Source organism: Myotis daubentonii, chromosome 16, assembly GCF_963259705.1.
Source record: "Myotis daubentonii chromosome 16, mMyoDau2.1, whole genome shotgun sequence".
Taxonomy (NCBI): Eukaryota; Metazoa; Chordata; class Mammalia; order Chiroptera; family Vespertilionidae; genus Myotis; species Myotis daubentonii.
Window position 1 is genome coordinate 56,888,320 of NC_081855.1, and position 67,251 is coordinate 56,955,570.

Here is a 67,251-nt window from a genome sequence, read left to right on the forward strand (position 1 = left end):
TGACCTTCCAGCGGCGGGACAAAGGCCGGAGGGGCGGGCGGCGCCTTTAAGGATGCGGCGCGGCGGGGTCGGTGCCAGGAGGCGCCGAGCGCGCCCCGGGGGACCCCGCACGGCGGAGGAGAGGGCGGCCAGGCAGCGCCCGCAGCCCCCGGCCGCCGCCTGCTCACAGGCTCTCCGCGGGCCGGGAGTGGGGGCTGGGCCCGGCCCTCCCCTGCGCTCCCCACGCGGTGGGGACCGGGACTCCGCGCCGATGCAGACCCCGGGGTTGGGGAGCCGAGCGAGCGCCGGGGGCACGTAGGAGCCCCAGTCGGGCCCGGGCCCTCCGGAGGGTGGGACTGGGGTGCGGAGCTCCCGGCCCCGCAGGGCCGGCCGGGGCGCGTGGAGAGCGGCCTCGCTGCTGCCCGGGATGCGGCGGGGAGTTGGCGGGTCGCGGAGGGCGGGACCCGGGCGAGGGTCGCGTCCCTCCCCAGCCCGCGGCCCGGAGCCCGAATCCGGGAGGAAGCCTCCGCGTGCGGCTCGCGGCAACCACACCTCCGTCCCCCGGCCGCTCGGTCCCGGGCCGCCCCGCAGACGCGCGGGGCCGGCGTGGAGCGCAGATGAGAGTTCGCTCCGCTCCCATCCGTTTTGTTTCGTGTCACCGGGCCCGCGTGGACAGGGAAGCGCCTCACCCAGGCCATAAATTTGCGATTGTGGCGCCTCCGGCCGCCTCCCTGTTCTAGGGCGCAGGGCGGGCCCGGCGCGGGTCGGGCGGCCGCTGGGGAACCCGCCGCCGGAACGGAGGGAGCCGCCGCGAAGCCGCCCCGGTAGGTGCTGCGCGCGCTTCTCCCAACGCGGGTTTGGGGGCGCGCCCGCCGCCCACCGCGTGGCTCCGTCTCCCTAAGGCCTTTGTTTCTGGCCTGGACGCGGGGGCTTTGATCCCCCTCCTCCCGCCCTCGGAGGCCGTTTGCATGGCAAACGCCTGCCATTAAAAATACAAATCAAACCCAACACAGTCAGGTCTGGAGAAAGGACAGCCCCTGGCTTGCGCGGCGCCCCTGCTCTCGGAGATGGGGTGGGGATGGGGTGGGATGGGGTGGCGAGTGGGGCAGCGGCTAGCTGGGCTGGCGTTCGCACGTGAGAGGGGCCCGGCCTAGGGCGGCCAGTGGCCCACCCGGCCCAGCCGACCGAGCTCCCGCAGGCCCTGGGCACGCGTCCTCGGAACTGGGCCCCCACAGGCTCCTGGCCGTCCTGCTGGGGCCGTGGGAAGCGGGAGTTTCTGGGGAGTGTCTTTGGGACACTTCCCTGGACCCCGCCCCCCCTTAGGGGGTTATGGCCGCAGCCTGGGGGGGGGGGGGTGGAGGTGGACGGTGTGTTTCTGCGGACCTGCTGAGTGACTTTTAATTAGACCATTGACTGTCCTATCAACAAAGGACCCGGTGGCCAGGCCAAGGGTGGTCCTCCGGCTGCGCCCGCCGGCCCTGGTGGAGGGCTTTGCTGCTCCGGGGGCATGTGGATGGGAGTCATTGGAGTCTCTGTGCCGCAGGGAACCAGGCCACGGATTCACCACCCCAAACAGGAGGGAGGTGAGCAAGGCCGGCCTGGAGCCCGCCCAGCCGCGGTGAGGCCTGGTTCTCCCTCCCGCAGGCCGGCTGGGTGGCTGCCGCAGGAGGAAAGTTCTCGGGGCTGCAGGCGGGGCAGTGGGGAGAGGCCTGGGAGGTTGCAGGGGGGGAGGGGGGGAGCTGGGTCTGTGCCGTGCTCAGGGAGCTGGGCCAGCGACTCCCCAGGCAGGAGGGGAGGCCAGGTGTGTGCCACCCAGGCCTCCTGCTTTGTGTCAGGAGAAGTCTGAATGGGCAGCGCCCTGCCCTCTGGGGCCCTCTGCTGGGGCCGCGGCGGGCGGGGCAGCCGGCAGCTGGGGCTTTGCCAAGTCTGGGAACAGGAGGAAATCCACGGGAAGCTGGCCGCCAGGTTCCTCCCCCCCACCGCCCCCTCCAGGCGGGAGCAAGGGCAGGTGCAGCCCCCCCGCCCCCGTCCTGCACCTCTGGAGCTCTGTACCTGGTGCTCAGGGGACCCTGTTGGGCGTGTGTGGTGGTGATGGGGCGGTGGGGGGGGTCGGCCAGGTCCCAGTCCTGTCCCTTAGCGCCTCCTGGCCCGGACCACCTGGGTTTCCTTGGAGGAGACCCTGCCATCCAGCCTTCACTCTCCCCAGCCGCCCCTCAGTGTGAGACCGGGCCCGGCCGTCGGCCCCCCAGAGGCCACGTCCAGACGCACCCTGACAGTGACACGTGTAAACACACCCAAACACAGCCCTGGAGCGGCGCAGCCACTGCTTACTCGGCACTTTCCGGCGGCTGGGCTGCGGCGGCTGCGGGGGGCAGGTGTCCTTGGGGGAACGGGAGCCAGGCTCAGGGCGGGCGGTGCCTGGCAGCACCGGGCAACCAGCCCCTTGTGAGGCCCCACTGGAGCTTTTGTTGCCAAGCGGGGCCATTCCAGCCACTAAGCCACCTGCCCTAGTCCTACAGGCAGGCCCTGGGGCCCTTCCTCAGGGGCAGGACAACGAGGCCCAGTGTGGGTCGCCCTCTGCCAGGGGACCCCCCCCGTGTCTGCCTCAGAGGGTGGGCATAGCTCCCCAGAGAACAGGCTTCCTTGCCTCCTCCACCCAGACTGGGCAGGCCACCCCCCCCCATTCCTTCCCAGATGTCCCTGGGGGTCCCCGGCCTTCCTCCAGCCAAGATGGGACGAGGGCCTGGAGACTTCCCTCACCCCCGGGGGTTCCAGGCCTCTCCCCACCCCCATATCCCTTTCACAATAATGACAATCACACGGTCGCTGATAAAGAGGGAGAAGCTGGCCTGGGACACTCCTGCCCGTTTAGGAAAATCTCGTCCATCGAACCCCAATGGGCCTCTGGTTTGATAACCTCACACAGCGGCACCTGAATCCTCCTTCCCCTGTGAGCAGCCGCCTTGCATTTAGCCTCAAATTACTGCTCCGTGTTTAACAGGCACCTTCCCCGGCCGTGGGGGCGGGGCCGCCTCCTGACCTGGTTGGACAAACCAGCAACCAGGGAATGAAGGCATGAAAGCCCCTTAGGACAGAGGGAACCCCACTGTTCGGAGGGAACCCCACTGTTCGTCTGACTTCAAAGTGTCCCTCCCCCGGCGGACCTGGTTGCCTTTTAAAACTTACAGCCACATCCCCAAGTCTCCTCGAGCCGCCACGGCCTGCAGCGAGGGGAGCAGCTGCGCCGGCCTGCAGGCCCCTGGCTCAGGCCTGAGCCAGGCTGTGGAGGAGGGACCCAGCCCAGGGCCCAGGGCCCGGCCATGCTGGGGGATGTGGCCTGGCCGGCTCCTGACCATGCTGCTTCCTCCAATCCTGGGCCTGGGAGCTGCCCGCCCTCCCGGACACCTGAGCCCTCGGTGGACTTGCTAATGGCGGAGGGGCTAGAACGGCAGGCTGGTTTGGTGGGGGCGGTCCCCTGCCCCTGGGGGGGTGGGGTGGGGTCTGAGAGATCGCCACCGTCCTCTCCCCTCCAAAATAGGCCTCCTCCCAGCAAAGCTCAAGCCCCCAAGACAGAGACGTGGTCAAGAGAAGGCTACCCGCCAGGCTAGCCAGGTCCCAGGCAGCACCTGGGGGAGGGGGGTGGGGGAGGGGGGAGGCTGGGACTGGCGAGTCTGACCTCCCCCCTCCCCAACCCAGTTCCTCGGGGGCACTAGGGAAGGCCCAGATGAAAGAAGCCACCCCCACATCTGGGGCAGAAGAACTCATTCAGAGAGTGGGGGGGGGGCGGGGGAGGGGGCAGCCCTGCCTCCTGGAGGCTGCAGTGGGCTGAGGCCGGCCTCCCCGGGTGGTTCTGGGGACATTTGGTTCTTTTTTCCACCTTCTTACTCCAGAGGAAGGATGCAAACCCCAACTGGTGTGCTGGCCGTGGGGACGGAGCTGACCGTGGGCAGCCACATGCCTGGGGGGGGGGAGGCTGAGGGCGGGTGGGGGTGCTGTGAACCCTCCAGCCCCTCAGGCCACCCTTTCCCTGTCCCACACGTTCCCTACCCGCTGGGCAAGTGCACACCACGGTGTAGAGCCTCAGCCAGCCCACCTGGCCCTGGCCTCTGGGTCTCGGCCCCGAGCTCTGATGGGAGGAATTAAGAGTCGATTTTTGTCAAGAAATTGTTTCTAATTTGCCCATTGACTAATGGCCCAGGGAACAATGGAGACAGCGCACACCGTCTGGGCCCAGCTCCGGGCAGCTCTGGGCCCAAGCAGGGCGTGTGGTTGGAGCGGTGACTAATTCACGATTTTATGTAACCCGCCTGACACCCCCTCCTCGTGTGAGTGAAACACTGATTATTTCAGGGTTCCAGGTGGCAGGAGCAGAGGCACCTCGATCTGCCGCCACTTTCAGGGCACAGGGTGTGGGCTCCAGGGCTGGGGAGAGGTCCAGGGGGGACAAGGGCCCCCAGGCTGTGCACGGAAAGGCAGGTTCTCCGGAGAGCTGGTGTGTGGCCGGGTGTGCATGTATGTGTTGTGCACGTGTTTGAGCATGTGCATGCATGTTTGATGTGTGCTCACAAATGAGACTGCACGCGAGTATCATACGTGTGCGTACCCGGGTGTCAGGGCACAGTTGGCTGCACAGGCATCCGTTGTCTTCTCAGACCAGGGGTGGGTGTGCGGGGGCCGTGGGGGTGGGAGAGCGCCCCTGGCTGCATTCCAGGCTGGCCCTGCGCCGGGCTGGCCTGAGGGGAGCCCATCCACTTGTGCAACCCCAGGCGATGGGATTGCAGAGCCCTGGACAGCCCCGCTCGGTCAGCCCCTGTCTCCTCGGCCTCTCCCTTCCCCGTGGAAGGAGAGCCTGCAGCTCCCCACACCGTGTTTCTCAGAAATTAAAAACGTTTGTCCGCTCAGGACAGCAGGGAGAGTAAGAGGCGGCCGGAGGTTTCCTGGGGCGGGCGGTGTGCTCAGCCAGACATGCCCGCGGCCGCCTGCTTCCCGTCTTCGCGGGGAACACGGGAGCTGCCGAGCGCCGCCCGCCTGGGCAGCTGCCAGCCCCGGCGCATCCAGCAGGCCCGTCGGCAGCTATTGCTGTAACAACTGTTTTGAAACAGCACTTAAAAAAAAAAAAAAGGCCCGCTAGATCCGCTGTGAGTGACGCTGGGGGAGAAGGGAGAGGAGGCCGCAGGCAGGGAGCTGTGGCCTGGCCAGACCCATGCACCCCCTGGCCGCCAGGCCCACCCCTCGCAGCAGCTTCTCTCTGATGCCAGGCAGGAGGTCAGGGGCCAGGACCCAGGGTTTCTGGGAGCCAGTTCTCACCCCTAAATCAGGAATCAGGCAAGGGATGCCAGCAGCAGAGCTGATGTGGGGGGAAGGACAGCCTGACCCCTGACGTCCTCTGCAGCCCCATCTCCTGAGGAGGCGGGGGTGGGCCATCAGCCAGGCTCCAGGACCCTCTAGCAACCTTCTGGGGGGGGGGTGTTGGGGCAGGATTTGGGGTCCTGGGGTGGGGCTTACCGGAACGGCGCCACACCCCCACACACTGGTAGAGTGGGGGCTGGAGGACCCCGCCCCTCCCCCACGGCAGGGCCGAGGCTGGAGCTCCCAGCCCCGCTGCAGGGCTGCCAGGTCGCTGCGGGGAGCACCTGCAGGACCCCGCAGGTCGCTAGGGTGTTCTTTCTCTGGGATGGAGAACGTTTCTCTTTTCTTATATTAAAAAAAAATTGCAAATGGAATTTGAAAACAAAAAATAAGGTTCCTAGGCCGGAAAACAAGCTCATTGGAGAACTCGCTTCCAAGGAAGAGTAGGAAGCGCCATCGGCGAGAGGCACCCTGCGGGGCCGGGCCTCCGGGGACTGCGGGAAGCTGGCGGGGCCCGGGGCGCGCGGACCGGGCAGCCTCGTCGCGCCAGGCCCCGGAGCCGGGAGGCAGCGGGAGGCCGCGGCGTGCGGCGCGATTTCTCCGGAGCCGGGCCGGGCTGCTGCCTCGGGGTGCGCGGGAAGCGGGCCAGCTCCTCCGTAGCCGCGGGGTCGGGACCCGGGAGATCCGTCTCCGCACACTCACCCGCCCGGCAGCTTCACCCTCTGGAGGTCCCGGCCGAGCCCGGCGGCCGCGCCCAGCCCCCGCACCAACCCCGGCCGGCCCGGCCCGCACCGCACCGGGACCTAATCCAATCGCCCGGCCTAATGAATAGCCGCGCTAATCGCATCTCCGGCGCTTCAGGGGTGGATGCGCCGCCTCTCCTCCCGCGGCCGCCGGGGTCGCTGCGGAAGGCGCAGCGCTCGGGACAGGCCAGCGGCTCCCGCCACGCGGGGCACGGTCCCCGCGGCCAGGTCGGGACGTCGCCGGAGCCGGGACTGCAGTCCGCGCTGCTGGTCCTGCGCCCAGGCCTGGCCCGCGGAGCCCTGGCGCTTACCTGCCAGCCCCGGGCTCTCCGGAGCCCCCCCCGCGGCCCAAGCCCCCCGCCCCCCAAGTCAGAAACGCCCGCGGGCGAAGGCCGGCCGGGCCGAGCGCCCGCTTCCCCTCTCCTCCGGGTCCCTTTGATCCGAGGGCTCTCCCCGCACCTTGGCTCCCGGGCCGCCGGGTCGGCCCGCGGGGGTCCTGGAAACGGTCCCCAGCTTATCTCCTTTCATCCAGCGGCCTTGGGCCGCCTTGAAACCGCGGAGCCAGTAATTGCTTTTTTCAGGAGGCCTTGTGCCGACTGGACAACAGCCAATCAGCGCCTTGTTTACACTCGGTGATTGACAGCCTGCTGGCGGAGTGCCAACCAATCCCCGCGATCCCCCGGGAGCGGGCGGGGGAGCCGGGATAGGAAGGAGACAACAGAAGGCCTTGGCTTAACCCCTTCGTGTCCCCACCGGAGTGAGTCGGTGGAGAATTTCTAACGCGTGTGCCTATTATGTTGGCTGGCATCTAGGTTAAATATGCTTTTTTTTTTTTGTCCTCCAGAGGGGGAGGCAGAGATTCACATGTAGAAAGAGGAGTAAAAATAATGTGTCCATCGCCACTCAGACATCACCTTGACTCCCAAGAATAAATAGCATTTCGTTGGAGAATATTTTTATTTTATTTTTTGTGGGGTTTTTGTTGTTGTTGTTGGAGAATTTTTTAAAAGTGGGTTGCATGTGATTACCATGAAGATAACGGTTCAGTGGCTCTTTTTTAACTGGCGCGATAATTTAGCAGAATTTCAGGAGAGTGGCAGAGAGAATACCATGCAGGGTTCTCACTCCGCGCATATCAAGGTGGACATATTTTTCTAAATCTAGTTGCAGATGAAAAAAGGGCAATCTTTGTCTTGGCCATAAATCCTCGATTTACATTTTGGTCGGTGCTCAGTTGCAAAGTGAAGTCGAGAGAGATAAAAACGGAGGGTCCGCAGATAGACGACAGGACTCTCCCCCTGGGGTCTGCTTCCTGAGGCGGGGGAGGCGTAGACCAGGTAGGCGGCTGTGGAGTTCCTGCTCCCCAGGCCGCAGGGATGCGGGTATGTGTGTCCGAGCAGGCGGAGGTCTCTGAGTGGTGGGAGGGCCGGGCATCCCGAGGAATCCTCTGTGCTTGGAGTTGGGGCCTACCCGTGCCTTGATCAGCCACCTGCCAAACGGATCCCAGGTATAAAAAAAGCATTTGCTTTAAAGGGTGTTGCTCTTTCTTCTCCTGGACTCTGTGCACCAGAAGCCAAACGTTAGACCTACTGATTACATTAAAACACACACACACACACACACACACACACACACACACCCCACAAAAAAACAACCCCCCTCTTCTTCCCCCCCGCCCCCGCGCGGACACGCGCTCCCACTCGCCCCTGCTCCCTCTCCCGCCCGCGCCACCACATTCCCATTCAGCAGCAACGATCTGCGCAGAGGGAGCTGCGCAGTCGCCCGGCTTGAATTAAGCGCCAACGGGCTCGGTAGTAGCCCTGCTGCTCCCTGATTGGCAGCTCCCTGGCCCGGCGCCAGCCTATTGGGAGGCCTGTTTACGCGGAATGAGTGGCACGAGCTCCCGGCCGCGGAGGGCCGCGCGGCCAATCAGCGCGCGGGCTGCTCGGGGCTGAGTGGCACGAGCTTATTAGTATGCAGGGCCTGTGGCTGGCCGCGCCGGGCTGCGGGGTTGAGAGCCGCTCTGGATGGGCTCGCTAGAGTCGTGGTGGAAGCGCTGCATTTACAGTGCAAGTCAGCACATTGAAAATACCAATAGGAATACAAAACAAAGTCACATTTACTGGGTTCATTGTATTGCATTCAATTGTATCCAGGACACAGCCTCCAGTAAGTAACTGAAATTGCTTTCATTTTTTTGGTGTTTTTGTTATTGTTTTATTTTTTTTTTATTTTGGCTTTGGGGATTTACATTTTTAAGCAAGAGAGAATCAGGGTTGTGCTGTGAAGAAATATATTATCTCCTCCCTTTTAAAAAATCCGTTAGAATGTCGAGGGTTTTTTTTTTTTTTTAAGATGGACAATCTATAAGAGCGATTTTTTTTCCTCTGAAAAATTTTATCGATCGGTTTTAACCCCCCACCCCCACCCCGTAACGCGTCCTTGCTTTGCTCTGAGCGCTTGTTGTCTCGATCGACACCCAGCATTAAAAATAAATAATCGCGACAGGACAGGGACCGTCAGGCTGGCTGCGTCCCACGCGAACCGCGCGGGCGGCTGCGGGCTGACCGTCGCCGAGGGGACCCGGACGCCGCCAACGCGCGCCGGCTCCGGTGGCACCACCAGCGAACCCCGATTGCTTGCCCCCCTCCCCCGTTCCCCTCCCCAGAGCAGACCCGTTCGGCCCCGCCCGGTCGCTCCGTGGTTCAGGGAACCGGCCGGCTGGTGGTGGCCCAGGCCGCTGACCAGAGGGGGCTTTGCGGCTTGGTGCGGGGCGAGGATGGATAATGGCGAGATTTCCGGGTTTCGGTTTCCAGAGCCTAATTCATTGGGGGGGGGGGGGCGGTGAGGATGGAGGAGGGAGCTGAGCAAGGCCAGCGCTGCGGGGTCATTTTCGCCGCGCGCGATCCGGGCAGCGAGAGGGGCTTGGGCCACGGCCTGCGAGGCGGGGTCTGCCGGCCGCTGCGCCCTGGAGCGCGGCGGTGCAGCGCGGACCGTCTCCCGGAAAACCGGTGGGGGGCGGCCGTTTCGCAGGGAGCGGGTTCTTCGGCGGCGCCCGGCCTCCCGTGCGCGCCCGGCCGCAGCCCAGCCTGCAGGCCCCGCGGATGGCGCCGGGGGAGCCAGACCGAAAGGGGTCCTGGTCCTCGCGGAGGCTGAAGCGAGGGCGGGTTTTGAGAGGAGCAAGTTAAAAGCAAAGCAAACCTAAGGGATCCCACATCCTGGGCCGCGCGAGCCGCGAGAAGAAGGGACGGAGACCTCGCCCCGCCACCGGGTTCCGAGATTCGGTTCTTACAAAATGCCCTCGTCAGCGGATCTCGGGCGGCGGGGCCCTGCCGGTGCTCCGTTTAGCTGGGCCCGCGTCTCCGTCCTGTGCGGCGGCCTCCTGGGGTAGGGGGAGGGGGGTGGGGGACTCGGACCCTGGGACCCGCGGGTGGCTGCTCCGGGGCTCCAGGCCCAGGCCTCCGCGGCCGCGCGCCCCGCCCGCTCCCTGCCCCGCTCGGGTTCCGCAGGCCTCCGGAGCCGCGCGCTGGCGGGCGGGGAGGCGCGGCGCAGCGTCTCCCCGGGAGCAAAGGACACAAAGAAAAGCCCGCTGCAGCCGGGCCGGCCTCGCCGCGGCAGGAGGGGCCGCAGTAACTCACCCCCGTTTGCGTGGGACTCCGGCGGGCTGGCGAGGAAGGGCCGCGCCGCCGCGATCCGCCCGCGGGACGTGGGTGTTAAAATTGCCGCTGGCAGCGGAGCCCGCGTCCCGAGAATCGGAGCAGCTCGCGCGCTCCGGACAATTTTGAAAATTTTTTATTGGAAACGGAGAAATCTCACAAAACAAAAGCGTGGCGCGCACTCGGCCCCCGGGCACGCCGCCCCTCCGGCCCGCGGCGCCTTTGAAGCCGCGGTTCCCGACCTCCCTCCCCTCTTTCTTTCCCTTTGTCCCGCCCGCGCCCCCTGCTCCCGCCTCGCGGAGGCCCTGGCGGCCTGGCGCGCGCGGCGCAGGCCCGAGAGACGGCGCGCCGAGTGATTTGTTAGACCCGGGGACAGAGCCGGCGATCCCGGAGGAGAGGGCGCCCCAAACCCCTTTGTATGAACTTGAGAGACAAGGAGGACTCTGTGTGTGGGGCAGAGGCTCCCCAAATAAATATTAAAGAAGCTTATCAGCTGAGCAAATATGTATCCACTTAATACATTATGTTTTCGGTTATAGATTAAATCAGGCACAATAATAGCCAGCAAATAAGACGTGGTAGCTCCCGCAGCATTCCATGTTGCGATTTAAAATGGCATTCGCGACACAGGGAACGTCTTCATCGCTTTGTTGTGACGCTGGGACAGCAACAGACAGCACAGGTTTTCTGCAGAGCTCACCACGCAGACCACTGCCCGGTCCGCCTCCCTTTTGTTGGCGGTGATAGGAAATAGGAAACAACGCGGACTCGGACGGGGAACCGCGCCCGCTTTGAGAAGCCCACGTGGGCGCAGCGTCGGCCGGTTGGCTCCGCGCTCAGCGTCTGAAATTGTCCCCCGTGTAGCCTCGGCGTGGACTCTCCGCTTAGGGAGGGGGCCAGAGAGGAGGGAGGTGGGGGCATTTGTACGAGGCCCTGCCCGGCGATGGGGGCGAACGACGGAAGCCCGGGGTCTGCTGGGACCCCGGCGGGGGCGAACGCTGCCCTGAGCCCCACTGAGTCTCCGAGGGCCGAGCTGGGCGCGGCAGACCCCAGGTCCACGGGCCGCCCGGCGGGCCGCTCCCTAAGGCCAAAGAGCGGGTGCTGAAGGGGGGACCCCCGTGGCTGCTTCGGGGCGTGGAGAGAGGGAATAATTTCTGACGCTCAACGCGTTCCCTCCACCCAAAGCCCCCAACCCGCAGAGGAAGACCCTGGGCGGATCGGATGGGGGGCGGGGTGATTGTTCTGGCCTCGCCAGGAAGCTCGGGGCTCGGGGACCGCGGGCCGGGCACTGCGGCGTGGCGGCCCCGGAGACGCGGGCGGCGGACGCCAAGCCGGGGCTGGAGGGAGCTGGCCCGGGGTCCTGGCTCGGGGCCTGGTCCGGTCGGAGCGGGGGGAGGGGGCGGTGAGTTCAAAAGAACGAACTGGAAAACGCATGGGGGGATGGGAAAGGGGAGAAACGGAAGGTTATAAAAAAAACTCCTGAGTTACAATCAATAAAATTACTCGCTTAATTAGCACGGTTACTCGGCTAGGGGCGTGCAGGGGAGCTGGGCCTCGCCGGGAGGGGAGAGGGGGCCGCGAGCGACCCCGTCCTTCCACGGAGACGCCTCTGGGCGGCGGGGGAGGGGAGAGGGTGTGCGCGCGAGTGTGTGTGAGTGTGTGCGCGCGTGATGGCTTCGCAGATTTGGGGTTTTATCACCCCGCGGAGCCAGCAGCCCTTTGCCGCGGCGCCCTCGCCGCAGGGACCCGCGGGGACGCGAAGGGGAAGCGGCGAGGGGTGCGCTGGGCTCCCCGGGGCTCCTCCGGGCCGAGCGTGGCCGGGACGGTGCGTGTGCGCGCGGGGACCCGGGAGGCGGGTGGCCCAGCTCGCGTGCGTGCCGTGGGGCGACGCGCCGTGGGGCCTGGCGGTGGCTCGGGGCCGCAGGGGGCTGGGGGGTCGGGGGAACGGGCCGAGCCCCCAGTCACCGAGTCTCCTCTGCTTCCCTCCGCAGACTATGGACCCGCACGGCGGCCGCCGGCTCGGCGCACGGCCGCCCGCCGAGGAGCCCAGCCCGCCGGCCTGCTGACCGGCCCCGCCGCCGCCGCCGCCGCCGCCGCCGGTGACCCGGACGCCGCCTCCTGCGCGCCGCCCGCGCGCCGCCCGCGCACCGAGTCGCCCCCGGGCCCCGGCCGCGCTGCTCCCGGGAGGCGGCGGCGGGCCGGGGCCGGGGCCCGGCATGGATGGCCGCGACTTCGCGCCGCCGCCGCATCTGCTGTCGGAGCGCGGGAGCCTGGGCCACCGCGGCGCCGCGGCCGCCGCGCGCCTCGCCCCGGCCGGGCCCGCCGCGCAGCCCGCCGCGCACTTCCAGCCCGGGAAGTACTTCCCGTCGCCGCTGCCCATGGCCTCGCACACAGGTCAGTGCCGGGCGGAGAGGGCCCGCGGGGCGCGCCCGGGGTCGACCCGGCGCCCGCCCTCCTCTCTCCCGAGCTCTCGCCCGGAGCCTTCGCTTTCACTTCCCGGCTCCGGCCACGGTGGCTGTCCCGGCGCGGAGCGAGGTCTCCCGGCCCCGCGGCCGTGGAGACGGGTCCTCGCGGGTCGGAGTGGCCTTCCCGGTGCCCTCTCCACGGGGCAGCCCGAGGCCGCTCAGAACGGCCTGGCCTCCTGCGCCCGCCCTGCGGAGCCGCAGCCGCGGAAGCCTCGCCCTGCGGCCGCAGTCACAGCCGGAGACCTTCCGGGCCGGACAGCGAGGCGCTTTCCGCGGGGACAACACGGCTGTTGTGACGGGGGCGGAGGGGGGGGCGGTGGCCCCGGGAGGAGGGCGGGGGCGCGGGGCGCGCGTTCCTGGGGCTGTGGTGTCAGACGAGCAAATCCCGTTTCTATAAAAAGCCTGGAAGTGTCAGGGCGAGAATGGGTTTGCAGGGGCGCTTCTGTTGGAGCGAGTGCCTCCGGGATCCCGCTCCGCCCGCGGCTCCGGGGAGGGCGGCCGCCCCGGATTTCGGTGCAGGCGAGTTCAGAGCCGATTGGCTCCCAGAGGAGCGAGCGGGCGCCCCTCGCTTGGGAGGGAACTCCTCCCGGAGGCTCGGAGCGGCGGGAGCTGGCCCAGGCCTCCGAGCAGTCCCTCTCTGGGGTGGGGACGTGGTTTGCCCGGTGGAGCTGGGTCCGAGGAGGCGCCGGGCCGGGCGCAGGGGCAGCTACCTCCCCGAGATCCCGGAGGCCCCTGGCCAGCCCCGCGCGTTTGCAGTGAGCGCTGGGGACCGCGGTCACCCTGGAAGGCTGGGTGGTTTGGGCGGCAGTTTGTTCTGAACGTCAGCAGCGTTGGCCTCTTTGGTTGTTGCTAATTTGGCAGGAACAGTTATTCTTGCTAGCTTGATGAACTGTGAATACTAATAAAATTATATCAGCTTTAATGGGATTACAATTAGTGTGTGGATTAAAACGGAGGGCAGAGTCTGGCCAGGAGGGGCCGTGTCAGAAGGAGCCGCCATCAGGGAGAAAAACGTACATTTCCTAAAAAGAAAAAAGAAAAAAATGCGGGGCCTGGCTTCATCACCAGTGGGCTGTCAGCATCTGCAACGTGAGGAGATGCAAACAGTTAGCCGGGTGCGGAGGGCCAGCCTCCGGGCTTGGGGGGCCAGCGAGAGGCGGAGGCCGGCCCTGATCCCGCCAGCCAGCCCCCTGCCAGCTGCCCTTTCTCCTCTGTCTCCCTCTTCCTCCTTCCTCTCCCTTCCCCTTCCTTTTTCCTCCCCTGTATGTATAACTCGAAAGAGAAAAAGTACTCGCCTGGGCCGCTGCTGATTTAAAAATCTCGGCCCCGGCTGCCCCTGCCCCTGCCCCGGAGATGCCCGCCCCGCTGGCCCAGGCCCCGCTGGGGTCCGAGGGCAGGGGCTCACCGGCTGCAGGGACAGTGGCCAGCTTCCCCCTCAGCCCCTGCTGCTGGATCCAGGCAGGCATGGAGGCTGAGCCTGCAGGTTGGGGGATGGGGAGGCCATGACTGCCTCTCCCCCTCACCCCCCTAGCCCTGCCCTCCAGCCTGGCAGGGACCAGCACCTTGAAAACAAGGGTCAGAAAAGCCCTCGGCATGGCTCTCCGGATAGCACATGGACAAGCCAGGGCCATCCCCTGAGTGGCGTGGCATGGCTGGGTTCCCCTCCCTGTTCCCCAGCCCCTGCCGCCCGGTCCTGCTCAGCCGCCATTTCTCCTTGGGACCCGTCTCCACGTGCAGGCACCACCGAGTCAGGTGGGAATGTGGTCGTGTGGCCCAAACCATTGTCTTGCTCATTGCACGGCTGACCACGTGGTTCTCGGAGCCTAGGCCCTGGAGGGTTTGGAGAAACGGGGTGGGTGCCGGCCTGGTCCGTGTCCTTGACCTGAAGGCCTTCCCCGTGGGCAGGGTGCCCCAGAGGGCGCTGGGGGTCCCCAGGGCACCCTGGCGGGGAGGGCCACGTGTTCCACCCCCTGGGGACTGGAGAGACCTATTGTGTGACGGACAGTGTGTCCGGCGAGAAGCATCTGCCACTGAAAAGGCTTTCGAAACGAGCGAGTGAGTGAGAGCCGGAATGTCGTGTTGGTTTCTGAAATTTAGCGACATCCACTTTGCGTCGGTCTGCATTTCTCTGTGATCTGGTGTAGAAAGAACCAAGTCTCGTTAAGTTAAAAATGGGATTTTTTACATCTCCTGTCCAGATTTCCAAATGGCCAGTGAGGGGGACTTCCTGCCCCTCGGGAGGCCTGGGGCTGCGGGCCCCTCCCTCTGCCGGCCGCTCCCTGCCTGGGGTCGCTGGGAGCTTCCTCCCGGTGGCTGGGCTGGAGCTGGGGAGTGGGAAGCAGCCTGGAGACACAGCCCCGGCGTCGGAGGCCGCTCCTCCGGCAGGGGCCCCGGCTGGGCCCGTCCGCTCTCCCCATCCCCACCCCGTGCTCAGCACGTCCGCCCGAGGGACCTGGTGGGACGGGGGCTCCGGGCGCTCCTGCCGCGTCTCTAAAAATGAAAGTGCCCGTGGCTTTTTCGTGGGACGCAGGGTTTTGTGGAAAGAGCTGCTGCAGGCACCTTGTCACCAAAAGGTGCCATTAAAATGCTCGAGTCCTTATTTCTAGGGCCATGTTAGAGTCTGTGTCTAACGCAGATGGTCTGGAGGCAAAGCTGTGAGATCTAAGGGGGAAAAGGGGAGATCAGCGAGGCACCAGCCCCGGGTTCCCATCGGCGCGGCTGCTGGCCTGGGGAGACGCCGTGCCCCCTCTCCCCGGGGCGGCTCCCATCCTCCACCCTCTCCCTCGGCCTTTGAGAATGAGAATCACCGGGTCTCCCCAGGGGAAGGCGCCGGAGGTGGCGGGCCGTCTAGCAGGACTCTGAAGTCTGGCTGAAGGTGGGTCCTCTCGGCCTCTTCTCCTGCCCCTTTTGGGGTGTGAATGGCCGGGCCTGGAGCCAGGCGCCCTGGGCTGGGGCGTCGGCGTAAACAGGGGGCTAGTCCCTCCCAGAGGGAGACCGCAGGCTTCCGTCTCAGAAGGGAAAAAAGACAGTTTCCTGGTGTGAAAAGACCCTATCACAGGGCTCCCCTCCCTCCCCTTCCATATTTTTTGTAAAGGAAAAAAAATACATTTTCGTAAATACCTCATTAACTCAGTGACACCGCGGAGTGTTTCCGCAACAGTTACCCACACTAAGTAGGTGTGAAAAGAGTTACTTTCCCAAGACTCTACCCATCCTGCTCGTCAGTGACGGAACCAGACTTCAAAACGGCTGCGCCGCCCCACGCCCAGCGCCCGCCCGGGGGTCCAGCGCGGCTCCGGCCCTGCCAGGCTGCGGCCGGCTCGCCCGCCCACCAGAGCCATTTTGGGGATGTGCGGGGTGTTTCTTTCCTCCGTGGGGCTTGTGCTGCCCCGATGTCTGCTGATCCCTTTAAGGGTCTTCCTGTAGGAATATCCAGGTCACGTGAGGAACCAGCAAATTCCCGGCGAAGCAGGGAGTGGCCGGTGCCGCAAGCTCCTGCCCCTGGAAGCGCCGCACCCCGGGCTCCCCGGTTATTCTTAGAAATCTCCCTCCTTGGCTGCGAGACGGGGTTCAGCAGCCGCACAGACAGGACACAACACATAGGAGGCTGTGAGCATAACATGGATGAGGCTAAAAATACCCTCAGAAACACACATAAAAAAGCCAAATCCAACAACAGAACGAGCTAAAAATATTCCAGGCTTTGGCAAAGAGCGCGGAGTTAAATAAATTATACAAGAGCCATTCATGGGAGCGAGCTGACTTTCTCTCTTACGGGAACTTGGTTCAAGCTAATAAAAATAATAATTTACTAGCCACTGAGCTTTGCATGCGTTTAAATTTAATTGGTGGGGCTTCTGGCATTTGTCACTTCTTGGCAATTAGTGGGCTTGCCCTGGCCTGGGGCGGGGTGGGGAGGTGGCACCTGAGCTGTGGGCCCCGAGAAGCAGGGACAGTGTCGCCCCCCCCCCTCCGGGTTCCAGGGCCTAGGTGCAGGGCGGAGTGCCCAGGAGGCGGAGGAGGAGGGAGGGTGGGCCAGGACAGGCAAGGCGCGGCGATTTAAGTTTGATAAATGATGCTACACCTTTAAGAGTGTGTTTTAACCATCAAGATACACTCCAGCAAGTTGATAGGATGTTCACTGTCAACTTACATATGTCATCGGAGCGGGCTGTGAGCCTAAGGACCATGCCGGCGGGCAGGCGCTGCCTGGCTGGGGCCCCAGGCCGGCCCTCTGTCCCCCGGTGTCTGGGGGCAGCGGGCAGACGAGGCCGGGACGGAGGGCACTGTGGCCTGGATCCTTCCTCTCGTGAGTTCCCAGGTCTCCCCACCAAAATAAGAGCCCCAGGCGGCTCGCTCAGAAAAACCGCTGCCCTGTGCTCGAGGCCGGAAGCCGGCGCCGGCCGCTGGGTCCTCCCAGGCAGCACAGGCCCCAGCGCAGCCGCTTCCCCCTGCGCTCGGGTCTCAGCTGCTCCCGCGCCAAAGGCCCCGGAGTCCCTCCGGCCGCCCAGCTCCCCAAGGACTACACTTCCCAGAATGCCCTGGTCCGCCTCCGGAGCCTGAGCCTGGGAATTCCCAAGCACAGACAGGTCAGAGGTCAGCCAGTGCCACTGGGAATGAGGGCTTTGGGGGGCGTACCCCTTCCCTCCTGGAAAAGGCCCGGAGCCCCGCCTGGCTTCCTCCCGCCCCTAAATATCCGAATAGAAGCCCCAGCGGATGGGAGCTGCCCCCCCCCAGCACACACACACCCCGCCTGGCAGCTGCCTTGGTTGCCGTGGCCAGACCCCTGACCTCAGCCGCTGCAGCGCCTGCCCTCCGTCAGAGGGGCCCTGCCAGCCTCTCACGGAGCTGGCCCTGGGGGGGGACTGGTGTCTGCCTAGGGAGTCCCATGAGAAAGTCCAGCTCGGCCTTGGGGTGCCCCCTCCGCAGCCTCACAGCCTCGGGGGGCAGTGGCGCCCGCTTTGTGGATGTGAGTGAGGTGACCAGCCAGTGCCCATCCTGAGTGCCTCGGCCGTCTCCTAAGAGACACGCCGCCTCAGGACAGAGGCCCCTCTGCCCACCCCACATCCTGCCCATGGGGGCTGCCCACGTGGAGGGCCCCCCGGGAGGCCTCGGCCCTGCTGCCTCCGCGGTGCTGCCACCCCAGGGCTTCTGGGCGCACAGCTCGCACCCTGTGGGGTTGGCAGACGGGTGGCTTGCTCCCCGTTCCCTGGTCTCCCCTGCCCCTGGGGCTGCCATGCTCCCCCGGGCACCGAATTACAAGTAAACAGCAAGACCCAGCCCCCGTGTCCGGAGGCGCCGCAGCCGGGCCTGGGAAGCCGGCGTGGGGCCGTGGCTCTGCGCTGCCCGCTGACGGTTTTATGGGATCGTATACCATTGAGATCACACGGCCCTATTAGTCAGTGGGCCGCCCTGTTGGTTGTGATGTATAACATGACCGCCTCCCTGGCCCGGAGCAGCTGCCTGGAGGATGGGGCTGGGTGGGGCCGGGTGGGGTGTGGGGCCGGGGCCTGCAGTGGGCCAGCGGGTCTGCAGCGGGTGGGCCGGTGGGGAGCGCCCAGCGCCCAGGCAGGAGCCGGGCAGGCGGCCTCGAAGCCGCTGCAGCTGTCCAGACACTCGGGTTGTGATGGGATCCGCTGGGAAGCCCTGCGCTGCGTTTTGTTTGCACCCTGACCCGGGGGGGGGGGGGGGGCGGGTGCGGGGAGGAGAGGGACAGACAGGTGGGAGGCTCCCTGACCCCACCCCCCTCTCCCTGTCCCCCCAACAAAGAGTCCAATGTCTTTAGATGCAAAGGCCTTGGGTGCTGGGAGGGGGCCCGTGTGGGCCTGGAGCCAGGGCCCCGTGAGGCAGCCCCTCCTGGGTGTAGGTCTTGGTTTTCTGCCGGAAGTTTCCGGAAATGGTGGCAAGGGGATGGCGGGGGACGGGTGTGCCGCCCCAGAGGCCTCCGAACGGCAGGCTCGGGCCCCAAAGGGCGGCTTGGGGACAGCGCCCTCATGGGGCACCCCCTTCATGGGGCCCCCCAGCCCCACGGGGAAGAGCGCCTTCTTGGTTGAATGAACAGAGAACTGGACTCCCAGCTGCCATCATCCCGGGAGGCAGGGCTCGGGGCTCCCTCTCCTGGGACCTCCACAGGCAGCAGGGTCGGGGGGCACACAGCCCCCTCACAGGCCATGCGGGGGGGGGGCGGGGAGGAGGAGGATTGGGGACGGCTGGGCCCAGGCTGGGATGCAGCGTCCGGCCCCGCAGCCCGGGTGGCGGTCCCCGCGGTGGGCAGGGGTCCACCCCGCAGCCCTCGCCTCCCAGAGGCCGTGCGTGCACCTGGGCCGGTCTGCACACTCCACACGCTCGCACCGGCCTTCGAGTCCTCCTGCAGCCGCTGCCTGGGGTGGGGGGGGGCAGTCTGCCCGGCACTGTGCCTGCCCGGCCGCCAGCTGCTGGCCGCCCGCTGGAGCGGAGCCACAGGTCCCCAGGGACGCTCGGGGCACAGCCAGGGTCCCTGCTCTGTCCCCGGGGGGCTCTGGGACTGGCCCTCTGGGTCTCGGCTCCCATCTCTTAAAGGGCCACGGTCAGGCCCTGCTGGAGGGGTCAAGGGGACCCCGTGCAGCCCTCTCAGCGGTGCCTCCCCCCTCGGGGCAGCGTGTCCCGGCCGCGCGCACACGGGCCCTGCCCAGGATGTGCCCAGGGGCCTGTTCCCCGGGACAAGCAGAGAGGGACCTGGGGAACCTTGTGGGCTGCGCCTCAGGGTCACAGTCCCTCGGCCCCTCCCTGCTTTCTGTCTTGGGGTCCTAAGGTCGAGGGTGACCACAGAATTTGGTGACCACCGGCCCACCTGCCCCCCCAGCCCACCTGCCCCTCCCCCCGCCTGTGTGGGCTGGGCTTCCGGGGGCCCTGGGTGTGAGGTGGGGGTTCAGCAGGGGTGTCTGGGGTTTCTGGGGGGCTGACACCAAGGGGATGGGTGGGACCGGCCCTGTCCTGAGGCTCTGGGGACCTCGGCAGCCTCCCCGTCAGAGGCAGGACCTGGCACGCGGAACACGGCTGCTCCCCGCCTGAGGGGGGGGCCGCTGGGTCCTGGGGGACGCGCTGAAATGCACAGGGACCGGGGGCGCCCCCCCAGGAGGCTCTGCCAGTGGCTCATTCACCTCTGAGTGGGAGCATCGGCTCTGAGCCCTCTGCGGGGATCCCCCTCCTCAGCCCCCAGTGTGCCCTACAGAACCCTCCCTGCTCCCCCTTTTCCGTACCCCACACCCTGATCCCAGGCAGCACCAGCACCCAGACCTGTGGTCAGTGCAGGCCAATGAGAGTGAGGACCAGAGAGAACGGGCGGGCAGGGGAGATCCTGGGAGAAGGCGGGGGTCACTGTGACACCCCCAGGCTGGCTCTGCCCTCTGCCACACAGATCCCGACCCAGCGGGGCAGCAGGGACTGCAAGGCCGGCGCTGGCCTTCCCTCCCCTCCCCACCCGCAGCCCTAGAGCTGCGCCGGCTGCTGACCTCACCCCACGGATCTGCGGGAGGCCTGCCGGGTGGGGGCGGCCCAGGTGGCGGCGGCCACAGCTGTGTGTCCTCCGCAGGCGTCTCAGATTTCAGGCCCTGCCGCCCGCCGCCCGCCGCCCGCCCGGGGTGAGCCCGCTCCACGTCCCAGAGCCGTGGGTGTCCTGGGCCTCCACACCCGTCTGCCTGCGGCCCTCCCCGCCTGCGTGGCTCACTGAGGTCCTTCCCACCGGCCCCTGGCCCCGCCCCGGCCTCCCAGCCCTCGCCTCTCCCCGCACTGCTCACGCCCGGTCTGCCCCGCGGTGGCCTTGGGGTGGGTGCTCCGGAGGGCACGTGGCACTCAGCGTGGCCCGGGCCCCATCTCTCCCCATAGGGCCTGGCAGGTGGTGGAACCAGAACCCGGGTGTGGACGTGGTGAAGGCCAGACCAGGGCTCCTGCTGCGTCCTGGCCTCGGCGGGAAGGTGATGGCAGGCCCCAGTGTCCGTGGCCTGTGGCAGGGCCCTCCGTGGCCTGTGGCAGGGCCCCCGTGGCCTCCATGGGATGGAGGGGGAGGAGCCGGACTGCAGTGACCCCCCGGACATGCTGGTCTGCCCCATGGGGCGCCTGGCCTGCCCGGACCGCGGGTCACCCAGGGGCAGTCTGCCGAAAGCTGGACCCCTTTTGGAGACTTCCTGCATCCCTTTGGGTCTCCTAAAAATAAGCTTTTAATTTATTCTAAATTAACATTAAAATTAAACCTAAATTAAATTGAATGCATCTGTACGCTGACTCTGAAAGCCCTCACGTGTGAGGGTGTGGAAAAAATCGAGAAAAGCGAGGGAGGTGCACGTGAGGCCACTCGGCCTGAGAGCCGTGCAGGTTGGTGATAAACACTTGGCGAAACCCAGGGCCCGGGTGGGGGCAGTGCACAGCCCTTAGAACCCAGCGCGAGGGCGTGGGCAGAGGCAGGACCGCGGCTGCTGGCCCTGCCGTGGCCACGGGCTGAGCTGGCCCAGGGCGCGCTGGAGGGGAAGCTGGCTCCGGGGCGCGGGGACTGGGGTGCACCTGTGTGTCCGTGTGCGGCCACTGCAGGCGGAGGACTTCGTGCTCACGCCTGCTGTTCTGACTTGTCTGCAAAAGCAGCTCTGCTCCCTGCGCTGCTGACTCCCCACTGGCCTCCCTTCACCTTCTGGAAGGTTCCTCGCCTGCTCTGGGCTCCACTGTAAATGCTGTGGACGCCTCCCCGACCCTGCAGGCGTGTATCCGTGAGCTCGTGCTGCGTAACAGGCCGCCCCAAGCTCAGCTGCAGAGGCCAGCGGGCAGGCGTGTATTACCTCAGTTTCCCTGGGACAGGAGTCTGGGTGATGGTGTCCATGGGGCTGCAGGCCCTCAGGGCTGGCTGCAGGGGACCCCCTCCCAGCTCACCCCCTCCCAGCTCACCCTCTTGGCCCCAGGCCCTCACTGGCTAGAGACCAAGGCTGCCCCCTAAAATCCCGGCCGCCCTCTGCTGGCGGGAGGCCCTGAGGCAGATGTCAAACACCCCCCCCCCCCCCGCCCCCGCCAGTCAGGACAGTGCCGTGCAGGTGACGCAGTCACCTCACCCTGCGGGACGTCCACTCAGAGGTGTGCCCCCAGCGGGCCAGGGAGCTGGCCCAACAGCGGCGCGGCCAGAGGGCCGCCGAGACCCAGGGCCACTGTGGGAGGCCAGGGCTCAGGCCGCGCGGGCGAGGGTGGCGGCCGGCACCTGCGGACTCCGCGCCCGTGTGTCCAGTGAATGAGCCGGTTAGGGTTTCCGTCTGGACGGAGCTCAGGCTCAGCCTGTGGCTTGGGTGTCAGGGATGTGGGTGTCGTCCGGCTGGCAGCGCTCTCTCCTCTGTTCCCTCGCCAGCCGCCTGCCCAGTGAGGTCAGCAGGTGCCGGGCGCACCTGGGCTTCCCTGGCTGCCTGGCTCCCGCAGTTCCGGCAGCCCTGGGAGCCCTGGGAGCCCTGGGAGCCCTGCGGGCCCAGGGGAGTGGGGCGCGGCCCTGGGCCTGGCCCCTGGACCAGCGGGTCATGGCCTTCCCGAATCTAGACTCCCTGAGGCTGAGTGTGGGTGCCCCCGAGTGCCCCGCACAGAGCACCCCCGCCTGTAGCAGTTGGGGAGGATGCTCCCCGAGCTGGGGCGCATAGAGGGGTGAGGCTGATGCCCGTCCCCTCCCCGCACCCCGTCCCCGCCCTCAGGAGGGCCCTGCACGGGGAGGGGTGAGGACAGAGCGGCGTGGGGGGCCCTGTCCCCTGGTGTGTTCTCCCCCACGTCTGGCCCAGGGCCTCTGAGTCACTCACTCTTAGGCCTGAGCCGGCGTCCGAGGAGGCCCCACAGGCCGTGGCCGCCCCGCCCGCCTGCCCGCCCGCCCGCCAAAGGGCTAAGTTTACCCTTTTCACATGAGTTTCCTTTTCTTGTATTAGTTCTGGGCTAAGCCTTTCCCCTGTCATCACTGCCTCCCTGTTCCAGGGCGGGTGGCTCAGCAACCACAGTTTTCCTATTATGGCCTGAGAAGCGCTGCCTGGGCCAGCCAGGGCTTCTGGAAGGTTCTCCGGGCCGGCCAGGAGGGGCTTCCGGTGGGACTTGCTCATGTTTCTGGGCGGACACCCCCACTCCACCCCCAGGGCTGGGCTGCGGGGCTCACCCACCGCCTCCCGTTCCTGCCCCCACATCGAGGTTCCGTTATCCCCCCCATCTCCCCCCTTCTGCCCGTCCTCTCCCCGTGCTGGTCCCAGGTCCCCTCCTTGTCCAGCCACCTTCATGGAGCTGTGGGCAGCGGCCGGGTCGTGGGGTGGCATCTCAGGGACTCTGGGCCCTCAGAGCTGAGCGGCCCTGTGTCCAGCGAGGCTAGTGGTGCCGGACAGGCCAACATCGAGGGCCGCCCCCATCTGGAGGCTTCGCAGCCCCCAGACCCTGCCCAGCATGGCTGGAGACGGGGGAGGGCTTTGTGCCCACCTCAGCGTCTCCACCGCCGGGGGTCTGGCTGCTGTGGGGGAACCTGGGCACGGGGGGGGGGGGCTGGGAGGGGGCACCTGGGCAGCAGCGTCTCGGCGCACACGAGGGCAGGGTCCCTTCCACGTGGGTAAGCCTGGATGTGCCCCCCCTTAGAGGAGGTGGGCAGGCCCGGGACAGCCCCTCCCGGGCTCAGAGCCGGCCGTGTACTCGCACATCTGAGGGCACACTCAGAGCCCGCGTCCCAGGCGTATGTGCGTGTCGACCTTGTGTGCAAGCCCATGTGCACCCATATCCGTGCACGCACCCCGGGCACACCCGTGAGCGCCCGCGCGCACACCCTGATGCCCTCGCTGCGTGGGCTCCAGCCCCGTGGGGACCTCCTGGCTCATGCTCACCCCCACGGGGGCTGCAGCCGCTCTGGGTCTCCTGGTGGGGGGCTCCCCGAGCAGCCCCTCCCTCCAGGGCTTGGTCCCCGAATCCTCCTGGGCAGGCAGGCTGGACCGAGGCCTGTCGCCTTCCTCCATCCGGGCGCCCAGCGATGGACGTCCTTTCTCCCTCCCTGTCGTGCAGCAGGGGCTGCGGGCCAGGTCACCGCTGGGCTGTCGGTCCTGCCTCCTCCCCCCTCAGCCCCCTGGGGCCTGGCTCAGAGGCCGCCTGCCCCCCCCCAGTGTCTCAGCCGCCCCTCGTGCTCTGGGGGACCCCGCGATGGCTCCAGGGGCCCAGGCGGCTGTGCAGGGGCTGTGGGAGCGGGAGCCTGGGCAGGTGGGAGCCGGATGGGGGGAGCTGGTGCCAGCAGCCCATGGGCGGGGCTCCCGGAAGCAGTGAGCGGCTGGGAGGGGCTGCCTCTCCTAGTGGCCGCCCGCCATCTCCGCGAGGCCTTTTTTCGTTTACAACCCATTTCAGTTTCCAGAAAAGGAGGTGCCGATCGGGGGCTCCCTCAAGCCTAAGCAATGCTCGCTCTGCCGCCCGCTCCGCCGCCCGCTCGCCCTCCCGCCCCCGTCTGTCCGTCCCTCCGTCTGTCCGTCCCTCCGTCCACTCCTTCTCCCTCTGCCTCCAGGCTGGGGTGGCAGGCTGGGGGCGGGGCGGGGGGGGCCTCTGCTGGGCCTGCCCTCGGCTCTGGGCCCGGAGCAGGGGCCGGGCAGACCTGTGGGGTCTCGGTGGGCATGGCGACAGGTGGTGGAGGAGGCCCCACCCCCTTGGTTGTGCCTGACCACACCGGCCGCCCCTACCACCTACTCGGTGCGCAGGGACCCTGTGGGCAGAGGCCGGGCTCCGTGGCCACTTGAGGTTCTTGGGGTGTCAGGCACTCCCGCCCGGCTCCCTCCAGCTGGGCGGCCAGGAGGGAAGTGGCTGCTGGTCGGGGTTGTCCGGTTGCCCGGGCCTCAGGGCGTGGGACAGGCAGGCCTCCCGGGCGGGCTGGCTTCCGGAGAGGTTTTCTCAGCCAGCCCGGGGCCCGGGCCAGGCCTCCGCGGTGCACCGGGCAGAGCCAGGCGGTGCCGGGGCTGGGCTGAGCCCTGCGTCTGGGGCTGCAAACCTGGCTGGGCCGGCCAGGCGGCGGCGGGGGGGGGGGGGGGGGGAGGCTCAGCACAGAATGGCCCGCCTGGCGGCTGCCGACACCCCCCACAGCGCTCGGCCCTTCCCGAGATCAGCCTGAGCCGGTCCGTGTCCCGGGAACCGAGCAGATGGACAGCCCCTGGGTGTGGCCACCCTGGCCGTGCACGCTGGAGGGGGCCTAGGCCTGCACGGGGCCTGGGAGCGGGCGGACCTCACTCCAACCCCAGCCTGGCACTGGGCCCTGGGGGGCCCCGGCTAACGATGCCCCATTCCTGTCAGCCGATGGCCACCCCCCACCTGGGATGAGGGTGTCACCGAGGTTTGTCAACCCCCCCACCCCCACCATCGGTGCAGACAGAGCCAGGATCAGGGTCGGACCGCGAGCCCGTCCCACCCGCTGCGCGCTCCCACCGCCCCCGCTGGTGACCGCAGCGCCGCGGCACGGACCCTGCCAGGAGGAAGCAGCCTGCAGCCCAGTTCCCAGCCAGACTTGGCCATGCAGCTCCAGCCCTGGCCCCGGCCCCGGCCGCCTCTGCTCGGCTCTGCCTGGGGCTGGCTACTGGTCGGCGGGCGGCGCTGGGGAGGTGGCAGCCAGGTCTGCCGTGGCTGTGCTGGCTGGGCACAGTGCCACCACCAAACTCCTCGGAGATGGAGGTGACGGCGGGAACCAGGACGCTCTGCCGGGGGTCAGGAGCCAGCAGTCCCCCCCTGACACACACACACCCGCCGCAGTGCCTTCCCTGCTCCCCAACGCCCAGCCCAGGACGGTGGCCAGCAGAGACCCCTTCCGGCAAGGGCGCGGGGGCCCCTGTGCAGGCCTAGGCTGGGGAGGGGCTCAGAGCGCGGGCATCCTGCCGGCCCAGCGTGGGCACGGCACATCCTCCCACGGGGGGCTTCCCGAGCCGCTGCGTGAGCGTTTGGCGAGGGACACGTGGAGGCGGAGCACTTGGGTGACGAGGCTCTAGCGTTTCAGTGTGGAAAGAGGAGCCGGGACCCCAGGTGATGGCCCAGCCAGAGGCAGGACTCGGGAACCCCTGCAGGTCGCCTGCGTGTCAGCAGAGTCCAGTGGCAGCGGGGGCTGGGCCAGGTCAGGTGGGGAGGGGGCAGCGGCTGGGAGGGGCGGGGCCGGCGGGGCAGGGGTCCCTTCCTCACGGGCTCCGAGAAGCTGCTCTAAGGCAGCACCTAAGAGGGTCCCCTAAGTCGGGGGACAGGCCAGTGTGGGTCTCTGGCCGTCGGTGTGTCCCCCATTTCATGGAGCCGGGACCGAGGCTCCTGCCCACCTGGCCCCAAAGCCCCCAGGCAGCGGGGACCCCCTTCCCGGATGGTGTCCGAACAGGGTACCCGTGAGGGTCCCCGCCCAAGGCCAGGATCAGTCTCCATCTTCCAGTTCAGGGGCCCAGTCGGGTTGGGCCGCCGCTCGGCCTCAGGCCTGCCACCCAACTGCCCTTGCGGGGGGGGGGTGTTCGGGGGGGGGGGGGTGATAGGTCCTCAGGCTGGCTGTGCGGGACCCTCCGTGGGAGCGGCCTCCCAGCCTCAGTTTTCCTGGATCCAGGACCGGAGGGCCCTGTGGGACCAGCCTGGGCCCGGCCAGCCCCCGCCCCCGCAGCACCCCCCCCGCCCCCCCGCGCCCGCCCGCGTGTGGGAGCGCTCAAGGTGTGGGTTCTCAGGCCGCGCGCCTGGAGAAAGCCTTCATCCAGACCCGGCTGTTGGACCCGCTGCTCCCCACTGTCCCCTGGAGGAGCCGGGTGTGAGGGACTTTCCTGGGAGGGTGAGGGGGCGGGAAGCCTGGGGGACCAGGGCCGGGCAGGGCGAGGCAGGAAGGCCTGGCTCACCCCACAGGCATGCCCCCCCAGGGTCCCCGGAGCCCAATGGGCCGCCCCCTCCCCGCCCCCTCCGCCCACCGCCCGGAGGCCAGCACTTCCCTTCCCAGCCCAGCACCCCGCCCCGGCTGGACGTGCCTGTGGTCTGGCCTTGGCCCAGGGCAGCTGAGCCCTGCGGTCCGGGAAGTCCCTGGCTCCCGGGCCCCTTCGCCCCCTGCCCCGGGTCCCCTCGAGGACTGCCCGGGGCCGACACCCACCACGGGGCCAGCTCACACCCAGCTCGGCAGCACTGAGGGACGTCCACAGGGCCCGTTCACACGGCCTGGGGGTGGGGCACGGAGGGAGGGAAGCTGCGGGGTTCCCAGCGGGGCAGCCCCTCCCTCTCCCCCTCCCCGACTCTGGCCTGCCGCCTCTCTGCTGAGTCACCTCGTGTCTGGGAAGCTCCCAGGGCCACGCCAGGCTGGATGAGGCATCACAAATCCACGGACTCCCTGCCTCCCAGGCTGGGAAACAGCTGCCCTGACTCACCTGGGGCCGGGCCTGCAGCCTCCTGGCCCCCGAACCCCCACACACCCTGACAGGCCCCCAGGTCCCTGCTCCCCATCCCCTGGGCTGGTCCCCAGCCAGGCTCACTGTCCTGGGGAGGTGACAAGGGGACCCTACCTCTGAGGGCCCAGCAGCCCCAGGACCACCCACCAGGCACCGCGGCTGTGCTGGGTGTAGGGTGTGCGCTTTCTGTGCAAGCCGCCTGTCTCCGTGGAAACCAGGCAGGCTCGCTCAGCTTGGCCTTGGACACTGGCCTTGGCCAGAGAGGGGACACTGGTGGAGGGTGCAGGTGGGCCTGGAGAGCTGGGGGCGCGGCGCGGAGGCTGTCTGCTGGGGAAGCAACAAGTGACCTGGCTATGTGTGTGTCTGCGGCTCCATGCCCGTCTCATCAGGACTGGACCCTGACAAGCGAATCCCTACACCTCCATCCTCAGCTCCTGCCACCGGCAGGCTCCGCCCACCTGCAGGCTCCTCCCACCCCAGGCTCCTCCTCCTATCGGCTTCTCCCATCCTCTCTCTTCCCCTGCCTCAGTTTCTCCTCTTGCTCACCTGGAACCAGGCACCGTCTGATGAGTCAATTAACTGAACCTGTGGAGAAGGTTAAGGGCCCTGCTGTGGGGAAAGGCCAGACCTGGTGCCCGCAGGGCAGGGTGTGGCCTCTGGGGCCTCTGGGGGTGCTGCTAACCTGGCCCTTCCCGGGAGTCGGGGGCAAAGCACTCTGGCAGGCGTGCGGGCAAGAGGCCGGGAGTCGGGCTCTGCCGCTCAGGAGTCTGCCCTGGGACAGCGTCTCCCCTGGGCCCTGAGCAGTGCCCGGCACCTGGCTGGGGGGCGTGGGTGGGCTGGGCGACGGGGCAGTGACAGGGCACTGGGGCCTCCAGACCCTGCGCCTGGCTGTCGGTCCGAGGGGTCCTTCTCGGCCCGCTTTCTGGGTATTTGAAGGTAAAACCCCGGGAGCTGGGGGCCTGGGAGCCACCGCTGAGGGCTCCGTGGGAGGCGGGTCCCGCCCAGCCTGACCCTGGCCCTGTGTCCACAGCCAGCAGCCGCCTGATGGGCACCTCCCCGGCCTCCTCGTTCATGGGCAGCTTCCTCACCGGCAGCCTGGGCTCGGCGGCCTCCACGCACCCCAGCGGCCCTGCGCCCTCGCCCTCGGAGCAGGCCTACCGCGGCTCGCACCCCGCCGCCTCCCAGCTCTGGTTCTCCCACTCCCACGAAGGTAAGTCAGGGGCAGGCCCGGCAGCCAGAGCGCCCCCTCGGGTGCCCAGGCGGGTGAAGCCATCGGCGCCCTTGCTGTGCCAGGGGCTCTGGCGAGGGGCCGCCTCCTGCCCGGAGCCCCCAGGGGAGAGGTAGCCGTCGGTGGAAATGAGGTGGGCACCAGGCAGTGGTCCTGGCCAGACGTGCAGCACAGATGTGCAGGGAGCGAGAGGGGGTGGGGCCAGGAGGGCCCGGGAGCTGAGGAAATGTGGGGCACAGCTGGCCAGCCAGCCTGGGCTGCCCTCCGCCCCCAGGCGTAGGGAGGCATGGGCTCCAGATGTGGCGGCTGGGAGGGAGGCGGCGGGAGGAGAGCGCTGTCATCCTGCTGAGGCTGCCCGGAGGGGGGGCGGGGGCCGGGCCGGCCTAGAGCAGAGTCCCTCCCCGGCCCGGGCTCCCGGTGGGACACAGCCCGCGCACACAGTAGGTGCCTCATGAGCATTCGGGGACTCGGGGGCACCCCAGCTCCCGCTGTCCGCGCAGCCCCGGGCGCTGTGCTGTGGGTGGGGGCCCTGGGCCCCTGATTGCTGCTGCCCGCGGGCCGCTCTGCCCCGCGGCACGGGAAGGGTTAAGCCCGCGGCGGCTGGCACACGGAGAGGCAATTGCAGTTGGCAGCGGGCACAGAGGGCTCCGCTGGCACGGGCACCTCTGTAACTCAATGACTGCGAGTGGCGGGCGCCGTGTCTGCGAGCGCGGACCTGCACGCTGCGGCTGTGTGTTCCGGGCGGGAGGTGAGCGCCCCGCGCGCTGGGGAGAGAAAGAAGCCACTCTTTGTGCCACAAGAAAGGGCTGCTCTCCAAGCAGGACAGGTGCCCGAGGGCCCGCGGTTCCCATGATCCGGCTCCGGGCCGCGGAGGCACATGCGGGGCGGTGATAAGGAGCAGCGCGTCCCCCGGGGAGGCCCCTGGAGGGACCCAGCGGGCAGCGGGGGGCCCGGCCCCCCCCCGCCCCTGCACTGCCCGCCCCGCCACTGCCGAGCTGCACCCCAAGGGGCGCCCGGCGATTTGGGAGTTGGGTCTGGGCCCTGCCTCTTCCGGCCGCTGCCCGCCTGCCCGCCCGCCCGCCGCCAGCAGCGCATCTGGCTCCCAAGGCGTCTGCGCAGGGAGGGGGGCAGCTGAGTGTCGGGGAGCTGGCAGGGAGGCCTGCGCAGTCTGGGGGCCACCTCAACCGAAATAACGGCCACTGCCCGTCCCTGGCCCTGCCGCAGGTGTGCAGGCCCACGGCGGGCTGCCTCGGTTTCCCCTCCTGCAGCAGTGCTCCCCGCAGGGGCCGGGCCGGGAGCAGCTCCGTGCCCCCGGGGGACCTCCTGGGCAAGGATGGCAGTTTGTGGGCAGCACCACCTGCCCTGCAAGAAGGTCCTGCCCTTCTGGGGGCGCGGGGAGGGGTGGGAGGCCCTCAGCGCCTCCGCCCCTCACTTCCCCTGAGCAACGGCTGTGCTGGGGGGGCGGTGTGGGGGTGCCCCCTGGCCGGCGCCCTGTCCTGTCCCCTCCCCCCCATCCCCGTCCCAGGTCCTGGAGATGCAGCTCCTTCAAGGCCGGGCAGCCTGAGCAGAAAGAGCTGGAACTGGGCCCCACGAGCCCCCCCACCCACCAGCCCCAGGGGGCATCTGTCCGTCACCCGGCGCCCCCTGGGTTATGCGCCCACAGTCGGGTGGGGGCTCAGGCGGGTGCAGGACAGGGAGCTGCCTCCCAGGCTCCAGAAAGGGACTTGGAGATGACGGGGTGGGGGGGTGGGGTCGCGCCCGAGGTCAGCTAGTGTGTGTGCCGTCCTGGGGCCCATGCGACCGCCCGCACCTCCCGGCCTTGCCTCAGTGCACCCCTGCCCTCTCCGGGTCTCTGCCTTCAGTAAAGCTGCCCGTGGGGGTCCCCGCCCTGCGCCCCGCGCCCGCCCGCCTGCCGCAGCTCTGACAGGCCACGTGGTGCGGCCGCCTCGCTGCCGCTGCCGAGCGAACGGGGAGCGTGAAGGCCGGCCGGGCGGGTGGCGAGTGGCAGTGCTGGCTGGCTGCCCTGGCAGCGTGCCTGGCTGCTCGTTTGACTGCGTGCCAGCTGGATCCCCGCTTGCCGGGGCCTGTGTCTCTGCCATGTGTATTGGGGGAGGGGGCACGCGACACGGCTGGAGAGTGGGGGCCAGCGGCGCCGGGGGGGGGGGGCTGCCCGGGAGGCTGCTGAGTCTGGCTCACCCTCAAGCCTCCTTTCCTCTCTCCAGCCCCTGGGGTGGGGGGGGGGGGTCGGGGGGGGGCAGGTGCCCATACGGCCTGGCCACGACAGGGCCTCTGAGGGGTTCTTATCTCTGGGGCCAGGAGGCCAGGAGGGGGCAACAAGTGGGGGGATGGGCCCTGTGTCCCCCACTCCAGGCAGCCCCCCTGTTTGTGGGTGGACTCTGCCTTTCCTGGGCAGGGTAGGGAGGTGGGGGATCAGCTGGAGTGCAGGGTGTAGCCTGGAGCTGGGGGACCCTCCCCGAACATCCGGCTGAGCCTGGGTGTCCCTGGCTGCCTGCCCCCCCAGGCTCCCTCCCCTCTGGGGCTCGGGGAGAGGGGGAGGCGGAGCTGGCCAGTGTTGGGGTGAGCCCGTGTCCGGCCAGCCTGCCCCCTGGGTTGGACTGGGGGCGGGGGCACAGCACAGCTGGTCCTATTGTCAGGAGCCTGGCCCCTCCCTCTCCACCGCACCCCCCAGCTGCCTGGCTGGGCCACCCACGGGGCTGATGAAAGGGGTTCTGCTCCTGGGGGGGGCAGCCGCTGAGCAGCACAGCCCGGCTACTCGGGTCTCTTGTGCCACCTGGAGGGAGAGCCGTGGGCGGCCATGGGCACGCGCGCCAGCGCTGGCCTCCCCTGCCGGGCTCTCTGTGGGAGCCACTTCTCCGTCAGGGCTGGGCTCCAGGGGGACCCCTGCTGTTCCCAGCCCCCAAACTTCCCCGAGTCCCCCGGGCTGCCCCCCTGTCTCCTCTGAGACCTCAGGCCGCCCGGGGCTGCTGGGAGCAGGCAGGTGCAGGGCCCCGTCCGTGTGAGGGATGGACGTCGTCCAGCCCAGCGGCTGCCGCTTCTGTGTGGCCCCGGAGGCCCTCCCTGGGCGGCCCTGGCCCTGGCCCAGTCCCTTCCCGTGTGCCCCGTGGCTGGCATGGCCTCTGGATCTCCCACAGGCCCCCTTCCCATCGGCCTGTCCCCTCCCCTCCAGCACCCCCAGCCCTGCCTGCCTGTCCCCCCCTAACCTCCCCCGGCCGCCAGTGGGGCCAGCGGGCTGCTCTGAAATGGGGGGGACGGGGCGGCGTGGGGGGAAGGGACACGCTCCCTGGAACTCTGTGCGGGGGACAGACCCCCAACTCCTTTCACCACAGCTGAGGGTGGGCCATCCTGCCTGACCTCTGACCCGAACCTCCAACCTCCTGCCCCTGCCCGTGCCCCCTGCTGTGCCTGCCGCCTCCTCAGGGTCCCAGCCTCCCCCCCCACTCCCACCCCCGTCTCCCCTCCAGCTGTTGGCCCCCGTCCTGCTTCACTGCTGGGGTCCCGTCCTGACTACCGTGGGCCCAGCACCCAGCAGGGGGCGCTCTGCCAGCCCCGCCACCGGGCCTGGGCCCTGCAGCTGCAGACGGCCCAGAGGCAGGGGCCCAGGCCCAGCCCGGGTGCCGGTCAGCAGTGGCCCCCGTGCACTCAGCCGGCGCCGTTTTATCCCACCCCTGGCCCTAGGTTGGCCCCTCCTCGCTCACTTCTCCCAGCAATGCCTTGCCACGTGGGCAGCGAGGGCTCAGGACGCTGGACGCGGCCCCGGGGGCTGCATGAACCGCAGGTCCACGGCGCCTGCGCGGAGGCTGGGCGATGCCCGGCACCTCTAAGCCTCAGTTTCCCCATCTGCTAACCCCGCTCAGCAGAACAGCCGTTCAGACCCTCCGTGACACAGGCCGCAGCCCGCGCCACACGGAGCCCCCGCCGTCCTCGCTGTCCCTGCCCACTGTGGGCCGGGGCCTTGCTGGGGGCGCATGTGCGTGGGCAGCCCTGGGCCTGACTGGGTGGGAGAGGCCCGCGTCGCTGCCACATCTGTGGCTGCCAGGTCGTTCCCGGCCCCAAGCCCCTGGGGTCCCCCAGGACCTGCGTCTGGCCAGGCTGCTCGCACGCAGCGTGGAGCCCCCAGGAGCACGGCAGGGCCCCCGGCAGTCGGGGCTGCGGTGTGGGGTGTTGGGGAAGGTTGGGGGTCACCCCGCTTGCCCCTGGCCTCTGACGGGGGTGGCATGTCTGCCCTGTGCCCGGCTGTGCTCCTCCGCGAGTGCGTGCCAGGGGCCGGGACGTCCAGGGGCCGCGGACCGTGGGCAGGCTGCCCGGGGCTCTTGTTCCTGAGGCGCCTGAGGGAGCCTGGCACCATCCCCCCGGCTCTCAGCCAGGCGCACACGCCGGGCCCTGAACCTGGGCACGGGGGTCAGCGTGTGCCCATGTGACCCCCACCCCCGGCCGTCGTAGCCGCGCCCCCAGCTTCGAAAGGCCGAGCTGGGGACCCCTGAGGGGCCGAGCTTCCCAGCCCACTCCAGCCAGAGGAGGGGCCTCACTCGCCCCCCCACCCCCCCGCCTTTGGGAAGCACAGCTGGATGCCTGGTCCGAGCACCGAGTGCGCTGCGAGGGGGGGCTGACATAGGGCATTTGGCCAGGAGCAGGGAGGACATGGGAGGGGCTGTGGCCAAGCTGCTCCCTTCAGACCCCTCTGCGCCCAGGCAGACGCCCCTAGCCAACCCCGCACTTCCTGAGCGGTGGGTGCAGCCTCAGGACCCGCCCAGCCCCCGTCTGGGCGTCACTGCCACTCAGCAGACTGTGCGCCGCGGTTGGCAGCCATTGGCACCGAGTGCGGGTATGACGTGGAGACGCCTGGTCAGGGGCGGGCGCTGGGCCCGGGGTCCTTTCCCAGGCCAGGTGTCTCCTCGGGGTCCTTCAGGGCCTGGGGGGTGGAGGAAGGGAGTCTGCAGAGGCTCCACTAAAGGGGCGTCCCTGCTGCTGGCCCTGGAGGGGGGCCCCGCTGCCCAGAGGAGCTGGGACCTCAGCTGGGTCTTACAGAGGCGGATGGTCCGTCCTGGAGCTGTGAGCCGCGTGGAAAGTACAGATGTCCGGCCGCGGCCAGGGGCTCAGCGGGCGGGTGTGGGAGCTGCCCTCGGGACCTGACACTGGGCTGTGAGGTTGACAGTGGGGAGAACTTTCTAGCAATTTGAGCCTCGGGTATCTGTGTGGGTGCCACCCCTCAGGGAGGGGCCAACGCTGTTTGTCCAGCCCATGAGCTTTGGGGTGCTGGTCCTCACTTCTCCGTACCCCACGGGGCGCTGAGAGTGCCGAGACTTGTCAGTTATGCCAGGGGATAGGGCTGGTCTCCTGGCAACTCACAGAGGGGCAGGATGGGGACCTCAGAGCCACCCCTCGGGCCTGGACCCCTCTTAGAACTTGTGGGGTCTCGGGTGTGTGTGGGGGGGAACTGCAGGACTGTAGCCACCCTGTCCCTGTGTCCTCTCCCTGCCCTTGGCCCCCTGCCCCCTGAGCCTCCCCAGATGTGCCCCCCATTTTCCTCCGAAGCAGCCCCTTTAAGGACCTAGCGGCCCTGACTTCTGGCTTCTGGTCTTGGAACAGCTGCTCTGATTCATAAAAATCATTTCTCATTTTCTTACTGAGCTCAGAGTGGGTCTTGTTGGAAGAAGAAAGGCCTTTCTGTGGCCGGGTGGGGGGGGACTTCTCTCCTCTCTGCCCGCCCCCAAGCCCCGCCCCCGCGCAACTCCCCTCTGGGGTCCCGGGGTGGGGCCCTGCAGCCGCAGATGGAGGGGGGCCCCTCGGCTGTTCCCCACACCCCCCCGCTCCTGGGGGACGTCCCAGCTCGGGGTCAGAAGGGGAAGCAGAGGCAGGGCCAGCGCCCTCTCTGCCCCTGAGGACCCGGCAGGAAGGAGCCCCCCTGGCCAGCTGGACCCCTGCTCCCCCGGAGGGCGGGTGGGCGGAGGCCGGACCCCCCCAGGGTCACAGGGGGGCCCGCCTGGGAAAGGGAGTCTGGGAAGGAGGAATTTACAGACTTCTGTTTACCAAAACGAGGGCCCGTAAAACATTTAACAGTCGCCAATTAAAGGGGCAGCTGCGTGTCTGCCCACTCCCCTTGCAGCTCAAGGCCTCGCCCCCGCCCCCTCCCCGCCTCCCCGCCCCGGCCACTCCTGTCAAGTCTTCCGGGAGCCGAGTTTAATCGAGGAAACATCTGCTCCAGATGTGTCCCCGCACACTAACCGGGCCAGTGGGCCCACGCCGGCAGGAACGGGCCGCGAGGGGACAGGCCAGGGCGGTATCCGGCGCCTTCCCGGGCCTCAGACGAGCCCCATGGGTGGTGTCCTCGCGCCGGTGGGACCGGGGACGCTTGGGTGGCGGATGGGGACGGCCACACCTCGGACCCCCTGGGCCAGGGGACATCCAACCGCAGCCTCGGGCTGAACGGCAGCCTGTCACTGCTGAAGGGCCTGCTGGGGTCAAGGTGGACTGTGGGACGCCCCCCCGGAGCAGCCCCGTGAGACGCCTGACCATTTCCGACTGTGAGCTCTGCCCCTGAGGCTCCCCCTCCATCCTTACCCCTGAGCCGATCCCACGGCCCCACCCTGCACAGGGGCCTCCGGGCTGTCCCCCCCCCCCCCGCGCCCCAGCCGCGCCCCCCCCCCCCCCCGCATCGACAGTGTCCAGCCACACCGCCCCCACCCTCCCTCTAACAGTCTCAGCACCCGCCCCCACAGGGAGCCTCAGGCCATTGCGATGCCCGGCCCTTGCGGATGAGTGTTTCTCAGACTGAGCTCCGTGGCGGGTGAGCCACGAGCTGTCACAGGACGAAGGGGTTCTGACAGAACCCTCGTTTGGGAACCGGAGTTCCTGAGCAAGATGACAGCTCTGCCTCGGGACTTGGCAGGACTTAGTTGAGGCCACCAAGGGGCGTGCTGGCGCCCCCACTCCCAGGCGTGAGGCTCACGGCTCCCTCTTTTCAAGGCATGGCCCTCCCCACCCAGGACGCCGCAGGGCCCTGCACCAGCCCCTCCCTCTCCCGGCCCCTGGGGAAGTCCCGGGGTTCCTGCTCCCTGGTCGCAGCAGGGGCGGCCCAGCAGCTGGACAGGAGGCGTCCCCAGTCGCCGGGACCAGATGGGGTCCTGGGACAGTCGTGAAGTCCCAAGAGAAATGCCTCTGGCCCGTTTTCCACGGGGAAGTGCTCAGAGCATGAGCTCTGGAGTCAGTCAGGGTCCCGCCTGCCCCGATCCAGTGGGCGACTTGGCCACCCCCACCTTCTGGGCCTGGTGGGGAGGGGCCAGCAGTGGGGGGCCAAGATCCAGGTGGCCGGTGGCTCTGGGCTCCAGCAGGCAGTCACCCCCTCCCCCAGCCTGGCCACGCAGGCCGGCATTGGTTCTGTCTGTCCTCGTCCCGTCCGGGGCGCAGGGCATGTGTCCAGGTGGCCAGAGCCCACCAAGGCCCAGGGCCAGCCAGTGGGGCCGGTCCCAGGGTGCGGCTGGCCTTCCCGTGCAGGGCAGAGCGGGCGGGCAGACCCTCGGAGGGACAGAGACGGGCCTGCTGGCTGGACTCAAAGGTGCCAGGGAGCGTCTCGGGGCTGGGGACCAGCGCCCTTTGCAGACCTCAGTGCAGAGGCAGCCCGGCAGGTGCGAGCCCAGTGCTCCCGCCTCCAGCAAGGTGGGTGCCTGGCGCAGCCCCCGGTGCCAGCCCCAGGTGAGGGCCGGGGCAGAGCCGCCCAGGCACCGGGCGGGGTGGAAGTTGTAGGCCAGGCGTGCTGGCCAGGCTCCTCTGGCTGGGAGTGTGGCCCGGGCCGGGAGGGCCTCGGTGCAGGCCGTGTCCCTCCTCCCAGAGCCCTCTGGCCGCACCGCCCGGGCTCTGTGCTGAGAGAAGGGGGCCCCGCGCCATCCTCCCTCCCTCCCCGCCCGTCAGCAATTCCATCAGAGCCGCACGGAGGGGGTCGCAGTGGAGTCGAAGTTAATGTGATGTATTGATGGTTGATTGCCCTCGGGCGGCTGCTCTCGGGGCTCCACGGGGTGTCCCACAGGGCTGCCCACCGCTTCTCCCCTCCCTGGGGTCAGGGCAGGCGTGGGCCGAGGCCTGGAGGGGCCTCTGCAGCCGTCCCCTTGCTTCTCTAGCTCCAGGGTACCCCAGATTTTCGGGGAGCCTGGCATCCACCTTCCTACCCATGAGCCACTTGGATCACCATGGAAACAGCAACGTTCTCTATGGACAACACCGTTTCTATGGAGCCCAGAAAGGCAAGTGCCGTGCGGGGGCTCAGGGGCTGCGTGGGAACTGGGGCACAGGCCTCCTGGGAGGGGGTGGCTGGCCAGCCTGGTGGACCCGCCCTCCTGGGTCTGGAGGGGGTACTGCTTCTCAGGCCCCTGGAGGATTTAAACTCGAGGCCCCAGGACCCAGCCAAGTAGCAGGTCACTCGGGCCTGGCAGGCACACAGCTGTGCAGTCTGAGCCTCTCACCTCCCCTCGCCCTGAGGGTGGCGCCCAGCTCCCTCAGCACCCAGCCTTGCCCTGCACCCCCAGCCCAGCCCAGGGCTGGAGGGCGGGGCTGGTGCAGAGAAGGACCTGCCAGCAGGCGGGGCCAGGACGCTCCCCGCCCGCCCAGGGGATGGACACATGCAGACACTCGGCTGCCCAGACGACAGGCCCACGGCCGGCAGCTGGGCCCCCGCACTCCCGCGCCCGCTGCCTGTGCTGTTGCCACAGCGTTTGTCAGGGCTGCGGAGAAGCAGCTGGGCGCGGCCTGGCCCCCGGGCGCGGGCCCCGCGGCCTCCGTCCCGTCCGGGTGCTGGGTGCAGCCCCCAGGATGCTTTGGTTTTGGAAACGGAGCTAATCAGGTCTGGCCTGGGCTGCCCTCGTTCTAATTAGCAGGAAACTGACAAGGAATTTATACACCTGAGGACGGCGTTACCAGTCCCACGTGTGTCCGTGGTCCCCCCTGGTCTGCTCGCTCTCGGGGCTCCAGGCCCACGCTGCCTGTCCGCCACCCCACCTGGGTACGGAGGGGCTCGGCCCCCCAAAGTCCCCAAGACAGGATCCGGCCCCCGCGTGAGGCACTGGGTGTCCCCAGGGCCGTCCGGGCCCCACGTAGAGAGCAAGGCCCGGCAGGAAGGCTTTGCCCAGGCGGAGGGTCAGGCTGGACAGCAGGCCATGGCCCAGCACGGGGAGCCCCGAGCACACCCACCACCCACCAGAATGGATGGCGCCAGCCCTGCGGGGGCACTGGAAGCCAAGGGTGGGCCAGGATGGGGACAGCCAACTGGGACCATTTTCCTGTTTCCCTTTAAAAACGACCACCCTGTCCAGCCAGCGTGGCTCAGTGGTTGAGCGTCAACCCAAGAACCAGGAGGCCACGGTTCGATTCCCGGTCAGGGCACAGGCCCGGGTGGCAGGCTCCATCCCCAGTGTGGGGCGTGCAGGAGGCAGCCGATCAAGAATTCTCTCTCATCATGGATGTTGCTGTCTCTCTCCCTCTCCCTTCCTCTCTGAAATCCATAAAAATATGTGTAAAAATTTTAAAAAGTAATAAAAATGGTCACCCCAGCCCCCTGGCCTGAGACACCCCTAGCCGTGAAGAAGAGGGCTGGCGCCTCTGGGCGTGCTCAGGAGGTAGGCGAGTGCGTCTCCAAACAGTGTCTCCCCTGGGCCTCCCTTCCTCCAGGGCCTTCGCCCTCACAGGCCACAGGACACGGTCTCGCCTGCCTCGGCCTCACACTCCCTGGCTGGCACCTGGCACAGTGCACTGGGCAGCGGCCACACGGCGCCACCTGTCGTGGGCACAGCCACCCATTAGCCATCAGGCGAGGCAGCCTCCTCAGCGTAGGGTTCTGATGGGCTCGTGAAGACTGGACCAGTTTACACCCCGCCCCAGCATCACGGGGGCTCAGGAGATGCCTGTGGCCCCAGACCTCCCCTGCTGGCCCCACCTGCTCCCGCCTGAGTCCTCTGGGCAAGGAGCTGGACGGGCTGGGCATTTTCAGCGCCCGCCTCCTGGGGGGTGGACACACGTCAGAACCTTGCGGGGGGGGGGGGTGTTTCATGGGTCAGAGCTTTGGTTTGGGAGGATGAACGAGCGAATGTGCTTAATGCCACTGAGCTGCCCACGGAGACACCGTTAAGGTGATGCACGCTCTGTCCCGTCTGTTTTACCATTTGAAGCCTGGGTCCCTGCCAGCCGGCCACGGGGAGGCCCCTGGGGCACACGCTGGGGGGTCCCCACCCCGGCTTCCCGTGACCTGGGTTCTCTCTCACGCAGATAACTTCTACCTGCGCAACCTGCCCCCGCAGCCCACGCTGCTGCCCACCAACCACAACTTCCCCGCCGTGGCCCGGGCCGCCCCCACCCACCCCCTCGGGTCCTGCAGCCGCGACCGGGGCGAGGCCACCGCCCTGCAGAAGGGCGCCAGGGAGTTCGACCGCTTCCTCCTGGGCAAGGAGCTGGGCAAGGAGCTGGGCAAGGAGAAGACGGGCAAGGCGCTGGAGGGCAAGGGGCGGGGGGCCGAGGAGGACGGCGGCACGGAGCGGCACAGGCTGGTGTTGCCCCTGTCGGCCGACGGCCCCTGCAGGGAGGGCACGGCGCCCAGGGGCCCCTGTGAGGGCCGCCCCCAGCCCCTCGCCTCCTGCCTCCTCAACACCAAGGTGCTCAACGGCGAGGGGGGCAAGGCCGCGCTGGCCAGCTGTGCGGGCGGCGGGCCCGGCGGGGTGCTGGTGCGACCCGGCCTGGCCTCCGGGCGCTGCCCCAAGGAGGCGACGGGACCTGTGGAGCCGGGGCAGGCCTTCGGCGAGTGCCCGGAGCGGCGGCAGGCGCTGCACCACGCGGCCTACACGGTGCCCTCCGGCCTGCCCGCCGGGCCGCCCCCACCCCTGGGCACGGCCGCCGGCTCCTTCCCCTGCCTGCAGCTGCACGCCGGCCCCGACGGGCTCTGCCCGCTGCAGGACCAAGTCCCCCGGGACCTGAAGGCCAGCGGGCCCACCTTCGTGCCTTCCGTGGGACACCCGGCCGACAAGAGCCGCGCCTTCCCGGCGGCCGAGGCCTGTGCAGTGGCGGGGGAGGGCAAAGACCGGCACCTGGACGGGGCGCTGGCGCCCGAGCACGCCGCACACTACGGGGTCTCCTACGCCCACCTGAAGGCCGAGGCCAAGGGCGAGCGGCGGCCTCGGGGCTTCGAGGCGACCCTGAACCCCCGGCTGAAGGGCCTGGAGTACCTCCGCAGCGCGGGCCCCGAGGCCCCCTTCCCCGGGCTCCCCGCGGGGGCGCTGGACAAAGGCAGCTACTTCGAGTTGCCCACCCCCTCCCAGGACTGCGTCCGGCCGGCTCACCAGGACCCTCTGGGTGGGAAGGTCACCCAGGCCTGCTGCACTTTAGACAAGACCGCCGGCAAGGAGGCCCCCCTGGTCCCTCCCGGGGCCCAGAAGGTGGCCCGCGTCCGGCATCAGCAGCACCTGGTGGCCCCCGAGATGGAGCTGGGGGGCAGCGGGGCTGAAGCCAAGCGCAAGTCCCTGGAGCTGGCATCTCTGGGCTACGGGGGGCCCCAGCTGTCCCCGTGGAGCGTCCAGTCAGGCCAAGGCGCCCCCATGGCCATCGGCGAGGAGCGCAAGGGCGGCGGCTACCTGGACCCCTTCGGGGGCCTCCAGCAGGCGGCCCTCCGGCCCCAGGACCTGCCGGCCCCGCCTGACGAGGTCTCGGCCATGAAGAACCTGCTCAAGTACAGCAACCAGGCGCTGGTCGCCGGCCAGAAGGCGCCCTTCGTGGGCCTGGGCGGCCTCAAGGCCAGCTGTGCCCAGCAGGATGTGAAGTTCCCGGCCTCCAAGGGCCCAGGCCAGGCCCCCAGCGAGGCGGAGAGGCCCGACTGTGCCCGCAGCCGGGAGCACGAGGCCCCCCACGGCGACGGGGAGGTGCGGCAGCCCCCCGTGGGCATCGCCGTGGCCGTGGCCCGGCAGAAGGACACGGGGAGCCGGCCAGAGGCACCCTACGGCACCAACCCCGGGCGGCAGGGCCGGGCAGCTCCCACCTTCAAAGGTATGGCCCATCCCGCGGAGGAGGTGGGGGCACCATGCTGACCACCCTCCTCCACCCTCCCAGGGCTGCGTGGACCCCGTCTGCCACCCTGATGGGCCCCCCACCCTCATCCCTTCTGCCATCTCCGCCCCTGCAGCTGGCGGTGGGCCCCGCTCCCACGCGCTGGACCCGGAGGCCGAGGAGGAGAGGCGCCTGTGCGAGGACCGCCTGGGGCTGGCCGGCCGCGAGCTGCTGCTGCAGTAAGCCCCGCCCCCACGGGCCCAGCCACACCCTGGGCTATGGGGGTGCCTGCTCACAGGGGAGCTCTGCTAACCCCCCTCCACCAATGGTGACTTCTGGGATGGAGGCCCCTCCGCACTCCCTCTAATGCTGATGGCCATGGGGTGGGGGTGGGGCCGGTGGCCAGCAGCTGCCCTGAGCCCTCACCCGCCTCCTGTGTGCAGGGACAACAAGGACCTCATGGAGTTTGGCCGGATGCACGCGTCCAGCGGCTGCCCCCGGGACCTGGCCCCTCACCTCATGCTGGCCGGTGGCTCCTCCCTGCAGAGCAGCCAGCTGGGCGGGGACCCGGCCGCCCACCCCCACCCCGCCCACCCTCCGTGGCTGCCCCGTACCCGCAGCCCCTCCTTGTGGATGGGGGGCCATTCCTACGGTCAGTGCCCGAAGGCAGCCAGGAGGCACAGGGGTTTGGGGGGCACGGCTGGCCTGGGAGGCCTGAGAGAAGCGTGGCCTAGGCCAGACTGCGGCCCGGCTGCCCGTCCCGCACCGTCTGACTGCTGTGCCCTGTCTCCCCAGGCCTGGGCCACCCAGCCCTGCACCAGAACCTGCCCCCCGGCTTCCCCGCCTCAGTGCCCGGCTCCATGCCCTCGGTCTTCCCCCTCCCCCAGGACACCCCCGCCCAGCTGGTCCTCCTGCCCTCGGAGCCCACACCCCACAGTGCCCCCCACGCGCTCGGTAAGGGCATCCTGGGCCAGGCCGCTGGCATGTGGGTGTGAGGAGCAGGTGTGAGGAAGGGAACAGCCCCCGCGGGGGTGGCGAGCTGGAGGTGGAGGTGGAGGTGGGGAGGCGGAGGCGGTGGGTGGGCTGGGGGCGAGGGGTGGAAAGGCCACGCAGGAGGCAGGGGACGCAGCCCAGCGCCCACCCCTGCAGCTGACAGCTGCCCCGCGCTGCCCACAGCTGACGTCATGGACCAGGCCTCGCTGTGGCCCCCCATGTACGGGGGCCGGGCCCCCGCGTCCCACATGCAGCACCATGGCCAGCTCCCCGTGTATTCGCGGTCCCAGTTCCTGCGGCAGCAGGACCTCTACGCCCTACAGCACCCGCCCCAGCACCCACCTCAGCACCCACAGCCCCAGCCGCCCCAGCCCCCGCCGCGGGCCGCCCAGTTCCAGGTACCACCCAAGGCCACCGTCCTGGGCCTGGCCCGGGAGCCCCCACGGCCCCCCAGCCCTCAGGCCCTGAGCCGGGGCCTCGCGGGCTGAGCTCTCCCCTGCCCACAGCGGAAGCCGGAGGACCACCCCCTGGAGCTGGAGGAGCCGGCCCCGGAAAAGGCCCTGAAGTCCACCCACAAGCCAGTTGCCTTAACCCCCGCGGCCAAGGGCGTGCCCTCGCCCGCCCCCGCAGGCCCCGCCAAGCTGCCACCCTGCTGCCACTCTCCCCCCTCGAAGCCCCCCGCCGGCTGCCCCCCGCCGCTGCCACACCCCAGCGCCCCCTGCACTTTATCCGCCTGCCCTGGCGGCAGCCCCAGGCCCGGCTCCCGGCTGCCCAGCATGGAGGACAGGAGCGGGGAGGGCCGGCGGGCAGGAGCCAACCTCAGCACGTCGGAGCCAGGTGAGACCCCCCACCCCCCTGGGAGGGCCTGGCAGAGATGAGGGGTGCTGCCTGGCGTGGCAACTACTGGAGTGCCCTCCCCTTCCCAGCCCCCCTGGCAGGGCCTGGCCCACGGTGCCTGTCCCTTGCTCGCTCTCTTCCTCCCCACAATCCTCCTGGGGGGCCCAGGGAAGGAGCAGGGGGTCCCCACCATCTCCGGAAAGCCCCAGGCAGATGGGGTGGGCCAGCCCCAGCGCCCCCGACACAAGAAAGCCTGGCCTGTGGGGACAGGGCAGCCACGGGACCTGTCCCGGCCTCGGACCGGCCAGGAACCCATGCTCGCCCGCCGGCCGGCCACCACAGCCAGCGCTTGGCCTGCGAGGAGGGTTCTGGCCCAGCCGCGGCCTCACCGCCCGCCAGCGCCCCACGGCTATTTCATTCTCTCTGAATTGGCTGCGAGTTCACACTGGAAACTCGTGTGGCGAACATAAAAGCGTCCCCATTCCACAATAAGGAGACGGAGCCAACAGAGGTTGTCGGTTTCTTTAGGCTTTTTTCCCTTTTTTTTTTGCAGTTAATGGGGCGTGAGGCCTCTGACAGGCCGCCGCGCGTTCTGGTTCAGGGGAAGCCCTGATGCGAGCATCCTGTTCCGAACTGCCCCCCTCCCGCACCCGGGTCCCCCCTGCTGGTCCCCCACATAACGTGTCCTCCTTTCTGCCTCACCTGTTGTGCAGGCAGAGGGCTGGCTGGGAACCCCTCCCTCCCAGGTGGGGGCTGAGCCCCTGGCCCCAGCGGCCCCCTGACACCCCTCTTTTGCAGACCTGCCTCCTGGACACGCGTGCCCTGCAGCCGGCCCGGGCCTCTCCCTGCCCCGCCGCACGCACTCGTCGGACCTCTCAGACCCCAAAACTATGCAAAGCCCTGCCCCCCGGGCCCCGCCAGAGCCCGTGAGGTTGCCTGCGCCCGGGGAGCCGTCCTGCCGAAGCCCCCAAAGCCTGGAGGAGCCTGGGCTGCCCTTGGGGGCCAAGGAGGACCCCCAGGACCTTGCTGCCGTCCCCCACCCTGCCGAGCGGGGCCCCCCAGGGAAGGCAGTGGGCCCCAGCCCGCTGGAGGGGCTGCAGGGACTGCGGCATGTGGCCCTCCTCCAGGGACGGGGCCCCGAAGCCACTGGCCGGGCTCATTCTACTCAGGGAGGGGCCCAAGGGGAGAGGACCACAGGGGAGGGGAGCGAGGAGAGGGCGCAAGGGCCCGCACGGGGGGCTGGCCCCCCGGCTCCGGAGCGACAGGCGGGGAGCCCCCGAGCCCTGGACCAGGACGAGCGGGACGCATGGCGGGCGCCCGGGGAGGCGGGCCCAGAGGAGGAGGCCCCGTTTGAGGAGGACAAACTGGAGGAAGGAGAGGAAGAGGAGGACTGGGGGGCGACCCCCGGCCACAGCCACCGGCCCCGGGTGCTGCTGGGCCTGGACGCCCTGGTGGCAGCCACCATCGACCTCGGGGACTTGCCTGGCATCGGCCCGCTGGGCCCTCAGCCCCCCGGGGCCCCCCCGCCCCCGCCCCCCAGCTCAGGGATCCCCGGCCTCGCCCTGCTCGGCGAGCTGGCCGACCTGGACCTCCAGCCTCCGCAGAGCGGGCCAGCCCTGCCAGGTGAGCCAACCTTCAGGCCTGGGCTCAAGTCAGTGGGCCAGACAGCAGGCCCCACAGTGTGGCCCACGGCTGCCCCCTGCCCGCTGGAAACCAGAGGCAGGTGCCCACCCCGTGTCACCCCCAGCCTAGCTGCCGACTGGGCCATGGGAGCAGGGCCATGGCACTGGGACTGGCGTCCAAGGAAGGGCCTCTGGGCAGCACCTGTTGCTGGGAGGGAGGGGGTGCAGGGCTGAAGTGGCTGAACTGGGGCCCCACAGCCAGGGGCGGGGAGAGCCGTGTCTCCCGCAGGCCCCCCCAGCCTTTCCCCACCGTGGGCTCCGCAGTCGCTCCCTGGGCTGTGCGGGCTGAGCTCAGGCCATGTGCCCTGGCCTCCAGGCCCAGGGAGGTGGCCCGAGACCTAGCAGAGGGTCCTAGGCCTCCCTGGATGGGGGAGCTGTGCTCCCAGCCCAGAGCTGCCTGCAGGACGAGGTGCTCCTGGGCTCCCAGGACCCCGGGTGCAGGCAGGGGAGTGTGGAGCCTGAGGGCCAGGTCTCTGCTTAGTGTGAGGGGATCCCAGACGGCCCCCAGCTGCCAGGGAAAGCCCCCGCGGGCGCGCGCGTTGGTATTCACAGAAAGAGCCCACCCAGGCCTCGGCTGCGGCCTGTCCTGCCGTGTAAGGACCTGCCCCAGCGCTGCGGGGTGACACAGCGAACGTTCCGTACAGCAGTATCCCCGAGGGCCGCCGGGTCACGCCGTGTCCCCTGCCCGGGACCCACTGCCGCGCGGAGGGGAGTACACCAGGGAGCCCATGCCAGAGGGACCCTAGGAGGGCCTGGTGCGGGGCTTGGAGCTAGAGGAGAGGCAGGTGCCCGGCCTGGCCGCAGCCGCCTGCTGGACCCCCTGAGTGAGGCTGAGGGCGGGCGAGCGGATGCCGGGCGCCTGCTGGACCCGCGCCCACTCCCTGAATGAGCGCCCACGTGCAGACACGCATCCTGGGGGGCGGGGCGGCTGCTGGCCCAGGGCAGGCCGAGTGGCCACCAGGGTGTTTGGACCGAGTGAACTGCCACCACTGGACATCCACCCACCCCCTCCTCCTGGACCCCCAGGCCCTCCCCCTCCCTCTCCCGGGACCCCTCAGGTCGCCCCCTCCCCCCCGGACCCCTCAGGCCCCACCCGCCCCTGTCCCAGTCCAGTGCCGTCTGCACACCTGGCTGCCCGCTGTTCCCCGTAAGTGCAGCGACCGCTCTGCCTGGAATTCCTCAGGAGCTGAGCTGCATTCTCGTGGGAACAGCAGGGCTTGCAGAGGGAAAGCTGGAGAAACGGGACGGGGGGGGCGAGGAGCGGAGACGGAGGCATGAAGACTCCAGAGGGGACCCCCCAAAACCCCCGAGGCCGGCCAGAGCAATGGGGAAAGGAGGCCGGGGGTGGGGGGCCCTGGGACGTGGGGTGAGGAGTCACCAGGTCTGGGAAGGTGAGGGGGCCCCGCCCTTGCTGCCCCATCCCCACCAGCAGGACCTTAGCTTGCCCGCACCGGCTCCAGGCCAGGGAGCTCCGTGCCCCTTCGACTTGCGGCATACCTGCCCCTGCCTGCCAGCTGAACCCCGACCTCCCCCTGCCCCACCAGCCGCTGCTGCCTTCACTTTCCTCCTATCTGTGGAGCCCGCGCAGCCCAGTCTTGCGCCTCTCCTGGTTGGGGATCCCCCAGGCTTGGGGTGCAGCTGTCCTTGTCTGCCCTCCCCCCACAGGTTACAGAGCCTTGCAGGGTGTTGTTTGGAACCCAAAGGATCCCAGGTTCACCCAAGGAACGGCGGGGTGTCAGCAGGCTTTGCCTGAGGCGTGGGGGTGCTCAGGGATGACTGAGCAAGGAGAGGGCTAGGGGCTTCCTAGGGAGACAGTGGCCCCAAGAGAAGGGGAGACCCTGCGGAACTTCTAGCCAAAATGCGGCTTGCAGAGCCCCGCCCCGGCTGCAGGGGGCGCCCCCTCCCTGCGCCTGGGCCCAGACGGGCATCCCAGGCTGGAGGTCTGGTTTGCTCCGTTGCTGAGTGGGTCGCCCGTGGCCTCCGCGCACCTCGGTCACACACTCATGTCCGTGCGACGCGGGATCCCTGTTCTGAACCCGTGACCGTCTCTGACCTGCTCAGTTTCATGGTCAAAGTGTCAGATCGGGGGGGGGGGAGGGGGGGGGCCTGGCCCACATGAGCCCTCGTGCTCGGCACTTCCTGTGTCCCTGCCCCGCTGCTCCCCCCGCACCACCCCTGCCCCTGGAACCAGCCTAGGCTCGGAGGAGCCCAGTCCTCACGGGGCACCCGCAGCACAGTTTGGGGTGCTGGGGTGCTCGTTGCTGCTGGGTGTCCTGTTCCCTGGCTTTCGGAGGGCACAGCTGCCTGCTGACCCCTGTGGAACCCTCAGGGACCCTTCGGCCGTGGCTCCTCCTGGCTCGGCCTGCCCGTGCGTGCGGACCCCCATCTCGGCTGCCAGCCCCTGAGAGACGGTGGCTGGGCTCTGACCCTGTACTGGGCCACCCCCTCCACCCCAACCCCCAAGGGCTGTGGCACCCAGGTTTTCAAAATTCTGGGGGTGGCGCAAACACATGGGTAGTGTGTTCAGAGTGTGACAGGCCCCGGTCCTTCCTAAACGGGGGGTATGCCTGATCCCCCCCTTATCCTTGGTCCTCACATCTCTGGGAGCCGGCAGCCGGCAGCCTTGGGGTTCTGGGCCGTGCTGAGAAGCAGGCTGCTCTGAGGGGTGGTGTGTGCCCACCGCCCACACACACACTCCCCGTCTTTACTCCACAGAGGAGGAGGCCGTGCTGACCTTCAACCTGCAGCGCCTGGCCACACTGGCCTCCGCCTGGTCCCTGCTGGAGGCCGACGGCCGGGGCAGCCCTCGCCCCTCAGCCCCGCCCGCTGCCACCGCCCCCCGCGGCATCCCCACGCTCACCCCCCGGATGCAGATCCTGCAGCGCAAGGACACCTGGACCCCTAAGACCAAGCCTGTGAGTGGGGCCCTGAGCACCCGGCCTGGCTGCCCACCTGGGGTCCTGGCGGCTCACAGCCCCTGTGCCTCTGCCCACCAGGTGTGCCCCCTGAAGGCCGCCATCGACCGGCTGGACACGCAGGAGGTGGAGCTGCGCGTGCAGCTGGCGGAGCTGCAGAGGCGGTACAAGGAGAAGCAGCGGGAGCTGGCCCGCCTGCAGCGCCGGCGCGACCACGAGTACGGCCGGGGGGTGGGGGGGACAGTCCAGGGCCACTGCCTCGTGGACGGTCGGCCAGGTGTGCAGGCTGCACTGGGAGGAGCTGGGGCCTGGGGTCCAGGTGTGTAAGACCCTGGGCGGTGGGGACCCTGGCCCGGCCTTGCCCTCCGTGTGAGGACCAGGCTCCGAGGCTGCGTCTTAGGACCTGCCACCTCGCTGGACCCCATCGGGGCACCGGCATGGTGTGCGCCTCTGACCACCCTCCTGTGGCCGCCAGGAGAGACGAGAGCTCACGGAGCCCAGCGAGGCGAGGGCCCGGCCGGCCGAGGAAGCGAAAATACTCCAGCTTGCTGCCCGCCCTGCGTCCTGGGGGCCAGCTCCCCAGGGGCGACGTCAAGAAAGTCAAGTGAGTCCTGGGCGCATGGGGCACTGTGGGCACCTGGGCTGCTGGGCACACGGCCAAGTCTGGGCTGAGTCTCCAGGCTGTTGGCGCCCCTCTATAGCTCCTGCACCCAGCACTTCCCGCCCAGAACTCAGGGCCACAGGCATGTCCAACGGGCAGAGCCCAGCAGAGTCCCCTCCCTCTGCCTTCGGTCAGCCCTCGGCCCACCTGGGCTTCTCCCTGCAGGAGCCACTGGGCCTGGGGCACCCCCACGGCCGTCCCGCGCCCCTGCCCGTGCCCCCCCGCGCGAGGCGGCCTTGTGTGAAAGCCTCTTTATCGGCTTATAAAGCCGTTGGTCACGCCGTGGCGCTGCTCACGGCCGCCGCGATGTTATTATCCATTACCCGCCCGACGCGCACTCCCAGCCGGCATAATTGTCCTTCTCGGCTACAAATTGCCGCTCCCGGCAGGCCCATTTGCATAAATCCTCCAGCTCCTCCAAACGCGATTGGCGCACGCGTGCGCGCACGGCATCAATCCTGATGATTTGGTAATAATAGTTAAATCGGCACTAAATGGTTCCTTCAATTAAGACAGAGGCAAAAAATTAATCTCCGGGCTTCATGTCACAAAACATTAGTGAATGCAGGGAAAGTGGCAGGGTGGGCGCTCGCCCGCCGCAGGCCGTGGAGAGGATGCGCCATATGGCTGGGGGCCGCCCCAGCCGGCTCCCACCCCACCCTGCCCAGGTGTCCCCTGCGGGGGAGGGGTGGGGGGGAGGACGACTCCCTTTGAGAATCAGCCAGTGCCGTGGGGGCTGCCAGCCAGGGGTCCTGTTGGGGTGGGCATCCTGGCGAGGCTGCCCACGCTGCCCTCGAGCCCGCCTGGCACCAAGCCCCCAGCCCTGGCAGCCCATCCGGGCTTGCACTGCAGGCACCTTCTCCCCTGACCCAGAAGCCAGGCCCAGCCGGAGGACAGGGGCCTCGGGACAGGGAAGGAACCGAGTCCAGGGCCTGCCCTCCTGCCCATTCTCCACCCCATGATGGGGCCCTGCCCGGATGGCTGCCGCAGCTGGGCCCAGGCAGGAAGTGGGGGGCTGGGGTCCCAGGGCCAAGGTGGCCGCCGGCCAGCTTCCCTCTGGCCTGCCCTCTGGGCCGAAAGGTCTGGCCACACAAGGCCAGGCCCCCGCCAGGCCCCTCAGGCCCCATCTGTGACTCATTACAATTACCCGCTATGGATGGGGGAGGGGACAGGCGCATGACCCACCCCCCAGCCCCATCCGGCAAAGGACAGGCAGCCAAGCTCGCAGCCTCTCGCCTGTGGGGTTCGGGGAAACTGAGGCTTGGATCGGTGAGGCGCAGGGCCCCTCCCTCAAGGCCCAGGACTGAGGGCAGACAGAGGACAAAGCTCTCGGGCAGAGCCCAGCGGGGGCCCTGGGGGCTGGAAGGCGGAGTGTGGTCACGATCGCCCGCCGCTGCCCACCAGGCTCATGGCAGCAGATGTGGGGAGCGGGCCGTTCTTGGGAGCCTCGCCCTGTGCCTCTGGTCCCAGCAGCTCATGAGCCTCAGCCTTGCGGAAAGGCCGTTATCACCAGCTCCATTGTCCAGGTGGAAAGACTAAGGCACGACTCACCCACACAGCGGCCCAGCCTACACGGCCCTGGAGCCCTGGCCAGGGGCGGAGGGGACTGCTGGGGAGGCAGGTGCCGGGGCTCAGCACAGCCCCCGCCCCCCACGCCCCCGGCAGCTCCGTGTGCGCTGAGGAGCCTTGGCCGAGAAGGAAGTGGGACCCTCCCCAGGACCCACCATGGCGCCCCGGATGCCACCACGGGTCTGTGAGGGGGCGAGGCCAGATGGCCAGGTATGCCTGCCTCCGGCCTGTGCCCACCTGCTCCCCACGCCCCCAGGGCGGTGCGGTCCAGCCTGAGCCTGCTGTGCGCCGAGCTGCGGGGCGATGAGGAGACCACGAAGAAGCGGAGCCGCCTGGAGAAGGGCGTCTACCTGGGCCTGCAGCCCAGCTCCGGGGTGAGTCCCCGGCAGCACGCCTGGGGCTGGGGGAGGGGGCAGGATGCCAGTGGACGGGCAGCCAACCCCCAGCTGGGGCCCCAGTGCTGAGCTGAGTCACCAACGCAGCCAGTCAGGTCCCTCCCGGCAGAGGCGGCCCCTGGGCGTGCAGGTGACTGTCCATCTCACACACACACACACACACACACACACGAGAGGAAGCCCGGGGCAGTGTGGGTGCAGTTTCTGGGAGGGAGAGCCCACAAGGCCACAGTGTCGGGCATGCACGGTGGGGGGTGCTCTCTGCCCCTCCCAATCCAGGTGAGAGGTGCGTCTGAGTAGGTGCCACTGTGCACATCCTTCCCCCCAGGGCACCCCGACTCCTGAGCCTGGCTGCCCTCCTGCCAGCCCGAGCAGGGTGGGCCATTGACAGGGAGGGTGGCCGTGGAGTGGGAGAGGGGACAGGCGCTGGGCCCTGGGCAGGTGCCCACACGGCCCCTTCTGAGCCAGGAACGTCGGGGAGGCCCGGCTGGGCCGTGGCTGGGGTGGGGCGCTAAGTGGGCTGCCGCCTGCCACTCCCAGGAAAAGGTCCGGTGCGAGAAGAGCCGTGGGCAGGGAGAGCTGGCGGCCACCGTGGCCCGCAAGGTCGCCCAGCTGAAGCCCACAGTGAAGAGCAAGGGGCTACCGGCTGGCCTCGGCCCCTTCCCAGGGACGCGTGTCCGGAAGAAGCTGTCCCGAGCCAAGAGCACCAAGGCGTCCACGGCAGCCAGACACCCCCCGCCGGGAGGCCACAAGGGTGACAGGGAGACACCCAGGTTCCCGGCCGTGCCTGCAGGGGCCACGGTGCACGAGGCAGGCAAGTCACCGATGCGATAGCCACCCAGGGACCTCTGACCTCAGTCACTCGGTCACTCAGAAGAGGGTGGGCAGTGGCTGGGACGGGACCCCACCCTCACCCCGGGGCAGAGCCAGCAGCCCCCAGTGCCCACCTCCCCCTTCACCCCCACGGAGGGCCACGGGGAGGAAGAGTGCCCGGATGCATCCTGGAAAGGAGCTAAAAATACCCCTCTGTGGCTCCAGCCCCTCCTGGCAGCCGGACAGGCTGACCTGGGGTTATCTGACCCCCAGACCAGGAGCCTGAGAAAACAGACACTTCCTCCGCGGCCCCGCCCCAGGCCCCGCCCAGAGAGAACAAAGAGAGAGGAAGCAGGAAGCCGGCCAGGGCAGGAGGAGCAAGGGGGAAAGGGCTGCCCTGGGCAGGGGATCCCCCACCCGCAAGGCATGCGCCCCACTGCCGAAGCATGAGAAAGGGAAACAGCCCGGGCCGGTTTGCTCAGTGGATAGAGCGTCGACCTGCAGACTGAAGAGGTCTGGGTTCGATTCCAATCAAGGGCACGGCCCTCAGTTGCAGGCTCCATCGCCGGCCCTGGTCAGGGCAGGTGCAGAAGGCAGCCAGTTGGTGTGTCTCTCTCACATCAGTGTTTCTCTCTGTCTCCCTGCCTCCTTTCCACTCTCTCTAAAAAAAACAAGTGTTGGCTGTCATCATGCAATTTCAGTTTAAAAAAAAAAAGGGAAAACTGAGGCAGGGAAAGGAAGGTGAGAGAGGCATCGCCTCTCCCCATCCCTGTCCAGACACCTCACCTGGACACCTGGCCCAGGTGCCTTCTCCCAGAGCAACCCCAGGGAGGACGGTGACGGGGCTACGCGCACGCACATGCACACACACATACACATACACATACACACGTGATCAGTGCCCCACCCCCACCCCAACGGTGCTGCTCAGACGCCCTCACCCGGACCCTCCCCCCAGGCAGTGGCTCTGACATCGAGAGCTGCGAGGGCCTGGGGACAGAAGTGCCCCCCAAGGAGCCGGGGCCAGGCCTGCACGCGGGGGCCGCGGGGGCCGTGCTGGGGCCCTCGCCCTCCTCGGTGGTCAGAATGGAGGCCGACCAGAAGGCCAAGCAGAAGAAGGAGCGGCAGGGCTTGCTGGGTAACCGGGCGGCCGGGGCGGGTGGGCAGGCCTGGTGGGGGGGCCCCGCAGCTGGGACCCCGGCAACGGCCCCCACTCCCTCCCACAGGGGCCTGCCGCCTGTCCAGCCCCGAGAGCGAGGTCAAGATCAAGAGGCGGACGGTGAAGGCCAAGGTGGGCACCACGCTGGAGCGGGCGCCGGGCCGCAGGCCCCCAGGAGCCCCCGGCAAGAAGAAAGCCAGGGGCAAGGCCAAAGGCGGCCTGCGGGCCGAGCCCGGGGCCACGCCCAGCAGGGAAGCCCTCTTTGGCCCTGCCCGGGCCTTCCCCTGCCCGGAGGGCGGCCAGCTGGCCAGCGAGCGCCTCAAGAGGGCCACACGCAAGAGCACCATGCTCCAGCCGGGGCTGCGGGTGAGCACGCGGGCACCCCCACCGCCAGGGGGCACCCCACAGCCAGCGGCACCCCAACAGCCAGCGGCACCCCACAGTCAGCGGGTACCCCCACAGTCAGCGGACACCACAGCTAGTGGGCACCCATACAGCCAGCAGGAACCCCCATAGTCAGGAGGCACCCCCCCAGTCAGCAGGCACCCCAGGGTCCTAGGCCAATGGGTCAGTGCCAGATGGGAAAGACCTCCGGGCCCTCCCTCTGTCCCTGTTCGAGGGACCCTGTGCCCGGGTCAGCCCAGGTCACCCCCTGGGCAGCTGCGGGCGGGAGGCTGGGACCATAGTCACCACAGTCCCCCCCCACCCCAGCAGCGCAGGAACGGAGCCCTGCCCCTGGCCCTGTCGCCCCGCAATGCCAAGGCCGTCCTGGGAAAGGGCAGGAAGGCGGGCAGGAGGACCAGCAAGGCCGTTGGCAAACAGGTAGGTTCCCACCCGGCACCCAGAGGGTTGCCCGGACCCCCACCCTCCCCGGGAGCTGACTTCTCGGCTCGCAGGGCAAGGGCCATGCGGTGAGCCGGCTGCTGCATAGCTTCTCCGTGGACGAGGACTTCGAGTTCGATGACAGCAGCAGCTTCTCGGAGGAGGAGGACGAGGAGGAGGCCAGCGCGCCCCTGAGCGCCGAGCAGAGTGCAGCCCTGGGTGAGCGGCGGGCGGGGTCTGGCCTCTGGGGCAGCGCGGGCCGGGGCGGGGCGGCTCTGACCCCTGACCCTGCCCCCAGCCCGCTCCTGCACAATCCACAAGGAGGACCTGCAGGACGGCCTGCCCGTGCTCATCCCCAAGGAGGACAGCCTGCTGTACGCGGGCAGCGTGCGGAGCCTGCAGCCGCCTGACATGTGAGGCCGGGGTGTGGGCAGGGGGGACGCCGTGGCCCTGACGGTGGCCGTGACCCACAGGCCTGCCTAACGCCCCCGCCTCCCTCAGCTACAGCATCGTCATCGAGGGTGAGAGAGGCAACCGGCAGAGGATCTACTCGCTGGAGCAGCTGCTGCAGGAGGCGGTGAGGGGACACCCGCCAGGAGGGGGCCTGCTGCTCCCCACATCTCCCGGGTGCCCCGAAGCCACCCACCACTCACGCGCCGGCCCTGGCTGTACTCCCAGGTTCTCGATGTCCGGCCGCAGTCCAGCCGGTTCCTCCCGCCCGGCACGAGGGTCTGCGCCTACTGGAGCCAGAAGTCCCGCTGCTTGTACCCGGGCAACGTGGTCCGAGGTGAGCCCGGCCAAGGCCCCGCCAGGCTGCCAGCCCCTCCCCTCGGGCAGAGCTGCAGGCAGGAGGCCCCCAGAGTGCCAGGGAGGGGACCCTGCTTCCCAGGCCCGCGTGGGGCCCAAAGAGCAGGCAGTGGGACCAGGCGAGGGGGTTCTGGGGGAGCAAAGAGGGACTCCAGCTGCCCCAACGCCTGCAGAGGATGGGAGTGAGTCCTGGTCCCAGAGGTTGTGACCTGGCCACATGGGCAGCTCCCCTGGGATGAATCCTGACTCCCCAGGTAGGGGACGCGGAGTCCTAGGGCCTGATAGGTGGACGGCAGGTGGGCAGGCGCAGCAGGCCTGGACCAGACGTGAATTTGCACTCGTGCGTGGAGAGGTGCCCACATGGGGGTGATGGATGGAGGCAATATTGCCACTCGGGCTGTGCGTGGGAGGCTGAGGGCTGCCGGCTGTCCTGGCCGCTCTGAGGTCGAATGCGTTCAGGGAGCAGAATGGTCCCAGTGTCGATGGTCAGGTGCCTGGGAGCCCATCCCCTGCTCCTCCCGCCCCCAGGCAACTCCAGCGCCGAGGAGGAGGACCTGGACTCCGTGGTGGTGGAATTTGACGACGGGGACACAGGCCACATCGCTGTCTCCAACATCAGGCTGCTGCCTCCGGACTTCAAGATCCAGTGTGAGCCGGGTGGGCCCTGCCGCGTGGGCAGTCCCAGGACTGGACAGGCTCCATAGGTGGGGGGTGGGAGGTGGGGGTGGGACGGTCACCCCGGCGGCCCAGCCCGGTGCTGAGGCCACGCGTCCACTCTGCAGGCACGGAGCCCTCGCCGGCCCTGCTGGTGTCCAGCAGCTGTCGCCGGACCAAGAAAGCGTCCTGTGAGGCCCCCCCGCCCAGTGAGCCCGCCGCCCCCAGCCTGTCCCCTAAGGTGCATGAAGGCCCCGAAGCCTCGAAGGCCCCCGGGAAGAAATCCGTCAGCAAAGACAGAGCTGGTATTTGGGGGGCTGCCCAGAACCCGGGTGGGGAAGCTCGTGGGGGTGTGGGGACCCGATGGTACCCCTGACTCTCCCTGCCCCCCTCAGGCAAAACGGAGCTCCTCACCTCGGGTGGCAAGCCCCCTACCGGGGCCTCGGACCACTTCCTGGGCCGCCGGGCCAGCCCGCTGCTGAGCTGGTCAGCGGTGGCGCAGACCAAGCGGAAGGCGGCGGCTACGACGGGGGGCAAGGGCCCGGGGCTGCTGCAGAACCTCTTCCAGATCAGCGGCAGCGCCAAGCGGCTGCGGGCGCGTGAGGCGCTGTTCCCGGTGCACAGCGTGGCCGCACCCGTGTTCGGCAACGGCTTCCGCGCTGACTCCTTCAGCAGCCTGGCCAGCTCCTACGCGCCCTTCGTCGGTGGGGCCGGGCCGGGCCTGCCCGGGGGCGCCCACAGGCTGCTGCGGGCCAAGAGGGCCGAGCGGGTGGAGGCCGAGAAGGGTGGGCGGCGGAGGGCGGGCGGCGAGTTCCTGGTCAAGCTGGACCACGAGGGCGTGACCTCCCCCAAGAACAAGAACTGCAAAGCGTTGCTCATGGGCAACAAGGACCTGGGCCCCAAGCTGGGGCGGCCCCTGCCCAGCGCCAGCTATGCGCACCCAGCCCTCGCGGGCAAGGACAGGAAGGGCCGGGCGCCTGTGCACCCGCTGCCCATGGGGCTGGCGCTGCGCAAGTTCGCGGGCCAGGCCGAGTACCCGCTGCCCTGCGACAGCGACTGCCACAGCTCCTACTCGGACGAGGACGAGGATGGGCCCGGGCTGGCGCCCAGCGTGCCCTCCCGCTTCCTGGCCCGCCTGTCCGTGTCCTCGTCCTCCTCCGGCTCATCCACCTCCTCCTCCTCCGGCTCCCTGTCCACCTCCAGCCTCTGCTCCTCCGACGACGAGGGCTCCTCCTTCAGCTCGGACGACGAGGACCCGGCCCTGCTGCTGCAGACCTGCCTCACCCACCCCGTGCCCGCCCTCCTGGCCCAGCCCGAGGCCCTGCGCTCCAAGGGGGGCGGCCCCCACGCCCACGCCCAGCGCTGCTTCCTGTCCAGGGCCGCCGTGGCGGGCGGGGGCGCGGGGCCCAGCGGCGGCAAATCCAAGCTCAAGCGCAAGGAGCCCCTGAGTTTCTCCAAAGCCAAAGAGGGATCGCGGAGGCAACGGCTGCCGTCCGTGGAAAACCGGCCAAAGATCTCCGCCTTCCTGCCCGCCCGGCAGCTCTGGAAGTGGTCGGGGAGCCCCACGCAGGTAGCTGGGCCCCTGGGCGAGTCGCACCCCTTCGCCCTCTCCTTTCTCATTGTTCAGTTTCAACTGAAAACTGGGAAACTCGAGGGAAGAACCAAACACCCCCCATGACCCCCAAGGCCAGGCCCGCCGTGGCCACCCGCCCGGCCCTCGCCTTTGCCAACATAACCGTGGACGCAGGTCCCGGGATTCTGCCGTGGGGGTCGCCGTGGCGCTGGGAAAGCACCTGCGCCCGCGCTTCCTCCCGAGCTGCAGGCGGACGCCTCGCCCCGTCCCGACCTTGTGCGTGTCTCACGGGTCCGGCCTCCCGGCGCTCAGACCAGGGTCCCTTGAGCACACGGCCCTGACGTCCTAACCGCGAACACCCCGGTGGACCCGCCGGGGTCTGGGCTCCGGCTGCTGGGTGCCCGGTCTTGTCTGGGAAGGTGCCCACACCCACACACCTGCACACAAGACAGCCCTGTCCCCCAACTCTCCTCTGAACATCTGTCTGTCTCGTGCCCGCAGCGCCGCGGCATGAAGGGCAAGGCCCGGAAGCTGTTCTACAAGGCGATCGTGCGGGGCAAGGAGACGCTGCGGGTGGGGGACTGCGCCGTGTTCCTGTCGGCCGGCCGCCCCAACCTGCCCTACATCGGCCGCATCGAGAGCCTGTGGGAGTCGTGGGGCAGCAACATGGTGGTGAAGGTCAAGTGGTTCTACCACCCGGAGGAGACCACGCTGGGCAAACGGCACAGCGACGGGAAGGTGGGCGGGGGCTGGGCCTGGGGGGCCCTGCCGGGTGGGGGGGATCCTGCCGGGTGGGGGCCCTGCCGGGTGGGGGGCCAGGCCGCCCTGACACAGTGCCCCCCCAGAACGCGCTGTACCAGTCGTGCCACGAGGATGAGAACGACGTGCAGACCATCTCCCACAAGTGCCAGGTCGTGGGGCGCGAGCAGTACGAGCAGATGACACGGAGCCGCAAGTGCCAGGACCGGCGGGACCTCTACTACCTGGCAGGCACCTACGACCCCGCCACCGGGCGCCTGGTGACGGCCGACGGTGTGCCCATCCTGTGCTGAGCCTGCACCCATCTGGGGGTGCCCGCGTTCGGAGCTGGGGGGACTCGGACAGATGACGCCGGCCGCCCCTGCCGAGCGGGAGGCGGGCAAGTGAACAAATATGCAAACCAGCGAGGCAGGGTCCAGGCTCTATTTCCCAGGAGAGACGGGGGCTCGGCGCCCAGTCCCACCCGCCCCGCGGGCGCCGCGCCTGCCGGGACCGTGCCCGCTGGACCGCCCGGCCTCTGCTTCCCCCGCCCCCTCCCCGGCTCACGAGAGAGTAGAATCCAAGCCATATCTTCCCGAGTACCTCCAACTGTCCCACCAGGGAGAGCAGAATCAGGTGTCTGTCTATTTATTTCTCTGTAAATAGTGTGTTTCTGCGGGAAGTTTTATGAAAAAAGCACGTGGGAGAGGGTCTCTTCCCGCGTGCGTGACGAGGATGTGTGTGTGCGCGTGCGTGTGTGCGGGTCTCGTGCTGGGGTTTTCTTTGAAAATGCACTGTTTCCTCAGCCTGGCTGAGGCCCACTGGGCGTCTGTGACCACAGAGGCGGCTGGGGGCTGGGCCGAGCTCTCGGGGGGCTGGTCAGATGGAGGTCACACGTGAGTTTATTTCATGTGAATCCATCTCCTGGGCAGAACGTGTTGGGGGAGGCCCCCCGGGAGGGGGTTGCTGGAGCAGTACAGCCGAGCCCCCCCCCCGCCCCCCGTGTGGCCGCAGACACGTGTATCTTACCTCTGTTTCAACGAAACAAAAATGAACAAATGTTTTAAAGTGTTGGTATGAGGCAGTGATGTTTTGATTTCAGTTCCTGAATATTCCAAGTCATTTCTGATTCCCGCTGGCCCGGCCTCTGCCCAGAGGAGGGAGACCAGCCCGCAGCCCTTGAGGGGGTTCCGGGCCTTTCCTGGAGCCGCTGGGCAGGGCCGATGCGGGGGGGGGGGGGGGGCCTGGGCACTTGCTCCGGGCCGCATGGGGGGCGGGGGGCACCCCAGGCCTCAGCAACAGGCCAGCGCCCCGTGGACTGGACACTTCGTCCCTGCTCCTGAGGCCGACAGGGCCGGGCATACCTGGCCCAGGGCCTGACCCCTGAGGTGCTCTGCGGGCCACGTGTCCCCACCAAGAGCTCCAGGGAAGCCCCCCAAGTTCGCCCTGGCTCCTCAGGAGGCGCTCTCGTGTGACCCACAGACACGGCCTAGGTTCCCGGGAAACGGGTATTGGCGGGTGCCCGCACCCCAGCCCCGGCCCCTCTGTCTTTCTGACCAAGAAACCCTCCTCCCCCTCCTGGTGGCTCCGTGGGAAGCGCAGGGACCAGGAGGGGGTCCCCGCTCCCCCTCGCCTCCCACGAGTGCAATATTTCATTCCTAGTGGCCGCCTGGGTGGGTAGACGGCAGCCCAGAACCCGAGCCCGCAGCGCGGGGCCAGGCACCCTGTCCTTGCTGACTGCCCCTGCGGACGCCCGCCCCTCGCACTCCCCCCCGCCCCCGCCCGCCCGCCCGGCAGAAGCCCGGCTGTTGTAAATGTGTAAACTAAGGGGTGGGTTTTTCAATGTAAACACTAAAAACAAACAAAAACAGAGGTTTTATGAGCAGCAGACTCTATGTAAATGCATTTTAGTATTAAATTTTTTATCGATAACTTGCTTAAGAATAAATATATGAACTATTGTTCCGGAACGGTCCGGAACCCTAACTGTGCCTCAGTGTCCCTGTGTGTCCCGCCGGGCCAGGCCAGCCCCGGGTGAGCCGCTGGCCGGCACGAAGCCACTCGAGACCACCAGGACGAGGTCCCTCGCCTTGTCGGTCTCACCTGAGTGAGACAGGTGTGCGGCCTGGCCTGTCATGTGGGCGGCGGGCACCCTGGAGTCGGGTGGGGGGGGAGGCCAGTCCCCGGGGCACAGGCACAGGAAGGGAGCCCCTCGCGCGCTGTGGCTCAGGAGCAGGCAGAGGGGGCTCTGAGGGGAGAGTCGGGACAGGATGGTGACACAGGTCGGTGATACCCCTCGGGGGCGGCGGGGAACTGCTCCTGCTGCCAGGTCTGGGGTCGCCCCCATTCGGCCAGCACAGCCGCCACAGCCTCTGACCCCGCGGTGCCCTGAGAGCCGAGACCTGGAGGCTCTGGCACGGGGCTCCCTGCTGTGGGCAGACTAACGGACATCCAAGGGGCCCACGTACAACTGCCCCAGGGGGCCCAGGCGGGCTCCCCAGAGGAGGTGGCGCCTGGCTGTCCTGGAGGAAATGGTGCAGGGCAGGCGGAGGGCCGGCGAGGAACACCAGGCAGCCAGGGAGTGCGGGGCCGACACTGCAGCGGCGTGTGGCCGAGGCCCGATCAGAACCCACGGGAGGGTGGGGTCGTGGGGCCGGCCCGGCCTGTGGGACAGCAGGACGCAGGGAGGCTCGGGCAGGGGATCGGCAGTCAGACTGAGACCCTCACTCTGCAGCCCCGAGGTCAAAGTTAGGAGGGCCATGGCCCCTGGGGCACCCAGAGAAAGGTCTTAAGCACAAGGGTGGAGGCAGGGGCACAGGGCTGGGGGCGGGGACCCCCCCCTGGGGGGGGACCGCCAACAGGCCCAGGAAGGTGGGCAGGTAGGGGAACTGGGGGGCAGGTGAGGCTCAGGACAGCAGGTGGGGCTAGAGCAGGGTTAGGTGAGTCCCCAGGGTCATTCCCACCAGCCCTGCCTCCTCCCTGCCCCTCCCTCCATCCAGTCACCTCCCTGCCCCCTCCCCAGCTCTCATCTTAACCCATCATGACCCTCGCCCTCCTCCGGACTAGGGCCTGGATGGGGCGGGGCAGGGACGGAGGCTGTGAATCCACGGGTGAGACGTCCACACTTTGATCAAGACGAACGAGCCCTTCTGGGAAACGCTGAAGCAGGACAAGCGACGGCCCGGGAGCGAGATCGATAAAAGTGATGTTTCATCAGGTAGAGATGACAACCCGGCCGATCGCAATTCGCTTTTATTACCACAAACCAATTGGGGCCGAGGGCTTCATGGCCCAGGCCCCCTGGCTGGGCGAGGAGGCTGGGCGGGATGGGGAGCGGACTCAGGCCCGGGGAAGGGGGGAGCTCTCTGGTCCAGCCGGCGAGAGGTCATCTGGGCACTCAGTGGCCGAGGCCAGTGGCCTGTCTGGCCCCTGGAGGCCGCCTGAGCCTGCGCGGCACCAGGCGACCTGGAAGGAGGGACTGCCTCTGAGGCCCGGGTGCCAGCTGGGGAAGTGGGAGCCGCGGACGTGGCACTGGGAGCTCCTCCCCTCCTGCCAGGAACCTGGGTCTCAGCCTCCCCCTGCACCCCCTGCCACCCGCTCCCCCCAAGCTGCTCTTCCTCTAAAAGTCAGGCTGCCCGGCCGGCAGGGCTCGGGGGCTGAGCGTCCACCTAGGAACCAGGAGGTCAGGGCTCCATTCCCGGTCAGGGCACGGGCCCGGGTTGCGGGCTCCATCTCCAGGGTGGGGCTGCAGGAGCAGCGGTCCAGGATTCTCTCATGGATGTTTCCCTCTCCCTTCCTCTCTGACACCAATAAGCATGTTTTTTAAAAATCGTGACAAAAAGCAGCCTGCGGCCTGTCCACCGCACCCCTCAGTGTGGCCCCAGGGCGGCAGGCGCTGTGGCTGAGAAGGGTGAACCGGGCTCCACTGAGGAAAAGCCTCCAAGTGCCGGGGTTGGGGGGCAGGGGGAACACCCAGAGCCCCCCAGCACCTCCAGGCTCCCGGCAGTCAGGGCCTGGCCCCCAAGCCCCTTGGCGATGGAACGGAGGGCCCTGGGCTTGCTGCTGAGAGGGGAGTTAAGCCACCCCCGTCTGAGAACTGCCCTCCTCGGGAAATCTGTTCTCACGCATGAGACAGGCTCGGCCTCGGGAACCGCGAGTGTCGGGGACCCTGCACTGACCGGCGATCACATTCTTCACCACCGGCCGTCCAGCACCCTCTGATCCTGGGCCGGCACCCGGGCCGGGGGCTCCCCGAGGGGCTGCCATGGCTCCCCTCCTGGGATGCCTGCTGGAGGCAGCCAGACTCATGGACAGAGATGGGGGGGGGGGCCCACACACTATGGTCGCTGGACCCTGGCAGGGCCAAGCAGGCTGCCTGTGCCTTCTTCCTCACGGTGACGGGCTTTGGGGCGTGAGCACAGCCCCCCTAGTAGCCAGGTGAGGCTCCAGCACCCACGCTTGGCCACATGGTGCCTCCTGCAGCGGCACCTGGGCCCCGAGGACCGACCCGCCTCCTGGAGGAGCAGGGGAGTCACAGGGCGGTTGGATCCTCTGTGTCAGTGTGGCCTGTGGTCCCACCGTCGGGGTACCTCACACCACACGTTCCCCGTTCCCCTGAAATGCACATTGAAGCCCACATCCTGTTTACTTGGGGGCAAGGGGTTGGTCTTGAAACCCAACTGTCCAACCGAACCGGGCTCCTCGCCCGCCCGCCCGCCCGCCCACCCACCCATGAGCAGCGCCATCAGCTGTCTGTCCCTCACGCGGCGGAAGGTGGCACCAGAGAGGCCCGGCAGCCCCAGCACACGGCACACCCCGGACCTGCCAACGAGGGAGAAGCAGCCGGTTACGGACGGCTCTGTGCCGGCCCCGCTCCCCAGGGACCCAGGGCAGCTACAGACAGAAGCCTGGGGGTCCGAGCCCTAGGTCCACAGCGTCCTGGGCAGGGCCCGGCCATCTGGCCAGACACGAGGGACTTGGAAGGAGCCAGTGACAGATGCGCCGGGCGGGGCTGGAGGAGGCAGAGAGCGGACCGACGGCGGGCGCGGACTGTGCCCAGAGCTGAGCCTCTGCCTGCCGGGCGATGCCAGGAGAGCTCCCCACCCAAGAGCTCTTAGCCGCCCAGGGCCCGGGACCCCCCCGCGGGTGCCCGCCATCCCCCGCCCGCCGGCCTCGGGCTCAGGCACAGAGCAGCGGGCAGGCAGAAGGCCCAGGACCGCGCTGAGGAACACTCCGCTGTCAGCAGCAACCACGGGTCTCCTGTTGGCGGTGACCCCGTGCCCGGGGGGCCCTCCCGTCCTGGTCCTGGCGGGGCAGCCTTTGCCCTCGCCTGCAGCAGACGCCCTTGCATTTGGACGTGCCGTGGGCCCAGAGAAGCCCTGACGGCTCCGGGAACCCCACCGGCCCTGCAGCCCAGGGACGCCAGTCTGAGCACGGGGACGGCAGGAGCCATGTGGCGCCTTCCCGCACCCGCAGCCCAGGGGCCACACAGCCTGGGCAGCCAGGGGAGGGGCAGGCACAGGCCCCTCGGGCTGCTCTCCCTCCGCCCCAGGCCCGGAGCCAGCAGCCTCTCGGTGCCACCAGGGACCTGGGCCCTGCCTTCTGTGCTGCCCCAGGGTGGCTCCCAGGAGCGGGTACTGCCCCCCGAGGCCAGGACCTGTGGCCACACCACCGAGTAAACAGGAACAAGAGGGTGTGGGGCGGCCAGTCTGGCTGGGGGACGTGAGTGGGACTGGGGACATCAGGAGCGTCCCCCTGTGGCCAGCGGACATGTTCATGGGGACCTTTGCCGCCCCTGGAGAGCAGCTGGACTCGGGCATGAAGCTCGATCTGCCGCCAGGGAGAGAACTGCCTGTCGGAGGCGGCTCGATGGCAGCACAGTCAGCAGGGAGGGGCCGGGGCACTGGTTGGGGCTGTGAACTGTGGGGGGAGGGAGATGGCTCGCCAGGCCCAGCCATGCCCTCACTACCTCCTCCCATTTGCATTTATTGTGGATTCCCTTGTGCGCTTCCCACACACCCCTGCCCTCCCCACAGCCCCTCCTCTGCTCCCACAGCCCGTCCGTCCCCTCTCTTCCTGCTGTCCTGCCCCCCACCCGACCCCCAGCGCCCAGAGTCCCTCCCAGCCCCTCTGCTGCCGTCCCCACTCTGCAGCTCCGGCCCCAGGCCCTCCCAGCTCTCCACACCTGCCACCCACCTGCCACCGCTCAGCTCTGAGCTCTGGCTTCAGTCCCAGGGAAGAGCGGGCACTGGAACCCCGCGGCTGCCCTGCGCCGGCTGGCCCAGCGGCTTCGCTCCTGGGATGCTCCCTTTCCGCCGTGAGAATGGTGACCGCACCCCCACACGGGAGCATTCTACCCACAGGCCTCAGGGGTGGCGCAGGGTCCCCAACCCCCAACGGCTGACGAGGAAGGACAGGCCTCCCCGCGCTGGCACCACGCCGCGGGGGGGGGGGGTGGCGGGCACGTCCGCGGGGGTCCCTTCTACCAAAGCTCAGGTTCTGTCCCTTGTGCGCACGGGCACGCTCAGGGCCGCCCAGGCCTAGGGAATCGTGCGGTGCCCCACGTGCTCCTGAGCGAGAGGCGGGCAAACAGTCCGTGCGCACCCAGCCCTCAGCACGGCTCGTGGACACGAGCAGACCGCCGCCCACACCGCGGGTTGCAGAGCTTATGTTTTTTATTTGGGGGGGGTTTCATGTTTGTTTTTTAAATAATTTTTTTTTTTCTGGAGAGGAAAAGAGAGAGGGGCAGAGAGAGAAACATCCACGAAGAGAGAGAATCATGGACCGGCTGTCTCCTGCACACCCCACACTGGGATGGAGCCCACAACCTGGGCCTGTGCCCTGACCGGAATCAAACTGTGACCTCAGCCCAAGCCACATCCGCCCCCAGGACAGGCACCGCCCACTGGCTCCCCTGGCCTTGGGTCGTGGCTGTGCTGCAGGGCCGAGGGCACCTGCCAACCCACCCCACGCCCTCCCCCCTCCTAAACCTACCCCCTCCACCTTCCCCCCGGGAAACGGGTCCGGTGGGGGTGCTTTGGGTTCACAGAGGCCGGGTCTGGAGCTGGCACTTCTGATTCCAGGCCACCAGGTCCCAGCTCCTGAGCTGGCTGAGTCGGGGTGCACACAGGGGCGCTCGTGTGCCAGCTGCAGTGGAGGAGGCCACCCTGCAGGGTGCGGAGGACTGAGGCCACCTCTGGGCCCTGCAGGGAAGAGTGGCTGGTGGTTAGTGACAACTGCCCGTGTGATGGCGGAGGCAGGGCAGCCTTGCTGTCCCCGAGAGCCCCCTCACTCTGCCCCCTCCCCCACCAGGCTCCTCGAACCCTGCCAAACCCCCCACTACCTCCCTGACCATGATAAATGTGACACCACAGCTCACGTGTATGCACTGAGCCTGGGATTACCCGGGGCGAGACAGACCAGCACGTCACTCAGGCTCTTTCACCCACCCGGCGTGACAGGAAGGGTGGGGTGCCCAGCCTCTGACCACCCAGGGCCGCATCCTCGCACCCCACACTTCCACCTCAGGGCTCTTGCCTTTCTTCGCTGTCCCCACTGCTCCAACTCCTACTGCCCCCAAAGCCACCAGGTCACCTCCTTCCCTGTCCCCGTCTGCAAGGAGCCGCGCCCTCCTGGACCCTCCAGCGCCCGCAGCTCAGGCTGCCTCACCCAGCTGTGCTGCTGAACCGTGAACTTCACCTTCGGAGCACAGCCCTTCCTCCTTAGGGCTCCCTGGGGCTGAGCCCTGGCGGGGAGAAAGCCCAACACGGCCCCGAGGGGAGAAATGCCTCTCCCAGGCCGAGCACACGGTCCACTCGTCCTCCAGGGATGCCTGCGTCTGCCGGGCACTGCCCTGGGACAAGGCTGATGAAAAGGGAACATTCAGGAAGGCCTCCTGGAGGCGGCGGCACCTGAACTTCGTCGGCCAGGTGCTGACAGGCAGGCGGTTGGCGCCCTGCTCTGCCTCGTGCTGAGCCTTCACCTGCAGGACATCTCGTGGCGCCGAGAGGCTCTGAATGGCTCTGCAGAGTGAGGCCCCAGCCAAGCGCTGCCCCCACCCCCCACAGGCGGCCTCTGCAAGGGAGGCAATGGCTTCACTGCCGGCAAACAGCAAGGTCTCTAAGATGCTTTACTCACACGCAGGACAGGTGCTGCTGCCCGGACGCCCTGCCCCAGCCGAGGCCGACCTGTAAGCACAGGATCAAGGGGACCCCTTTGCCCTCAGCCAACGAGGAGCCCACAGATGACATGAGCAGGCGCGGAAGACGAGGTCACGGCTCAGTCACAGGCCCCTCCCTGCCAGGTCCCTATGTCCCGATCCCCAAGGTCACAGCTCCTGCTGGCTGGGCCTCTCCTGGCTGCCACTGCCCTCCAGGCCTGGATGGCCACAGCCCCCCTTTGCTGCTGGCTCTGGGTCCTGTCCCCTCCCTCCTTCTTTCATTCACCTTCCACTTACCCAACTCCCCTGACACCCTGTCTGAGGCGCCATAACCCTGTAAGGCCATGTCCAAGGACATTCGTGTATGTCCCACTTGGAGGGGCGGTGGGATGACTCCTGGAGCGACTCCTGGGAACGAGGCCAGGCTGAGCCCCAGGCCCCGCCCCGTTTGGACACCCAGGACACGGTAGGAGAAAATGTCAGTACTCCAATCACAACGAATGACTGATCTCGCAGGAGAGCCTTCCTGGCGCCCTGGGCCCAGCCCCCGAGGGATGCGGAGAGGGTGGTGGCGGCGCCCTGCACCCAACCCCCCGGGGAGGAGACCCGGCCCCCAGCGGCCTCCACGCGAACAGGCCGGGCTGTGAGGCTGCACTTCACCTCCGCGTGCGCCCTGGAGGCAGCCACGACTCGGGCCCCAACACACACAGACCGACAAAGACCTTCCTGCGCAAAGGGACCCTCAGGGCCGGCGGGTCCCCGGGGTGGTGGTCCCCGAGGTGGGGGTCCCGGGAGCCGCGAGGGAGCGCGCGTGGCCCTCTGGTCTTGGGGCGCCCGGGATGTAGGGGCCCCACCCGCCGCCGCCAGCGAACCGCCCCACGTGGGCTCGCGGCCCTGGTGCCCGATTGGCCGCAGCACAGCCAATCAGAGGGCGCTGTGGGCAGCGGCAGCGCCGATTGGCCACAGCCGGGGCCTCGGGAGGGGGCGGGGCTCCCTTTTGTTCTTTGCTCCTGGGCGCTGCGGGCGCCCCCACCCCGAGCCCGGAGCCGGGTCTGGGCCGCCAGGAGCCGGTGGGTGGCCGGTCGGACCGGCCTTCTCGCACCTCCGCTCTCGGAGGAAGGCCGACCCGCCTTTGGGCTCCTGCCCTCGCCCCGGACCCTTGCTCCCTCCGCCTCCGAGGACTGTGCGGGAAAGAGCCGTGGAAGCGCCGGCTCCACACCAGCCAATGGGTGGCGGGAAGGCCCATCCCCCCTGAGGGGCACGGGGAGGGGGGGGGCGCCGGGAGGGGCTGTGTCCGGATTCTGCTGACCTGCGTCGGATGCAGGTGGGGGCTGTGTCCCGGATGGGGGGGGCGCAGAGCCTCAGCCTGGCCGGGCCACGCTCAAACCTCTCCCTCCTCAGCCCTCTTCTCGGCTGCCCCTCTGGGTGGAGAGTGGTGGCCACAGGAACCAGGCCCCTCAGAAGGACAGAGGGCTCAGGGCTGGCCTCCCTCCCAGCCCGCCAGCTTTCCCCTCTCCCCCCTCCCCTCCTGGAAGCATTGCCCAGTGAGCTCTGGCCGCACACACCCTCCCAGTGCTGCCCCGACAGCGACAGTAGGCTGGGGCCTGAGGTCCCTTCCCGGCTGGTCCCCAGGCTCAGCTCCTTCCCTGCCACCAGGTGGCCACCAAGGAGACACCCAAACAAAGCCACCCAGACCGGGCGTCAGACCCCAGGGACCTAGAACCCCCAGCCAGCGCTGATGGAGAGGGTGCAGGTGGAGAGGGTGCGGGTGAGGAGGGTGCGGAGGGGGAAGGCGAGCCTGGACACTGGCTGGAGGACAGCAGCTGGACCAAGTCATCTCCAAGGTCACAGCCCAGCCTGGGGTCTGTAAAGACCAGTTCCCTGAGCGAGAGTCTAGTCTGATCGGCATTCCGCGTCTTCCACGTGGAGCGGCCCCTCAGCCATGGGTGGCGCCTGGGCTCCCGCACGCCCGCCCAGGGTCAGAGGCTCCCTGCAGTGGCCCTGGAAGGGCTCCCAGCCGCAGGTCCTTGGCAGGTGTCTGCTGGCTCCCTGGGGGTGGGGAGCCGGAGGCAGACATCTGCGGAGTGTTTTTACTGTTGGACAAATTGAATCAATTAAACAGGCCCCATCGGGGTGGCTGGGAGCCCAGTGAACAGGAAGGAGGAGGGGAGCAGAGCCAAGGGGGTGTCTCCCCAGGAGGGTTCAGGGTGAAGAGGCACAGGACACACCCCTCTCCCTGCTGTTGGGGACAGGGACCCCCTGTGCTGACTGCCCGGAGGGAGGGGAGGGAGGGGAGCCGGGCCAGCTCCTGGGGTTGCCATGGGGACGCTGTGGGGCTGGTCCCGCGCCCCCTTGGCCACCGAAACCCTTTTCCTCCAAGATGCAGGCACCCAGGCTCTGGGGCCGGGGCTCCCTGACACCAGCCTCCTTCCAAAGGCATTTTGTCGCTCCCACAGGAGCCAATGGAAGCCGGGAGGCTCCACCCAGGAGACGAGGCTGCCCAGGCAGCGGGGGAGGAAAGAGGTGAGAGCCAGGGCACTGGTCACCACCTGGGGCTGAAGCCTCCCAGGACCAGCCAGGGATGCAGGGCCGGCTGCTCTGGGACCCCGCGGACCCGGGGCGGCCACCTCTGAGGGGCCCAGCAGCCACAGGACCAGGGGCTGCTGCAGGGTTTCGGGGAGTCCGGCCCGGCTCCCAGCCCAGCCACCGCCCTGGCCAGGCACTCGCTAAAGTGCCCTTGCTTTTCCCGGCTACGCAGTGACCTCGGTGTTGCCCTGGACCGCCAGACCACGTCTGTCCCTGGGTATCAGCTGACTGTCACTGGGCCACCTGAGGCAGAGGTCTCCTCAGCAAAGGCCCGTGGAGGACACAGTGGTCAGAGGGAGGCCTCCACCTGCCAGCACTCGGACCACAGGACAGAGGCTGGGAAAGGCACGGGCCACACCTGGGGCCGGGATGGCGGAGGGTCCCGCCTCCAGACATTAGCCTGGGCGGCCACGGGAGGCCCACTGGGGGTGGGGTGGGGGGGTAGAGAGAGAGTGACATGCTTTCCCCTTGTTCTTGCTGCCTGTCACCTGCTGAGGCCCCATGGTGACGGAGGGACCCGGATGCATGAGGTCTTGGGTCCCCTCCTGCTGTGTCTTAAGGGACTGCGTGTTCAGGCCGGTGGCGGTCAGCGGTCAGCACTCGGGAGGCGGGGTCAGTCTAGGTGCGCTGAGCACCAAGCAGGTAGCAGTAGGCCCAGGGCCCTGGAAGGAAAGAAGGGCGGCTACTCCGCCTGCTGAGCTCCTGATGCATGTTCGCCCGACTGTCCTGAGCGGCGGTGCACGCAGCCTTGGGCGGGGGGCGGGAAGTCGCCGCCCCTTGGCTCGGGGAACCAGGTCTAAAGCCGCCTCTGCAGCCTGGCGCGCCCACCTGGGTCCCCCGGGAGGCGTGAACCCCGAGATCAACCTTTGGCGCCGCCACTGGCCCTCGGCGTGGAGCCGGCTGGCGGCAGAGGCGATGCAGGGGCGCCCTCCAGCGACCGCGGCTGGGAAGGCGGCCGACTTGCAGGACCCTGAAGCGCAGGGCGCTCCCCTCCCCGGGCCCGAGGTCCTGATTGGATGGCAGGTAACTTGGGAACCACCAAGGGAGCCGCCCTGTGAGTAAAAAGC

At 68.5% G+C, this 67,251-nt stretch overlaps 1 protein-coding gene across 6 annotated transcripts; it reads left to right on the forward strand.

Annotated features, from left to right (window-relative positions):
* Positions 1 to 599: 599 nt before the first annotated feature.
* On the forward strand, positions 600 to 56,513 carry BAHCC1 (BAH domain and coiled-coil containing 1). Of its 6 annotated transcripts, none has more exons than XM_059671510.1 (28): positions 600 to 803; positions 11,719 to 12,121; positions 27,592 to 27,771; positions 35,922 to 36,044; positions 38,059 to 39,822; positions 39,959 to 40,061; positions 40,266 to 40,474; positions 40,618 to 40,776; positions 40,999 to 41,213; positions 41,322 to 41,652; positions 42,451 to 43,275; positions 46,050 to 46,249; positions 46,331 to 46,467; positions 46,725 to 46,853; positions 48,736 to 48,853; positions 49,415 to 49,692; positions 50,650 to 50,825; positions 50,914 to 51,212; positions 51,558 to 51,668; positions 51,743 to 51,887; positions 51,967 to 52,081; positions 52,170 to 52,245; positions 52,347 to 52,455; positions 53,004 to 53,123; positions 53,258 to 53,434; positions 53,525 to 54,699; positions 55,204 to 55,440; positions 55,548 to 56,513. In XM_059671510.1, exons 2-28 carry the CDS (start codon positions 11,944 to 11,946, stop codon positions 55,752 to 55,754), a joined length of 7,896 nt encoding a protein of 2,631 aa, XP_059527493.1. In that variant the 5' UTR covers positions 600 to 803; positions 11,719 to 11,943; the 3' UTR covers positions 55,755 to 56,513. The 6 variants fall into 6 exon arrangements, with proteins under 6 accessions (XP_059527493.1, XP_059527491.1, XP_059527492.1 ...); XM_059671508.1 differs by lacking the exon at positions 600 to 803 and adding an exon at positions 8,100 to 8,240; XM_059671509.1 differs by lacking the exon at positions 600 to 803 and adding an exon at positions 10,246 to 11,129.
* The last annotated feature ends 10,738 nt before the right edge of the window (positions 56,514 to 67,251 follow it).

Coding starts and splice junctions, on each gene's coding strand:
- BAHCC1 (XM_059671510.1), top strand. CDS start 11,944: ATGGATGGCCGCGACTTCGCGCCGCCGCCGCATCTGCTGTCGGAGCGC. Junction 12,122..27,591: donor GCCCATGGCCTCGCACACAG/GTCAGTGCCGGG, acceptor CTGTGTCCACAG/CCAGCAGCCGCCTGATGGGC. Junction 49,693..50,649: donor ACGGTGCACGAGGCAGGCAA/GTCACCGATGCG, acceptor CCCCCCAGGCAG/TGGCTCTGACATCGAGAGCT.